The following is a 70592-nucleotide window of genomic DNA, read 5'->3' on the forward strand; positions in this document are numbered from 1 at the left end:
CAACGTGAGCTTAGAGGTCGACGTCGCTTTACTGTACGCCAGGATATCCGTGTGTGAGTGCACGCTCGATGTCGATTGACAACCGGTCATGTCAGACCTGATCAGACCTTCCGAACACATGACCATTAGTTGTTGTGCGGCCGAGAGTATCGCGATCATACCGTTGAGATGTGTAGAAAGCGCGTACATGCCAGCCTTCCACGTTTCCAAAATTTCCAGCAGTCTAGAGGGACTTGTCTTAGCGCGCACGGCTGTGCTGAATTTGCATTGGGTAGACACAACGGCTTCTACCTCGCTTAGGATCTGTTGGCTCATGTACTCGTGGTAGGCCAAGACGTGTATAGTCGAGCGCGGTGACGCCCCGAACACTTGACCCGGTTTTGTTGTGGCGATATGCGTGTCCAGTAACGCGGCAAAGTCCGCGTGTCTAGCGTGTATTGATTTTACAGCTCGCTCATACCCCAACAGTACGGTCGGTAGAAGTTCGTTCACTTGTTTCCATGCGCTCGTGGAACACAGGACATCGCAACCTCTGTGATACTCAAGTAAAGCGTCAAACACCAGCTGCTTGCACGTTGGAAATACAATCGGTAGTAACTTCTTACTCCACTCTATGTTGAACTCGTATAGTATGTATATGGGCGGTTGCGGCGGTTTGCGCATTTTCTATCTACCCTCTGCTAATATGACTCTGTGGTCTGTCTCCTGAGATGGTGCGGTTGGAACTTGCGAGAGTGCACTATCGACGGTCGGCGTTTCCATTTCGTCAACTGCCATTTTCAGCCGCTGGCAAACGGCCGTCGACGGTCGATGCGAGACACCAACATAACGTTAGACCGCGACCCTCATGCCAGTTTTCTGTAGTACTGGTTGTAGTTTCTGGTGCACACTCGAAACGCCATTACGATCACAATTACGTTGATTAATAAATCCAGTGTTGTAGCGACTGCAGCCAGCGCCGTCGCGCAACTTGTGTCGGTGTTGTCTCTCGATACTTTCATTCGTATCCGAGCGTATGCAGAATCTACGGATCTGGTGAAGTTGCTTGTCACTAGCTTGCGCACGTTTGATATGGCACTTTGCGCGAGACTCGCACAACCTGCAGTGGCGACCGTCGCGTCAGTGCAAAGTTTTTCCAATATATCGCTCGCAACATCGTTTGTCTTTTGCTGTACACTGTGCACACTGGCCGCGAGGTCACGGAGAGGGTCTTCGTTACGAGCTACTCTGGTAGCGCCGTGGTTGATGAGGACGATCATCTTTAGCAATAGTTCATCTCGAAGCGCAACGATGGTGAGGGCGACGGGTTGATCGGTTCCGCCTTCAGGCCACACGGTTGCCGCTAGATTGCCCAATGCCACACACGCAGATGAACCCTGTACACACTCAATGACCCGTGTGCGATCGTTGATTTCTGCTAGTACGTTTGCTAGGTCTACGTGCTTCCACGGATCGGGCGTGGGCACGCGCTTGTTTTTAGAGGCGTTTTCGCGCAGCCTCTACCCTGCACGACCGCTCGTGGCCGCACTAGCTATATTTATCTTTATTTGTTTCACACACACACACACACACACACACACACACACACACACACACACACACACACACACACACACACACACACACACACACACACACACACACACAGGCCCTTGCGTGCAAACCCCGGTCAGGCCTGCAGTGTACACATCAGAGACATGATGTGCTTTCACAGAACTGAGGTTGTTCATTACTAAATGACTTTTACAGGAATATTGTTATTATACTATTCAACAGGTTGATCATAATAATGTGTATTAAACCCACAACCTAGCACTGAGGACAGAGGGACTTTATTTAAATTAGTACTTAATGGAAACGATACATAATGATACATAAGAGCCATGTCATACATTCAGCCTAGGAATAGTAGCATTGTGCAGTATTAAAAATATACAGATCAATTGCTCGAATCCCATTGTTGCAAAGTAAAACTCTAATAAAACTCTAGTCTGACATCAACAGAGAAGACTTAGTGTATGTACTACAAATACAGCATTAGGATTTCGAGTGGACCGTGCACCTTGTGAACCATCAGAGGCTTATGACGCAACATATCTTCCAGTTGCTATTAGACAAGTTATAATTCTCGACCATTTTTCGGAACTGGTTTCTTGGGTCCGTGAGTAAATGCCAAATGAGATGATAGTCCTTAAGTAAGTTCCTGGCGATCCCATGTCACGCTCTTGCCCATCAGCCGGTGAATGCTGAGACGGAACTCGATGAGAGCGATGTATTTTTTAAGTGCTCCGAATGTACTTCTAACAAGCGTGCGATTCACTTCGTGAGTAAACCGCAGCTGCAGCTGATTCAAACAGTCGAGCCAACTTTCTACATCACAATATGCGTTTTGTAGTTAGTCGAGTTACCTTTTGTGTGGCGCATGCACGGGTCGTTAGCGTCCAGCTCCCAGCTTAGAGAGTCCTGTATTGACACAGACGTCAATACATCTCGATGTCATGCAACACACAAAGTCTGTCGCATACAGGTGGGTTAACACATGTACGATACCTTTTGTGTGGCGCATGCACGGGTCGTTAGCGTCCAGCTCCTGGCTTATAGAGAGTCCTGTATTGACACAGACATCAATACATCTCGATGTCATGCAACACACAAAGTCTGTCGCATACAGGTGGGTTAACACACATGTACGATGTGTGCGATGGCGCGCCCGTTTACAATGTTACACGACGATGATCATTGTTAACCAAACTCTTGTTTCTCACGACAGGTGGTAGCGTTGTCTCCTGCACCTGGTCTTCGTGCACAGAGGGTGTTGTAATGTGCTCGTCATAGTCGCGATCGTTGTCACTCGAATCCGTTGTTCTCACGACAGGTGGTAGCGTTGTCTCCTGCATGTTGTCTTCGCGTGCGGCAAGCGTTGTGCTGTGCTCGTTATAATGGTTGTCTTCGTACAAAGGGGGTGTTGAATACTCCTTCGCGAGTAGTCTAGGAGGTGGTGTGATGGAACGTATCTCAGAGGCGTTATGTGAGCGTACCACCATGGCCTGAGCAACTGCGACTACTGAGAGTACACCCAGTACAGACAGCGAGATCAATTTTTTTTCTTGGGTGTTGTACGTGTGGGTACAGCCGCTTTAATGGCAGTGAGAGCAAGTGGGCAAATGTATTTATAGGTCACTAGCAGAAACTAAGGCACGTGGTCAGAGTGTAATCGTAACCACCTAAAGTAGCTCTTGTCATAATTTAATATACATAGAAATCAGAAACGGGTATGTCAGGATAGACATCGCGAGTGATAATGCGGCCAGTATCTGTGTGCGCTTGAGAGCACCTTGTTGTTCTACTGTGGTGCCCACGCCGCTGGGTCTGTAAATGTCATCGACCTTCTTTATATACGCATACGCTAAAGACCGTATATTCTCTATGGATTTGAACACGTCCTTTGTTTCGCGTAACGCTTGAGCTGTCTCGAGCGTGATGTTGTGAGTGTACACCAGTGTTTCGCGTGCACCGAGGTCCGAAAAGGCGTGCGCTACAACTATTAACCTTGGTTTGGGAGTGTGGCGAAACACTCGCTCCGCTGTAATGGGCAGATGCAATGTTATCACCTGGTACGTTTCGTTAGTCGGGTCGTAACACACCGGTCCGTCACACGGACCGTCACATTGTATGGGGCTTATACTATTCAACAGGTTGATCATAATAATGTGTATTAAACCCACAACCTAGCACTGAGGACAGAGGGACTTTATTTAAATTAGTACTTAATGGAAACGATACATAATGATACATAAGAGCCATGTCATACATTCAACCTAGGAATAGTAGCATTGTGCACTATTAAAAATATACACATCAATTGCTCGAATCCCATTGTTGCAAAGTAAAACTCTAATAAAACTCTAGTCTGACATCAACAGAGAAGACTTAGTGTATGTACTACAAATACAGCATTAGGATTTCGAGTGGACCGTGCACCTGGTGAACCATCAGAGGCTTATGACGCAACATATCTTCCAGTTCTGACTGAGCGCCTCCAGGAGAGAGGCCCAAGCAAGACCCGCCCCGAGGAGCGTCTTGCCACATGTCACTACTCGGTCTAACTGAGCGCCTCCAGGAGAGAGGTCCAAGCAAGACACGCCCCGAGGAGCGTCTTGCCACATGTCACTACTCGGTCTGACTGAGCGCCTCCAGGAGGGAGGTCCAAGCAAGACGCGCCCCGAGGAGCGTCTTGCCACATGTCACTACTCGGTCTGACTGAGCGCCTCCAGGAGAGAGGCCCAAGCAAGACGTGCCCCGAGGAGCGTCTTGCCACATGTCAACAATGGGTCTGACTGAGGGCCTCCAGGAGAGAAGCCCAAGCAAGACGCGCCCCGAGGAGCATCTTGCCACATGTCAACACTGGGTCTGACTGAGGGCCCCCAGGAGAGAGGCCCAAATAAGACGCGCCCTGAGGAGCGTTTTGCCACATGTCAACACTGGGTCTGACTGAGGGCCTCCAGGAGAGAAGCCCAAGCAAGATGTGCCCCGAGAAGCGTCTTGCCACATGTGAGCACTCGGTCTGACTGAGCGCCTCCAGGAAGTAGGCCCAAGCAAGACGCGCCCCGAGGAGCGTCTTGCCACATGTCAGCACTCGGTCTGACTGAGCGCCTCCAGGAGAGAGGCCCAAGCAAGACGCTCCCCGAGGAGCGTCTTGACACATGTCTCCTCTGGGTCTGACTGAGCGCCTCCAGGAGAGAGGCCCAAGCAAGACGTGCCCTGAGGAGCATCTTGCCACATGTCAACACTGGGTCTGACTGAGTGCCTCCATGAGAGAAGCCCCAGCAAGACGCGCCCCGAGGAGCGTCTTGCCACATGTCAACACTGGGTCTGACTGAGCACCTCCAGGAGAGAGGCCCAAGCAAGACGCGCCCCAAGGAGCATCTTGCCAACTGTCAACACTGTGTCTGACTGAGCGCCTCCAGGAGAGAGGCCCGAGGAGCGTCTTGCCACATGTCACCTCTGGGTCTGACTGAGCGCCTCCAGGAGAGAGGCGCAAGCAAGAAACGCCAGAGGAGCGTCTTGACACATGTCATTACTGGGTCTGACTGAGCGCCTCCAGGAGAGAGGTCCCGGCAAGACACGCCCCGAGGAGCGTCTTGCCACATGTAACTACTCGGTCTGACTGAGCGCCTCCAGGAGAGAGGTCCAAGCAACACGCGCCCCGAGGAGCGTCTTGCCACATGTCAACACTGGGTCTGACTGAGTGCCTCCATGAGAGAAGCCCCAGCAAGACGCGCCCCGAGTAGCGTCTTGCCACATGTCACTACTCGGTCTGACTGAGCGCCTCCAGGAGAGAGGCCCAAGCAAGACGTGCCCCGAGGAGCGTCTTGCCACATGTTAACAATGGGTCTGACTGAGGGCCTCCAGGAGAGAAGCCCAAGCAAGAAGCGCCCCGAGGAGCGTCTTGCCACATGTCAACACTGGGTCTGACTGAGCGCCTCCAGGAGAGAGGCCCAAGCAAGACACGCCCCGAGGAGCGTCTTGACACATGTCAACACTGGGTCTGACTGAGGGCCTCCATGAGAGAGGCCCAAGCAATACGCGCCCCGAGGAGCGTCTTGCCACATGTCAACAATGGGTCTGACTGAGGGCCTCCAGGAGAGAAGCCAAAGCAAGACGCGCCCCGAGGAGCTTCTTTCCAGATGTCAACAATGGGTCTTACTGTGGGCCTCCATGAGAGAAGCCAAAGCAAGACGCGCCCCGAGGAGCGTCTTGCCACATGTCAACACTGTGTCTGACTGAGCGCCTCCAGGAGAGAGGCCCAAGCAAGACGCGCCCCGAGGAGCGTCTTGCCACATGTCAACACTGGGTCTGACTTAGCACCTCCAGAAGAGAGGCCCAAGCAAGATGCACCCCGAGGAGCGTCTTGCCACGTGTCACCACTGGGTCTGACTGAGCTCCTCCAGGAGAGAGGCCCAAGCAAGACGCGCCCAGAGGAGCGTCTTGCCACGTGTAACCACTGGGTCTGATTGAGCACCTCCAGGAGAGAGGCCCCAGCAAGATGCGCCCCGAGGAGCGTCTTGCCAAATGTCACTACTCGGTCTGACTGAGCGCCTCCAGGAGGGAGGTCCAAGCAAGATGCGCCCCGAGGAGCGTCTTGCCACATGTCACTACTCGGTCTGACTGAGCGCCTCCAGGAGAGAGGCCCAAGCAAGACGCGCCACGAGGAGCGTCTTGCCACATGTCACTACTCGGTCTAACTGAGCGCCTCCAGGAGAGAGGTCCAAGCAAGACGCGCCCCGAGGAGCGTCTTGCCAAATGTCACCACTCGGTCTGACTGAGCGCCTCCAGGAGGGAGGTCCAAGCAAGACGCGCCCCGAGGAGCGTCTTGCCACATGTCACTACTCGGTCTAACTGAGCGCCTCCAGGAGAGAGGTCCAAGCAAGACGCGCCCCGAGGAGCGTCTTGCCAAATGTCACCACTCGGTCTGACTGAGCGCCTCCAGGAGGGAGGTCCAAGCAAGACGCGCCCCGAGGAGCGTCTTGCCACATGTCACTACTCGGTCTAACTGAGCGCCTCCAGGAGAGAGGTCCAAGCAAGACGCGCCCCGAGGAGCGTCTTGCCAAATGTCACTACTCGGTCTGACTGAGCGCCTCCAGGAGGGAGGTCCAAGCAAGACGCGCCCCGAGGAGCGTCTTGCCACATGTCACTACTCGGTCTGACTGAGCGCCTCCAGGAGAGAGGCCCAAGCAAGACGTGCCCCGAGGAGCGTCTTGCCACATGTCAACAATGGGTCTGACTGAGGGCCTCCAGGAGAGAAGCCCAAGCAAGACGCGCCCAGAGGAGCGTCTTGCCACATGTCAACACTGGGTCTGACTGAGCGCCTCCAGGAGAGAGGCCCAAGCAAGACACGCCCCGAGGAGCGTCTTGACACATGTCAACACTGGGTCGGACTGAGGGCCTCCATGAGAGAAGCCCAAGCAAGACGCGCCCCGAGGAGAGTCTTGCCACATGTCAACACTCGGTCTGACAGAGGGCATTCAGGAGAGAGGCCCAAGCAATACGCGCCCCGAGGAGCGTCTTGCCACATGTCACCACTGGGTCTGAATGAGCGCCTCCAGGAGAGAGGCCCAACCAAGACGCGCCCCGAGGAGTGTCTTGCCACATGCCAACACTGGGTCTGACTGAGCGCCTCCAGGAGAGCGGCCCAAGCAAGACGCGCCCCGAGGAGCGTCTTGCCACGTGTCAACACTGGGTCTGACTGAGCGCCTCCAGGAGAGAGGCCGAAGCAAGACGTGCCCCGAGGAGCGTCTTTCCACGTGTCACCACTGGGTCTGACTGAGCGCCTCCAGGAGAGAGGCCCAAGCAAGACGCGCCCCGAGGAGCGTCTTGCCACATATCAACACTGGGTCTGACTGAGCGCCTCCAGGAGAGAGGCCCAAGCAAGACGCGCCCCGAGGAGCGTCTTGCCACATGTCAACACTGGGTCTGACTGAGCGCCTCCAGGAGAGAGGCCCAAGCAAGACGCGCCCCGAGGAGCGTCTTGCCACATGTCAACAATGGGTCTGACTGAGGGCCTCCAGGAGAGAGGCCCAAGCAAGATGCGCCCGAAGGAGCGTCTTGCCACATGTTACCTCTGGTTCTGACTGAGCGCCTCCAGGAGAGAGGCCCAAGAAAGACGCGCCCCGAGGAGCGTCTTGTCACATGTCAACACTGGGTCTGTCTGAGCGCCTCCAGGAGAGAAGCCCAAGCAAGACGCGCCCCGAGGAGCTTCTTGTCACATGTCAACACTGGGTGTTTCTGAGCGCCTCCAGGAGAGAAGCCCAAGCAAGACGCGCCCCGAGGAGCGTCCTTCCACATGTCAGCACTCGGTCTGACTGAGCGCCTCCAGGAGAGAGGCCCAAGCAAGATGCGCCCCGAGGAGCATCAGGCCACATGTCACTACTCAGTCTGACTGAGCGCCTCCAGGAGAGAGGCCCAAGCAAGACGCGCCCCGAGGAGCGTCTTGCCACGTGTCAACACTGGGTCTGATTGAGAGCCTTCTGGAGAGAGGCCCAAGCAAGACGCGCCCCGAGGAGCGTCTTGCCACATGTCAACAATGGGTCTTACTGAGGGCCTCCAGGAGAGAAGCCCAAGCAACACGCGCCCCTAGGAGCTTCTTGCCACATGTCAGCACCCGGTCTGACTGAGCGCCTCCAGGAGAGAGGCCAAAGCAAGACGCGCCCCGAGGAGCGTCTTGACACATGTCAACACTGGGTCTGACAGAGGGCCTCCATGAGAGAGGCCCAAGCAAGACGCGCCCCGAGGAGTGTCTTGCCACATGTCAACACTGGGTCTGACTGAGCGGCTCCAGGAGAGAGGCCCAAGCAAGACGCACCCCGAGGAGCGTCTTGCCACGTGTCAACACTGGGTCTGACTGAGCGCCTCCAGGAGAGAGGCCCAAGCAAGATGCGCCCCGAGGAGCGTCTTGCCACATGTCACCACTGGGTCTGACTGAGCGCCTCCAGGAGAGAGGCCCAAGCAAGACGCGCCCCGAGGAGCATCTTGCCTTATGTCAGCACTCGGTCTGACTGAGCGCCTCCAGGAGAGAGGCCCAAGCAAGACGCGCCCCGAGGAGCGTCTTGCGACATGTCACTACTCGGTCTAACTGAGCACCTCCAGGAGAGAGGTCCAAGCAAGACGCACCCCGAGGAGCGTCTTGCCACATGTCACTACTCGATCTGACTGAGCGCCTCCAGGAGAGAGGCCCAAGCAAGACGTGCCCCGAGGAGCGTCTTGCCACATGTCAACAATGGGTCTGACTGAGGGCCTCCAGGAGAGAAGCCCAAGCAAGACGCGCCCCGTGGAGCGTCTTGCCACATGTCAACACTGGATCTGACTGAGCGCCTCCAGGAGAGAGACCCAAGCAAGACGCGCCCCGAGGAGCGTCAGGCCACATGTCACTACTCAGTCTGACTGAGCGCCTCCAGGAGAGAGGCCCAAGCAAGACGCGCCCCGAGGAGCGTCTTGCCACATGTCAACACTGGGTCTGATTGAGGGCCTTCTGGAGAGAGGCCCAAGCAAGATGCGCCCCGAGGAGCGTCTTGCCACATGTCAACAATGGGTCTTACTGAGGGCCTCCAGGAGAGAGGCCCAAGCAAGATGCCCCCGGAGGAGCGTTTTGCCACATGTCAACACGGGGTCTGACAGAGGGCCTCTAGGAGAGAGGCCCAAGCAAGACGCACCCCGAGGAGCGTCTTGCCACATGTCACCTCTGGTTCTGACTGAGCGCCTCCAGGAGAGAGGCCCAAGCAACATGCGCCCCGAGGAGCGTCTTGCCACATGTCAACACTGGGTCTGACAGAGGGCCTCCATGAGAGAGGCCCAAGCAAGACGCGCCCCGAGGAGCGTCTTGCGACATGTCACTACTCGGTCTAACTGAGCGCCTCCAGGAGAGAGGTCCAAGCAAGACGCGCCCCGAGGAGCGTCTTGCCACATGTCACTACTCGGTCTGACTGAGCGCCTCCAGGAGAGAGGCCCAAGCAAGACGTGCCCCGAGGAGCGTCTTGCCACATGTCAACAATGGGTCTGCTTGAGGGCCTCCAGGAGAGAGGCCCAAGCAAGACGCGCCCCGAGGAGCGTCTTGCCACATGTCAACAATGGGTCTGACTGAGGGCCTCCAGGAGAGAAGCCCAAGCAACACGCGGCCCGAGGAGCGTCTTGCCACATGTCAGCACTTGGTCTGACTGAGCGACTCTAGGAGAGAGGCCAAAGCAAGACGCGCCCCGAGGAGCGTCTTGTCACATGTCAACACTGGGTCTTTCTGAGCACCTCCAGGAGAGAAGCCCAAGCAAGACGCGCCCCGAGGAGCGTCTTGCCACATGTCAGCACTCGGTCTGACTGAGCGCCTCCAGGAGAGAGGCCCAAGCAAGAAGCGCCCCGAGGAGCGTCTTGCCACATGTCAACAATGGGTCTGACTGAGGGCCTCCAGGAGAGAAGCCCAAGCAACACGCGGCCCGAGGAGCGTCTTGCCACATGTCAGCACTCGGTCTGACTGAGCGCCTCCAGGAGAGAGGCCAAAGCAAGACGCGCCCCGAGAAGTGTCTTGCCACATGTCAACACTTGGTCTGACTGAGCGCCTCCAGGAGAGAGGCCCAAGCAACACGCGCCCCGAGGAGCGTCAGACCACATGTCACTACTCATTCTGACTGAGCGCCTCCAGGAGAGAGGCCCAAGCAACACGCGCCCCGAGGAGCGTCAGGCCACATGTCACTACTCAGTCTGATTGAGCGCCTCCAGGAGAGAGGCCCAAGCAAGACACGCCCCGAGGAGCTCTTGCCACATGTCAGCACTCGGTCTGACTGAGCGCCTCCAGGAGAGAGGCCAAAGCAAGACGCGCCCCGAGGAGCGTCTTGACACATTTCAACACTGGGTCTGACAGAGGGCCTCCATGAGAGAGGCCAAGCAAGACACGCCCAGAGGAGTGTCTTTCCACATGTCAACACTGGGTCTGAAAGAGGGCCTCCAGGAGAGAGGCCCAAGCAAGACGCGCCCCGAGGAGTGTCTTGCCACATGTCACCACTTGGTCTGACTGAGCGCCTCCAGGAGAGAGGCCCAAGCAACATGCGCCCAGAGGAGCGTCAGGCCACATGTCACTACTCAGTCTGACTGAGCGCCTCCAGGAGAGAGGCCCAAGCAAGACGCGCCCCGAGGAGCGTCTTGCCACGTGTCAACACTGGGTCTGATTGAGGGCCTTCTGGAGAGAGGCCCAAGCAAGACGCGCCCCGAGGAGCGTCTTGCCACATGTCAACAATGGTTCTTTCTGAGGGCCTCCAGGAGAGAAGCCCAAGCAAGACGCGCCCCGAGGAGTGTCTTGCCAAATGTCAACACTGGGTCTGACTGAGCGCCTCAGGGAGAGAGGTACAAGCAAGACGCGCCCCGAGGAGCGTCTTGCCACATGTCACTACTCGGTCTGACTGAGCGCCTCAGGGAGAGAGGTCCAAGCAAGACGCGCCCCGAGGAGCGTCTTGCCACATGTCAACACTGTATCTGACTGAGTGCCTCCATGAGAGAAGCCCCAGCAAGACGCGCCCCGAGGAGCGTCTTGCCACATGTCAACACTGGGTCTGACTGAGCGCCTCCAGGAGAGAGGCCCAAGAAAGACACGCCCCGAGGAGCGTCAGGCCACATGTCACTATTCAGTCTGACTGAGCGCCTCCAGGAGAGAGGCCCAAGCAAGACACGCCCCGAGGAGCTCTTGCCACATGTCAGCACTCGGTCTGACTGAGCGCCTCCAGGAGAGAGGCCAAAGCAAGACGCGCCCCGAGGAGCGTCTTGACACATGTTAACACTGGGTCTGACAGAGGGCCTCCATGAGAGAGGCCAAGCAAGACACGCCCAGAGGAGTGTCTTGCCACATGTCAACACTGGGTCTGACAGAGGGCCTCCAGGAGAGAGGCCCAAGCAAGACGCGCCCCGAGGAGTGTCTTGCCACATGTCACTACTCAGTCTGACTGAGCGCCTCCAGGAGAGAGGCCCAAGCAAGACGCGCCCCGAGGAGCGTCAGGCCACATGTCACTACTCAGTCTGACTGAGCGCCTCCAGGAGAGAGGCCCAAGCAAGACGCGCCCCGAGGAGCGTCTTGCCACATGTCAACACTGGGTCTGATTGAGGGCCTTCTGGAGAGAGGCCCAAGCAAGATGCGCCCCGAGGAGCGTCTTGCCACATGTCAACAATGGGTCTTACTGAGGGCCTCCAGGAGAGAGGCCCAAGCAAGACGCACCCCGAGGAGCGTCTTGCCACATGTCACCTCTGGTTCTGACTGAGCGCCTCCAGGAGAGAGGCCCAAGCAACATGCGCCCCGAGGAGCGTCTTGCCACATGTCAACACTGGGTCTGACAGAGGGCCTCCATGAGAGAGGCCCAAGCAAGACGCGCCCCGAGGAGCGTCTTGCCACATGTCACCACTTGGTCTGACTGAGCGCCTCCAGGAGAGAGGCCCAAGCAACACGCGCCCAGAGGAGCGTCAGGCCACATGTCACTACTCAGTCTGACTGAGCGCCTCCAGGAGAGAGGCCCAAGCAAGACGCGCCCCGAGGAGCGTCTTGCCACGTGTCAACACTGGGTCTGATTGAGGGCCTTCTGGAGAGAGGCCCAAGCAAGACGCGCCCCGAGGAGCGTCTTGCCACATGTCAACAATGGTTCTTACTGAGGGCCTCCAGGAGAGAAGCCCAAGCAAGACGCGCCCCGAGGAGTGTCTTGCCAAATGTCAACACTGGGTCTGACTGAGCGCCTCAGGGAGAGAGGTCCAAGCAAGACGCGCCCCGAGGAGCGTCTTGCCAAATGTCACTACTCGGTCTGACTGAGCGCCTCCAGGAGGGAGGTCCAAGCAAGACGCGCCCCGAGGAGCGTCTTGCCACATGTCACTACTCGGTCTGACTGAGCGCCTCCAGGAGAGAGGCCCAAGCAAGACGTGCCCCGAGGAGCGTCTTGCCACATGTCAACAATGGGTCTGACTGAGGGCCTCCAGGAGAGAAGCCCAAGCAAGACGCGCCCAGAGGAGCGTCTTGCCACATGTCAACACTGGGTCTGACTGAGCGCCTCCAGGAGAGAGGCCCAAGCAAGACACGCCCCGAGGAGCGTCTTGACACATGTCAACACTGGGTCGGACTGAGGGCCTCCATGAGAGAAGCCCAAGCAAGACGCGCCCCGAGGAGAGTCTTGCCACATGTCAACACTCGGTCTGACAGAGGGCATTCAGGAGAGAGGCCCAAGCAATACGCGCCCCGAGGAGCGTCTTGCCACATGTCACCACTGGGTCTGAATGAGCGCCTCCAGGAGAGAGGCCCAACCAAGACGCGCCCCGAGGAGTGTCTTGCCACATGCCAACACTGGGTCTGACTGAGCGCCTCCAGGAGAGCGGCCCAAGCAAGACGCGCCCCGAGGAGCGTCTTGCCACATGTCAACACTGGGTCTGACTGAGCGCCTCCAGGAGAGAGGCCGAAGCAAGACGTGCCCCGAGGAGCGTCTTTCCACGTGTCACCACTGGGTCTGACTGAGCGCCTCCAGGAGAGAGGCCCAAGCAAGACGCGCCCCGAGGAGCGTCTTGCCACATATCAACACTGGGTCTGACTGAGCGCCTCCAGGAGAGAGGCCCAAGCAAGACGCGCCCCGAGGAGCGTCTTGCCACATGTCAACACTGGGTCTGACTGAGCGCCTCCAGGAGAGAGGCCCAAGCAAGACGCGCCCCGAGGAGCGTCTTGCCACATGTCAACAATGGGTCTGACTGAGGGCCTCCAGGAGAGAGGCCCAAGCAAGATGCGCCCGAAGGAGCGTCTTGCCACATGTTACCTCTGGTTCTGACTGAGCGCCTCCAGGAGAGAGGCCCAAGAAAGACGCGCCCCGAGGAGCGTCTTGTCACATGTCAACACTGGGTCTGTCTGAGCGCCTCCAGGAGAGAAGCCCAAGCAAGACGCGCCCCGAGGAGCTTCTTGTCACATGTCAACACTGGGTGTTTCTGAGCGCCTCCAGGAGAGAAGCCCAAGCAAGACGCGCCCCGAGGAGCGTCCTTCCACATGTCAGCACTCGGTCTGACTGAGCGCCTCCAGGAGAGAGGCCCAAGCAAGATGCGCCCCGAGGAGCATCAGGCCACATGTCACTACTCAGTCTGACTGAGCGCCTCCAGGAGAGAGGCCCAAGCAAGACGCGCCCCGAGGAGCGTCTTGCCACGTGTCAACACTGGGTCTGATTGAGAGCCTTCTGGAGAGAGGCCCAAGCAAGACGCGCCCCGAGGAGCGTCTTGCCACATGTCAACAATGGGTCTTACTGAGGGCCTCCAGGAGAGAAGCCCAAGCAACACGCGCCCCTAGGAGCTTCTTGCCACATGTCAGCACCCGGTCTGACTGAGCGCCTCCAGGAGAGAGGCCAAAGCAAGACGCGCCCCGAGGAGCGTCTTGACACATGTCAACACTGGGTCTGACAGAGGGCCTCCATGAGAGAGGCCCAAGCAAGACGCGCCCCGAGGAGTGTCTTGCCACATGTCAACACTGGGTCTGACTGAGCGGCTCCAGGAGAGAGGCCCAAGCAAGACGCACCCCGAGGAGCGTCTTGCCACGTGTCAACACTGGGTCTGACTGAGCGCCTCCAGGAGAGAGGCCCAAGCAAGATGCGCCCCGAGGAGCGTCTTGCCACATGTCACCACTGGGTCTGACTGAGCGCCTCCAGGAGAGAGGCCCAAGCAAGACGCGCCCCGAGGAGCATCTTGCCTTATGTCAGCACTCGGTCTGACTGAGCGCCTCCAGGAGAGAGGCCCAAGCAAGACGCGCCCCGAGGAGCGTCTTGCGACATGTCACTACTCGGTCTAACTGAGCACCTCCAGGAGAGAGGTCCAAGCAAGACGCACCCCGAGGAGCGTCTTGCCACATGTCACTACTCGATCTGACTGAGCGCCTCCAGGAGAGAGGCCCAAGCAAGACGTGCCCCGAGGAGCGTCTTGCCACATGTCAACAATGGGTCTGACTGAGGGCCTCCAGGAGAGAAGCCCAAGCAAGACGCGCCCCGTGGAGCGTCTTGCCACATGTCAACACTGGATCTGACTGAGCGCCTCCAGGAGAGAGACCCAAGCAAGACGCGCCCCGAGGAGCGTCAGGCCACATGTCACTACTCAGTCTGACTGAGCGCCTCCAGGAGAGAGGCCCAAGCAAGACGCGCCCCGAGGAGCGTCTTGCCACATGTCAACACTGGGTCTGATTGAGGGCCTTCTGGAGAGAGGCCCAAGCAAGATGCGCCCCGAGGAGCGTCTTGCCACATGTCAACAATGGGTCTTACTGAGGGCCTCCAGGAGAGAGGCCCAAGCAAGATGCCCCCGGAGGAGCGTTTTGCCACATGTCAACACGTGGTCTGACAGAGGGCCTCTAGGAGAGAGGCCCAAGCAAGACGCACCCCGAGGAGCGTCTTGCCACATGTCACCTCTGGTTCTGACTGAGCGCCTCCAGGAGAGAGGCCCAAGCAACATGCGCCCCGAGGAGCGTCTTGCCACATGTCAACACTGGGTCTGACAGAGGGCCTCCATGAGAGAGGCCCAAGCAAGACGCGCCCCGAGGAGCGTCTTGCGACATGTCACTACTCGGTCTAACTGAGCGCCTCCAGGAGAGAGGTCCAAGCAAGACGCGCCCCGAGGAGCGTCTTGCCACATGTCACTACTCGGTCTGACTGAGCGCCTCCAGGAGAGAGGCCCAAGCAAGACGTGCCCCGAGGAGCGTCTTGCCACATGTCAACAATGGGTCTGCTTGAGGGCCTCCAGGAGAGAGGCCCAAGCAAGACGCGCCCCGAGGAGCGTCTTGCCACATGTCAACAATGGGTCTGACTGAGGGCCTCCAGGAGAGAAGCCCAAGCAACACGCGGCCCGAGGAGCGTCTTGCCACATGTCAGCACTTGGTCTGACTGAGCGACTCTAGGAGAGAGGCCAAAGCAAGACGCGCCCCGAGGAGCGTCTTGTCACATGTCAACACTGGGTCTTTCTGAGCACCTCCAGGAGAGAAGCCCAAGCAAGACGCGCCCCGAGGAGCGTCTTGCCACATGTCAGCACTCGGTCTGACTGAGCGCCTCCAGGAGAGAGGCCCAAGCAAGAAGCGCCCCGAGGAGCGTCTTGCCACATGTCAACAATGGGTCTGACTGAGGGCCTCCAGGAGAGAAGCCCAAGCAACACGCGGCCCGAGGAGCGTCTTGCCACATGTCAGCACTCGGTCTGACTGAGCGCCTCCAGGAGAGAGGCCAAAGCAAGACGCGCCCCGAGAAGTGTCTTGCCACATGTCAACACTTGGTCTGACTGAGCGCCTCCAGGAGAGAGGCCCAAGCAACACGCGCCCCGAGGAGCGTCAGACCACATGTCACTACTCATTCTGACTGAGCGCCTCCAGGAGAGAGGCCCAAGCAACACGCGCCCCGAGGAGCGTCAGGCCACATGTCACTACTCAGTCTGACTGAGCGCCTCCAGGAGAGAGGCCCAAGCAAGACACGCCCCGAGGAGCTCTTGCCACATGTCAGCACTCGGTCTGACTGAGCGCCTCCAGGAGAGAGGCCAAAGCAAGACGCGCCCCGAGGAGCGTCTTGACACATTTCAACACTGGGTCTGACAGAGGGCCTCCATGAGAGAGGCCAAGCAAGACACGCCCAGAGGAGTGTCTTTCCACATGTCAACACTGGGTCTGACAGAGGGCCTCCAGGAGAGAGGCCCAAGCAAGACGCGCCCCGAGGAGTGTCTTGCCACATGTCACCACTTGGTCTGACTGAGCGCCTCCAGGAGAGAGGCCCAAGCAACATGCGCCCAGAGGAGCGTCAGGCCACATGTCACTACTCAGTCTGACTGAGCGCCTCCAGGAGAGAGGCCCAAGCAAGACGCGCCCCGAGGAGCGTCTTGCCACGTGTCAACACTGGGTCTGATTGAGGGCCTTCTGGAGAGAGGCCCAAGCAAGACGCGCCCCGAGGAGCGTCTTGCCACATGTCAACAATGGTTCTTTCTGAGGGCCTCAAGGAGAGAAGCCCAAGCAAGACGCGCCCCGAGGAGTGTCTTGCCAAATGTCAACACTGGGTCTGACTGAGCGCCTCAGGGAGAGAGGTACAAGCAAGACGCGCCCCGAGGAGCGTCTTGCCACATGTCACTACTCGGTCTGACTGAGCGCCTCAGGGAGAGAGGTCCAAGCAAGACGCGCCCCGAGGAGCGTCTTGCCACATGTCAACACTGTATCTGACTGAGTGCCTCCATGAGAGAAGCCCCAGCAAGACGCGCCCCGAGGAGCGTCTTGCCACATGTCAACACTGGGTCTGACTGAGCGCCTCCAGGAGAGAGGCCCAAGAAAGACACGCCCCGAGGAGCGTCAGGCCACATGTCACTATTCAGTCTGACTGAGCGCCTCCAGGAGAGAGGCCCAAGCAAGACACGCCCCGAGGAGCTCTTGCCACATGTCAGCACTCGGTCTGACTGAGCGCCTCCAGGAGAGAGGCCAAAGCAAGACGCGCCCCGAGGAGCGTCTTGACACATGTTAACACTGGGTCTGACAGAGGGCCTCCATGAGAGAGGCCAAGCAAGACACGCCCAGAGGAGTGTCTTGCCACATGTCAACACTGGGTCTGACAGAGGGCCTCCAGGAGAGAGGCCCAAGCAAGACGCGCCCCGAGGAGTGTCTTGCCACATGTCACTACTCAGTCTGACTGAGCGCCTCCAGGAGAGAGGCCCAAGCAAGACGCGCCCCGAGGAGCGTCAGGCCACATGTCACTACTCAGTCTGACTGAGCGCCTCCAGGAGAGAGGCCCAAGCAAGACGCGCCCCGAGGAGCGTCTTGCCACATGTCAACACTGGGTCTGATTGAGGGCCTTCTGGAGAGAGGCCCAAGCAAGATGCGCCCCGAGGAGCGTCTTGCCACATGTCAACAATGGGTCTTACTGAGGGCCTCCAGGAGAGAGGCCCAAGCAAGACGCACCCCGAGGAGCGTCTTGCCACATGTCACCTCTGGTTCTGACTGAGCGCCTCCAGGAGAGAGGCCCAAGCAACATGCGCCCCGAGGAGCGTCTTGCCACATGTCAACACTGGGTCTGACAGAGGGCCTCCATGAGAGAGGCCCAAGCAAGACGCGCCCCGAGGAGCGTCTTGCCACATGTCACCACTTGGTCTGACTGAGCGCCTCCAGGAGAGAGGCCCAAGCAACACGCGCCCAGAGGAGCGTCAGGCCACATGTCACTACTCAGTCTGACTGAGCGCCTCCAGGAGAGAGGCCCAAGCAAGACGCGCCCCGAGGAGCGTCTTGCCACGTGTCAACACTGGGTCTGATTGAGGGCCTTCTGGAGAGAGGCCCAAGCAAGACGCGCCCCGAGGAGCGTCTTGCCACATGTCAACAATGGTTCTTACTGAGGGCCTCCAGGAGAGAAGCCCAAGCAAGACGCGCCCCGAGGAGTGTCTTGCCAAATGTCAACACTGGGTCTGACTGAGCGCCTCAGGGAGAGAGGTACAAGCAAGACACGCCCCGAGGAGCGTCTTGACACATGTCAACACTGGGTCTGACTGAGCGCCTCCAGGAGAGAGGCCCAAGCAAGACACGCCCCGAGGAGCGTCTTGACACATGTCAACACTGGGTCTGACTGAGCGCCTCCATGAGAGAAGCCCCAGCAAGATGCGCCCCGAGGAGCGTCTTGCCACATGTCAACACTGGGTCTGACTGAGCGCCTCCAGGAGAGAGGCCCAAGCAAGACACGCCCCGAGGAGCGTCTTGACACATGTCAACACTGGGTCTGACTGAGCGCCTCCAGGAGAGAGGCCCAAGCAAGACACGCCCCGAGGAGCGTCTTGACACATGTCAACACTGGGTCTGACTGAGCGCCTCCAGGAGAGAGGCCCAAGCAAGACACGCCCCGAGGAGCGTCTTGACACATGTCAACACTGGGTCTGACTGAGGGCCTCCATGAGAGAAGCCCAAGCAAGACGCACCCCGAGGAGCGTCTTGCCACATGTCACTACTCGGTCTGACTGAGCGCCTCAGGGAGAGAGGTCCAAGCAAGACGCGCCCCGAGGAGCGTCTTGCCACATGTCAACACTGTATCTGACTGAGTGCCTCCATGAGAGAAGCCCCAGCAAGACGCGCCCCGAGGAGCGTCTTGCCACATGTCAACACTGGGTCTGACTGAGCGCCTCCAGGAGAGAGGCCCAAGCAAGACACGCCCCGAGGAGCGTCTTGACACATGTCAACACTGGGTCTGACTGAGCGCCTCCAGGAGAGAGGCCCAAGCAAGACACGCCCCGAGGAGCGTCTTGACACATGTCAACACTGGGTCTGACTGAGGGCCTCCATGAGAGAAGCCCAAGCAAGACGCGCCCCGAGGAGAGTCTTGCCACATGTCAACACTCGGTCTGACAGAGGGCATCCAGGAGAGAGGCCCAAGCAATACGCGCCCCGAGGAGCGTCTTGCCACATATCACCACTGGGTCTGACTGAGCGCCTCCAGGAGAGAGCCCCAACCAAGACGCGCCCTGAGGAGCGTCTTGCCACATGCCAACACTGGGTCTGACAGAGGGCCTCCAGGAGAGAGGCCCAAGCAAGACGCGCCCCGAGGAGTGTCTTGCCACATGTCACCACTGTGTCTGACTGAGCGCCTCCAGGAGAGAGGCCCAAGCAAGACGCGCCCCGAGGAGCGTCTTGTCACATGTCAACACTGGGTCTTTCTGAGCGCCTCCAGGAGAGAAGCCCAAGCAAGACGCGCCCCGAGGAGCGTCTTTCCACATGTCAGCACTCGGTCTGACTGAGCGCCTCCAGGAGAGAGGCCCAAGCAAGACGTGCCCCGAGGAGCGTCTTGCCACATGTCAACACTGGGTCTGACTGAGCGCCTCCAGGAGAGAGGCCCAAGCAAGATGTGCCCCGAGGAGCGTCTTGCCACATGTCACCACTGGGTCTGACTGAGCGCCTCCAGGAGAGAGGCCCAAGCAAGACGCGCCCCGAGGAGCGTCTTGCGACATGTCACTACTCGGTCTAACTGAGCGCCTCCAGGAGAGAGGTCCAAGCAAGACGCACCCCGAGGAGCGTCTTGCCACATGTCACTACTCGATCTGACTGAGCGCCTCCAGGAGAGAGGCCCAAGCAAGACGTGCCCCGAGGAGCGTCTTGCCACATGTCAACAATGGGTCTGACTGAGGGCCTCCAGGAGAGAAGCCCAAGCAAGACGCGCCCCGTGGAGCGTCTTGCCACATGTCAACACTGGATCTGACTGAGCGCCTCCAGGAGAGAGACCCAAGCAAGACGCGCCCCGAGGAGCGTCAGGCCACATGTCACTACTCAGTCTGACTGAGCGCCTCCAGGAGAGAGGCCCAAGCAAGACGCGCCCCGAGGAGCGTCTTGCCACATGTCAACACTGGGTCTGATTGAGGGCCTTCTGGAGAGAGGCCCAAGCAAGATGCGCCCCGAGGAGCGTCTTGCCACATGTCAACAATGGGTCTTACTGAGGGCCTCCAGGAGAGAGGCCCAAGCAAGATGCCCCCGGAGGAGCGTTTTGCCACATGTCAACACTGGGTCTGACAGAGGGCCTCCAGGAGAGAGGCCCAAGCAAGACGCACCCCGAGGAGCGTCTTGCCACATGTCACCTCTGGTTCTGACTGAGCGCCTCCAGGAGAGAGGCCCAAGCAACATGCGCCCCGAGGAGCGTCTTGCCACATGTCAACACTGGGTCTGACAGAGGGCCTCCATGAGAGAGGCCCAAGCAAGACGCGCCCCGAGGAGCGTCTTGCGACATGTCACTACTCGGTCTAACTGAGCGCCTCCAGGAGAGAGGTCCAAGCAAGACGCGCCCCGAGGAGCGTCTTGCCACATGTCACTACTCGGTCTGACTGAGCGCCTCCAGGAGAGAGGCCCAAGCAAGACGTGCCCCGAGGAGCGTCTTGCCACATGTCAACAATGGGTCTGACTGAGGGCCTCCAGGAGAGAGGCCCAAGCAAGACGCGCCCCGAGGAGCGTCTTGCCACATGTCAACAATGGGTCTGACTGAGGGCCTCCAGGAGAGAAGCCCAAGCAACACGCGGCCCGAGGAGCGTCTTGCCACATGTCAGCACTTGGTCTGACTGAGCGACTCCAGGAGAGAGGCCAAAGCAAGACGCGCCCCGAGGAGCGTCTTGTCACATGTCAACACTGGGTCTTTCTGAGCGCCTCCAGGAGAGAGGCCGAAGCAAGACGTGCCCCGAGGAGCGTCTTGCCACATGTCAACACTGGGTCTGACTGAGCGCCTCCAGGAGAGAGGCCCAAGCAAGATGCGCCCCGAGGAGCGTCTTGCCACATGTCACCACTGGGTCTGACTGAGCGCCTCCAGGAGAGAGGCCCAAGCAAGACGCGCCCCGAGGAGCGTCTTGCGACATGTCACTACTCGGTCTAACTGAGCGCCTCCAGGAGAGAGGTCCAAGCAAGACGCGCCCCGAGGAGCGTCTTGCCACATGTCACTACTCGATCTGACTGAGCGCCTCCAGGAGAGAGGCCCAAGCAAGACGTGCCCCGAGGAGCGTCTTGCCACATGTCAACAATGGGTCTGACTGAGGGCCTCCAGGAGAGAAGCCCAAGCAAGACGCGCCCCGTGGAGCGTCTTGCCACATGTCAACACTGGATCTGACTGAGCGCCTCCAGGAGAGAGACCCAAGCAAGACGCGCCCCGAGGAGCGTCAGGCCACATGTCACTACTCAGTCTGACTGAGCGCCTCCAGGAGAGAGGCCCAAGCAAGACGCGCCCCGAGGAGCGTCTTGCCACATGTCAACACTGGGTCTGATTGAGGGCCTTCTGGAGAGAGGCCCAAGCAAGATGCGCCCCGAGGAGCGTCTTGCCACATGTCAACAATGGGTCTTACTGAGGGCCTCCAGGAGAGAGGCCCAAGCAAGATGCCCCCGGAGGAGCGTTTTGCCACATGTCAACACTGGGTCTGACAGAGGGCCTCCAGGAGAGAGGCCCAAGCAAGACGCACCCCGAGGAGCGTCTTGCCACATGTCACCTCTGGTTCTGACTGAGCGCCTACAGGAGAGAGGCCCAAGCAACATGCGCCCCGAGGAGCGTCTTGCCACATGTCAACACTGGGTCTGACAGAGGGCCTCCATGAGAGAGGCCCAAGCAAGACGCGCCCCGAGGAGCGTCTTGCGACATGTCACTACTCGGTCTAACTGAGCGCCTCCAGGAGAGAGGTCCAAGCAAGACGCGCCCCGAGGAGCGTCTTGCCACATGTCACTACTCGGTCTGACTGAGCGCCTCCAGGAGAGAGGCCCAAGCAAGACGTGCCCCGAGGAGCGTCTTGCCACATGTCAACAATGGGTCTGACTGAGGGCCTCCAGGAGAGAGGCCCAAGCAAGACGCGCCCCGAGGAGCGTCTTGCCACATGTCAACAATGGGTCTGACTGAGGGCCTCCAGGAGAGAAGCCCAAGCAACACGCGGCCCGAGGAGCGTCTTGCCACATGTCAGCACTTGGTCTGACTGAGCGACTCCAGGAGAGAGGCCAAAGCAAGACGCGCCCCGAGGAGCGTCTTGTCACATGTCAACACTGGGTCTTTCTGAGCGCCTCCAGGAGAGAAGCCCAAGCAAGACCCGCCCCGAGGAGCGTCTTGCCACATGTCAGCACTCGGTCTGACTGAGCGCCTCCAGGAGAGAGGCCCAAGCAAGACGCGCCCCGAGGAGCGTCTTGCCACATGTCAACAATGGGTCTGACTGAGGGCCTCCAGGAGAGAAGCCCAAGCAACACGCGGCCCGAGGAGCGTCTTGCCACATGTCAGCACTCGGTCTGACTGAGCGCCTCCAGGAGAGAGGCCAAAGCAAGACGCGCCCCGAGAAGTGTCTTGCCACATGTCAACACTTGGTCTGACTGAGCGCCTCCAGGAGAGAGGCCCAAGCAACACGCGCCCCGAGGAGCGTCAGACCACATGTCACTACTCATTCTGACTGAGCGCCTCCAGGAGAGAGGCCCAAGCAACACGCGCCCCGAGGAGCGTCAGGCCACATGTCACTACTCAGTCTGACTGAGCGCCTCCAGGAGAGAGGCCCAAGCAAGACACACCCCGAGGAGCTCTTGCCACTTGTCAGCACTCGGTCTGACTGAGCGCCTCCAGGAGAGAGGCCAAAGCAAGACGCGCCCCGAGGAGCGTCTTGACACATTTCAACACTGGGTCTGACAGAGGGCCTCCATGAGAGAGGCCAAGCAAGACACGCCCAGAGGAGTGTCTTTCCACATGTCAACACTGGGTCTGACAGAGGGCCTCCAGGAGAGAGGCCCAAGCAAGACGCGCCCCGAGGAGTGTCTTGCCACATGTCACCACTTGGTCTGACTGAGCGCCTCCAGGAGAGAGGCCCAAGCAACACGCGCCCAGAGGAGCGTCAGGCCACATGTCACTACTCAGTCTGACTGAGCGCCTCCAGGAGAGAGGCCCAAGCAAGACGCGCCCCGAGGAGCGTCTTGCCACGTGTCAACACTGGGTCTGATTGAGGGCCTTCTGGAGAGAGGCCCAAGCAAGACGCGCCCCGAGGAACGTCTTGCCACATGTCAACAATGGTTCTTACTGAGGGCCTCCAGGAGAGAAGCCCAAGCAAGACGCGCCCCGAGGAGTGTCTTGCCAAATGTCAACACTGGGTCTGACTGAGCGCCTCAGGGAGAGAGGTACAAGCAAGACGCGCCCCGAGGAGCGTCTTGCCACATGTCACTACTCGGTCTGACTGAGCGCCTCAGGGAGAGAGGTCCAAGCAAGACGCGCCCCGAGGAGCGTCTTGCCACATGTCAACACTGTATCTGACTGAGTGCCTCCATGAGAGAAGCCCCAGCAAGACGCGCCCCGAGGAGGGTCTTGCCACATGTCAACACTGGGTCTGACTGAGCGCCTCCAGGAGAGAGGCCCAAGCAAGACACGCCCCGAGGAGTGTCAGGCCACATGTCACTACTCAGTCTGACTGAGCGCCTCCAGGAGAGAGGCCCAAGCAAGACACGCCCCGAGGAGCTCTTGCCACATGTCAGCACTCGGTCTGACTGAGCGCCTCCAGGAGAGAGGCCAAAGCAAGACGCGCCCCGAGGAGCGTCTTGACACATGTTAACACTGGGTCTGACAGAGGGCCTCCATGAGAGAGGCCAAGCAAGACACGCCCAGAGGAGTGTCTTGCCACATGTCAACACTGGGTCTGACAGAGGGCCTCCAGGAGAGAGGCCCAAGCAAGACGCGCCCCGAGGAGTGTCTTGCCACATGTCACCACTTGGTCTGACTGAGCGCCTCCAGGAGAGAGGCCCAAGCAACACTCGCCCAGAGGAGCGTCAGGCCACATGTCACTACTCAGTCTGACTGAGCGCCTCCAGGAGAGAGGCCCAAGCAAGACGCGCCCCGAGGAGCGTCTTGCCACGTGTCAACACTGGGTCTGATTGAGGGCCTTCTGGAGAGAGGCCCAAGCAAGACGCGCCCCGAGGAGCGTCTTGCCACATGTCAACAATGGTTCTTACTGAGGGCCTCCAGGAGAGAAGCCCAAGCAAGACGCGCCCCGAGGAGTGTCTTGCCAAATGTCAACACTGGGTCTGACTGAGCGCCTCAGGGAGAGAGGTACAAGCAAGACGCGCCCCGAGGAGCGTCTTGCCACATGTCACTACTCGGTCTGACTGAGCGCCTCAGGGAGAGAGGTCCAAGCAAGACGCGCCCCGAGGAGCGTCTTGCCACATGTCAACACTGTATCTGACTGAGTGCCTCCATGAGAGAAGCCCCAGCAAGACGCGCCCCGAGGAGCGTCTTGCCACATGTCAACACTGGGTCTGACTGAGCGCCTCCAGGAGAGAGGCCCAAGCAAGACACGCCCCGAGGAGCGTCTTGACACATGTCAACACTGGGTCTGACTGAGCGCCTCCAGGAGAGAGGCCCAAGCAAGACACGCCCCGAGGAGCGTCTTGACACATGTCAACACTGGGTCTGACTGAGGGCCTCCATGAGAGAAGCCCAAGCAAGACGCGCCCCGAGGAGAGTCTTGCCACATGTCAACACTCGGTCTGACAGAGGGCATCCAGGAGAGAGGCCCAAGCAATACGCGCCCCGAGGAGCGTCTTGCCACATATCACCACTGGGTCTGACTGAGCGCCTCCAGGAGAGAGCCCCAACCAAGACGCGCCCTGAGGAGCGTCTTGCCACATGCCAACACTGGGTCTGACAGAGGGCCTCCAGGAGAGAGGCCCAAGCAAGACGCGCCCCGAGGAGTGTCTTGCCACATGTCACCACTGTGTCTGACTGAGCGCCTCCAGGAGAGAGGCCCAAGCAAGACGCGCCCCGAGGAGCGTCTTGTCACATGTCAACACTGGGTCTTTCTGAGCGCCTCCAGGAGAGAAGCCCAAGCAAGACGCGCCCCGAGGAGCGTCTTTCCACATGTCAGCACTCGGTCTGACTGAGCGCCTCCAGGAGAGAGGCCCAAGCAAGACGTGCCCCGAGGAGCGTCTTGCCACATGTCAACACTGGGTCTGACTGAGCGCCTCCAGGAGAGAGACCCAAGCAAGATGCGCCCCGAGGAGCGTCTTGCCACATGTCACCACTGGGTCTGACTGAGCGCCTCCAGGAGAGAGGCCCAAGCAAGACGCGCCCCGAGGAGCATCTTGCCTTATGTCAGAACTCGGTCTGACTGAGCGCCTCCAGGAGAGAGGCCCAAGCAAGACGCGCCCCGAGGAGCGTCTTGCGACATGTCACTACTCGGTCTAACTGAGCGCCTCCAGGAGAGAGGTCCAAGCAAGACGCACCCCGAGGAGCGTCTTGCCACATGTCACTACTCGGTCTGACTGAGCGCCTCCAGGAGAGAGGCCCAAGCAAGACGTGCCCCGAGGAGCGTCTTGCCACATGTCAACAATGGGTCTGACTGAGGGCCTCCAGGAGAGAAGCCCAAGCAAGAAGCGCCCCGTGGAGCGTCTTGCCATATGTCAACACTGGGTCTGACTGAGCGCCTCCAGGAGAGAGGCCCAAGCAAGACGCGCCCCGAGGAGCGTCTTGCCACATGTCAACAATGGGTCTTACTGAGGGCCTCCAGGAGAGAGGCCCAAGCAAGATGCGCCCGGAGGAGCGTTTTGCCACATGTCAACACTGGGTCTGACAGAGGGCCTCCAGGAGAGAGGCCCAAGCAAGATGCACCCCGAGGAGCGTCTTGCCACATGTCAACACTGGGTCTGACTGAGCACCTCCAGGAGAGAGGCCCAAGCAAGACGCGCCCCGAGGAGCGTCTTGCCACGTGTCACCTCTGGTTCTGACTGAGCGCCTCCAGGAGAGAGGCCCAAGCAAGATGCGCCCCGAGGAGCGTCTTGCCACATGTCAACACTGGGTCTGACAGAGGGCCTCCATGAGAGAGGCCCAAGCAAGACGCGCCCCGAGGAGCGTCTTGCCACATGTCACTACTCGGTCTAACTGAGCGCCTCCAGGAGAGAGGTTCAAGCAAGACGCGCCCCGAGGAGCGTCTTGCCCTATGTCACTACTCGGTCTGACTGAGCGCCTCCAGGAGAGAGGCCCAAGCAAGACGTGCCCCGAGGAGCGTCTTGCCACATGTCAACAATGGGTCTGACTGAGGGCCTCCAGGAGAGAAGCCCAAGCAAGACACACCCCGTGGAGCATCTTGCCACATGTCAACACTGGGTCTGACTGAGCACCTCCAGGAGAGAGGCCCAAGCAAGACGCGCCCCGAGGAGCGTCTTGCCACATGTCAACAATGGGTCTGACTGAGGGCCTCCAGGAGAGAAGCCCAAGCAAGACGCGCCCTGTGGAGCGTCTTGCCACATGTCAACACTGGGTCTTATTGAGGGCCTTCTGGAGAGAGGCCCAAGCAAGACGCGCCCCGAGGAGCGTCTTGCCACATGTCAACAATGGGTCTTACTGAGGGCCTCCAGGAGAGAGGCCCAAGCAAGATGCGCCCGGAGGAGCGTCTTGCCACATGTCAACACTGGGTCTGACAGAGGGCCTCCAGGAGAGAGGCCCAAGCAAGACACGACCCGAGGAGCGTCTTGCCACATGTCACCTCTGGTTCTGACTGAGCGCCTCCAGGAGAGAGGCCCAAGCAAGACGCGCCCCGGGGAGCGTCTTGCCACATGTCAACAATGGGTCTGACTGAGGGCCTCCAGGAGAGAAGCCCAAGCAAGACGCGCCCCGTGGAGCGTCTTGACACATGTCAACACTGGGTCTGACAGAGGGCCTCCAGGAGAGAGGCCCAAGCAAGACGTGCCCCGAGGAGTGTCTTGCCACATGTCACCACAGGGTCTGACTGAGCGCCTCCAGGAGAGAGGCCTAAGCAAGACGCGCCCCGAGGAGCGTCAGGCCACATGTCACTACTCAGTCTGACTGAGCGCCTCCAGGAGAGAAGCCCAAGCAAGACGCGCCCCGAGGAGCGTCTTGCCACATGTCAGCACTCCGTCTGACTGAGCGCCTCCAGGAGAGAGGCCCAAGCAAGACGCACCCCGAGGAGCGTCTTGCCACATGTCAACAATAGGTCTGACTGAGGGCCTCCAGGAGAGAAGCCCAAGCAACACGCGGCCCGAGGAGCGTCTTGCCACATGTCAGCACTCGGTCTGACTGAGCGCCTCCAGGAGAGAGGCCAAAGCAAGACGCGCCCCGAGGAGCGTCTTGACACATGTCAACACTGGGTCTGACAGAGGGCCTCCATGAGAGAGGCCCAAGCAAGACGCTCCCCGAGGAGTGTCTTGCCACATGTCAACACTGGGTCTGACAGAGGGCCTCCAGGAGAGAGGCCCAAGCAAGATGCGCCCCAAGAAGTGTCTTGCCACATGTCACCACTTGGTCTGACTGAGCGCCTCCAGGAGAGAGGCCCAAGCAACACGCGCCCCGAGGAGCGTCAGACCACATGTCACTACTAATTCTGACTGAGCGCCTCCAGGAGAGAGGCCCAAGCAAGACGCGCCCCGAGGAGCGTCTTGCCACGTGTCAACACTGGGTCTGATTGAGGGCCTTCTGGAGAGAGGCCCAAGCAAGACGCGCCCCGAGGAGCGTCTTGCCACATGTCACCACTTGGTCTGACTGAGCGCCTCCAGGAGAGAGGCCCAAGCAACACGCGCCCCGAGGAGCGTCAGGCCACATGTCACTACTCAGTCTGACTGAGCGCCTCCAGGAGAGAGGCCCAAGCAAGACGCGCCCCGAGGAGCGTCTTGCCACATGTCAACAATGGGTCTTACTGAGGGCCTCCAGGAGAGAAGCCCAAGCAAGACGCGCCCCGAGGAGCTTCTTGCCACATGTCAGCACTCGGTCTGACTGAGCGCCTCCAGGAGAGAGGCCAAAGCAAGACGCGCCCCGAGGAGCGTCTTGACACATGTCAACACTGGGTCTGACAGAGGGCCTCCATGAGAGAGGCCCAAGCAAGACGCGCCCCGAGGAGTGTCTTGCCACATGTCAACACTGGCTCTGACAGAGGGCCTCCAGGAGAGAGGCCCAAGCAAGACGTGCCCCGAGGAGTGTCTTGCCACATGTCACAACTTGGTCTGACTGAGCGCCTCCAGGAGAGAGGCCCAAGCAACACGCGCCCCGAGGAGCGTCAGGCCACATGTCACTACTCAGTCTGACTGAGCGCCTCCAGGAGAGAGGCCCAAGCAAGACGCGCCCCGAGGAGCGTCTTGCCACGTGTCAACACTGGGTCTGATTGAGGGCCTTCTGGAGAGAGGCCCAAGCAAGAAGTGTCCCGAGGAGCGTCTTGCCACATGTCAACAATGGTTCTTACTGAGGGCCTCCAGGAGAGAAGCCCAAGCAAGACGCGCCCCGAGGAGCTTCTTGCCACATGTCAGCACTCGGTCTGACTGAGCGCCTCCAGGAGAGAGGCCAAAGCAAGACGCCCCCCGAGGAGCGTCTTGACACATGTCAACACTGGGTCTGACAGAGGGCCTCCATGAAAGAGGCCCAAGCAAGACGCGCCCCGAGGAGTGTCTTGCCAAATGTCAACACTGGGTCTGACTGAGCGCCTCAGGGAGAGAGGTCCAAGCAAGACGCGCCCCGAGGAGCTTCTTGCCACATGTCAACACTGGATCTGACTGAGTGCCTCCATGAGAGAAGCCCCAGCAAGACGCGCCCCGAGGAGCGTCTTGCCACATGTCACTACTTGGTCTGTTTGAGCGCCTCCAGGAGAGAGGCCCAAGCAAGACGCGCCCCGAGGAGCGTCTTGCCACATGTCAACACTGGGTCTGACTGACTGGAGGCGCTCAGTCAGACCCAGTGTTGACATGTGGCAAGACGCTCCTCTGGGCGCGTCTTGCTTGGGCTTCTCTCCTGGAGGCCCTCAGTCAGACCCATTGTTGACATGTGGCAAGACGCTCCTCGGGGCACATCTTGCTTGGGCCTCTCTCCTGGAGACGCTCAGTCAGACCGAGTAGTGACATGTGGCAAGACGCTCCTCGGGGCGCGTCTTGCTTGGACCTCCCTCCTGGAGGCGCTCAGTCAGACCGAGTAGTGACATTTTGCAAGACGCTCCTCGGGGCGCGTCTTGCTTGGACCTCTCTCCTGGAGGCGCTCAGTTAGACCGAGTAGTGACATGTGGCAAGACGCTCCTCGGGGCGCGTCTTGCTTGGGCCTCTCTCCTGGAGGCGCTCAGTCAGTCCGAGTAGTGACATGTGGCAAGACGCTCCAGGGGGCGCGTCGTGCTTGGGCCTCTCTCCTGGAGGCGCTCAATTAGACCCAGTGTTGACATGTGGCAAGACGCTCCTCGGGGCGCGTCTTTGCTGGGGCCTCTCTCCTGGAGGCGCTCAGTCAGACCCAGTGTTGACATGTGTCAAGACGCTCCTCGGGCGTTTCTTGCTTGCGCCTCTCTCCTGGTGGCGCTCAGTCAGACCCAGAGGTGACATGTGGCAAGACGCTCCTCGGGGCGCGTCTTTGCTGGGGCCTCTCTCCTGGAGGCGCTCAGTCAGACCCAGTGTTGACATGTGTCAAGACGCTCCTCGGGCGTTTCTTGCTTGCGCCTCTCTCCTGGTGGCGCTCAGTCAGACCCAGTGTTGACATGTGGCAAGACGCTCCTCGGGGCGCGTCTTGCTGGGGCTTCTCTCATGGAGGCACTCAGTCAGACCCAGTGTTGACATGTGGCAAGATGCTCGTCGGGGCACGTCTTGCTTGGGCCTCTCTCCTGGAGGCGCTCAGTCAGACCCAGAGGAGACATGTGTCAAGACGCTCCTCGGGGCGCGCCTTGCTTTGGCCTCTCACCTGGAGGCGCTCAGTCAGACCGAGTGCTGACATGTTGCAAGACGCTCCTCCGGGCGCGTCTTGCTTGGGCCTCTCTCCTGGAGGCGCTCAGTCAGACCCAGTGTTCAACTGTGGCAAGACGCTCCTCGGGGCGCGTCTTGCTTGGGCCTCTCTCCTGGAGGCGCTCAGTCAGACCCAGTGTTGACACGTGGCAAGACGCTCCTCGGGGCGCGTCTTGCTTGGGCCTCTCTCCTGGAGGCGCTCAGTCAGACCCAGTGTTGGCATGTGGCAAGACACTCCTCGGGGCGCGTCTTGGTTGGGCCTCTCTCCTGGAGGCGCTCATTCAGACCCAGTGGTGACATGTGGCAAGACGCTCCTCGGGGCGCGTATTGCTTGGGCCTCTCTCCTGAATGCCCTCTGTCAGACCGATTGTTGACATGTGGCAAGACTCTCCTCGGGGCGCGTCTTGCTTGGGCTTCTCTCATGGAGTTCCTCAGTCTGACCCAGTGTTGACATGTGGCAAGACGCTCCTCTGGGCGCGTCTTGCTTGGGCTTCTCTCCTGGAGGCCCTCAGTCAGACCCATTGTTGACATGTGGCAAGACGCTCCTCGGGGCACGTCTTGCTTGGGCCTCTCTCCTGGAGGCGCTCAGTCAGACCGAGTAGTGACATGTGGCAAGATGCTCCTCGGGGCGCGTCTTGCTTGGACCTCCCTCCTGGAGGCGCTCAGTCAGACCGAGTAGTGACATTTGGCAAGGCGCTCCTCGGGGCGCGTCTTGCTTGGACCTCTCTCCTGGAGGCGCTCAGTTAGACCGAGTAGTGACATGTGGCAAGACGCTCCTCGGGGCACGTCTTGCTTGGGCCTCTCTAATGGAGGCGCTCAGTCAGACCGAGTGCTGACATAAGGCAAGACGCTCCTTGGGGCGCGTCTTGCTGGGGCCTCTCTCCTGGAGGAGCTCAGTCAGACCCAGTGGTGACACGTGGCAAGACGCTCCTCGGGGCGCACCTTGCTTGGGCCTCTCTCCTGGAGGCGCTAAGTCAGACCCAGTGTTGACACGTGGCAAGACGCTCCTCGGGGCGCGTCTTGCTTGGGCCTCTCTCCTGGAGGCGCTCAGTCAGACCCAGTGTTGACATGTGGCAAGACTCTCCTCGGGGCGCGTCTTGCTTGGACCTCTCTCCTGGAGGCGCTCAGTCAGACCGAGTAATGACATGTGGCAAGACGCTCCTCGGGGCGCGTCTTGCTTGGGCCTTTCTCCTGGAGGCGCTCAATTAGACCCAGTGTTGACATGTGGCAAGACGCTCCTCGGGGCGTGTTTTGCTTGGGCTTCTCTCCTGGAGGCGCTCATTCAGACCCAGTGGTGACATGTGACAAGACGCTCCTCGGGGCGCGTATTGCTTGGGCCTCTCTCCTGAATACCCTCTGTCAGACCCAGTGTTGACATGTGTCAAGACGCTCCTCGGGGCGCGTCTTGCTTTGGCCTCTCTCCTGGAGGCGCTCAGTCCGACCGAATGCTGACATGTGCCCCGGAGGCACTCAGTCAGACCGAGTAGTGACATGTGGCAAGACGCTCCTCGGGGCGCGTCTTGCTTGGGCCTCTCTCCAGAAGGCCCTCAATCAGACCCAGTGTTGACACATGGCAAGACACTCCTCGGGGCGCGTCTTGCCTTATGTCAGCACTTGGTCTGACTGAGCGCCTCCATTAGAGAGGCCCAAGCAAGACGCGCCCGTGGAGTGTCTTGCCACATGTCAACAATGGGTCTGACTGAGGAACTCCATGAGAGAAGCCCAAGCAAGACGCGCCCCGAGGAGAGTCTTGCCACATGTCAACACTCGGTCTGACAGAGGGCATTCAGGAGAGAGGCCCAAGCAAGACGCGCCCCGAGGAGCGTCTTGCCACATGTGAACACTGGGTCTGACTGAGCGTCTCCAGGAGAGAGGCCCAAGCAAGACGCGCCCGGAGGAGCGTCTTGCAACATGTCACCACTCGGTCTGACTGAGCGCCTCCAGGAGAGAGGCCCAAGCAAGACGCACCCCGAGGAGCGTCTTGACACATGTCTCCTCTGGGTCTGACTGAGCACCTCCAGGAGAGAGGCCCAAGCAAGACGTGCCCCGACGAGCATCTTGCCACATGTCAACACTGGGTCTGACTGAGCGCCTCCAGGAGAGAGGCCCGAGGAGCGTCTTGCCACATGTCACCTCTGGGTCTGACTGAGCGCCTCCAGGAGAGAGGCGCAAGCAAGAAACGCCCGAGGAGCGTCTTGACACAGATCAACACTGGGTCTGACTGAGCGCCTCCAGGAGAGAGGCCCCAGCAAGACGCGCCCCGAGGAGCGTCTTGCCACATGTCAGCACTCGGTCTGACTGAGCGCCTCCAGGAGAGAGGCCCAAGCAAGAAGCGCCCCGAGGAGCGTCTTGCCACATGTCAACAATGGGTCTGACTGAGGGCCTCCAGGAGAGAAGCCCAAGCAAGACGCGCCCCGAGCAGCGTCTTGCCACATGTCACTACTCGGTCTGACTGAGCGCCTCCAGGAGAGAGGCCCCAGCAAGAGGCGCCCCGAGGAGCGTCTTGCCTTATGTCAGCACTCGGTCTGACTGAGCGCCTCCAGGAGAGAGGCCCAAGCAAGACGCGCCCCGAGGAGCGTCTTGCCACATGTCAGCACTGGGTCTGACTGAGCGCCTCCAGGAAAGAGGCCCCAGCAAGACGCGCCCCGAGGAGAGTCTTGACACATGTCAACACTCGGTCTGACAGAGGGCATTCAGGAGAGAGGTCCAAGCAATACGCGCCCCGAGGAGCGTCTTGCCACATGTCACCACTGGGTCTGAATGAGCGCCTCCAGGAGAGAAGCCCAAGCAAGACGCGCCCCGAGGAGCGTCTTGCCACATGTCAACAATGGGTCTGACTGAGGGCCTCCAGGAGAGAAGCCCAAGCAAGACGCGCCCCGAGGAGCGTCTTGACACATGTCAACACTGGGTCTGACAGAGGGCCTCCAGGAGAGAGGCCCAAGAAAGACGCGCCCCGAGGAGCGTCAGGCCACATGTCACTACTCAGTCTGACTGAGCGCCTCCAGGAGAGAGGCCCAAGCAAGACGCGCCCCGAGGAGCGTCTTGCCACATGTCAGCACTGGGTCTGACTGAGCGCCTCCAGGAAAGAGGCCCCAGCAAGACGCGCCCCGAGGAGAGTCTTGACACATGTCAACACTCGGTCTGACAGAGGGCATTCAGGAGAGAGGTCCAAGCAATACGCGCCCCGAGGAGCGTCTTGCCACATGTCACCACTGGGTCTGAATGAGCGCGTCCAGGAGAGAGGCCCAACCAAGACGCGCCCCGAGGAGTGTCTTGCCACATGCTAACACTGGGTCTGACTGAGCGCCTCCAGGAGAGAGGCCCAAGCAAGACGCGCCCCGAGGAGCGTCTTGCCACGTGTCAACACTGGGTCTGACTGAGCGCCTCCAGGAGAGAGGCCCAAGCAAGACGCGCCCCGAGGAGCGTCTTGCCACATGTGAACACTGGGTCTGACTGAGCGCCTCCAGGAGAGAGGCCCAAGCAAGACGCGCCCGGAGGAGCGTCTTGCAACATGTCAGCACTCGGTCTGACTGAGCGCCTCCAGGAGAGAGGCCCAAGCAAGACGCGCCCCGAGGAGCGTCTTGACACATGTCTCCTCTGGGTCTGACTCAGCGCCTCCAGGAGAGAGGCCCAAGCAAGACGTGCCCCGAGGAGCATCTTGCCACATGTCAACACTGGGTCTGACTGAGTGCCTCCATGAGAGAAGCCCCAGCAAGACGCGCCCCGAGGAGCGTCTTGCCACATGTCAACACTGGGTCTGACTGAGCACCTCCAGGAGAGAGGCCCAAGCAAGAAGCGCCCCGAGGAGCGTCTTGCCACATGTCAACAATAGGTCTGACTGAGGGCCTCCAGGAGAGAAGCCCAAGCAACACGCGGCCCGAGGAGCGTCTTGCCACATGTCAGCACTCGGTCTGACTGAGCGCCTCCAGGAGAGAGGCCAAAGCAAGACGCGCCCCGAGGAGCGTCTTGACACATGTCAACACTGGGTCTGACAGAGGGCCTCCATGAGAGAGGCCCAAGCAAGACGCTCCCCGAGGAGTGTCTTGCCACATGTCAACACTGGGTCTGACAGAGGGCCTCCAGGAGAGAGGCCCAAGCAAGATGCGCCCCAAGAAGTGTCTTGCCACATGTCACCACTTGGTCTGACTGAGCGCCTCCAGGAGAGAGGCCCAAGCAACACGCGCCCCGAGGAGCATCAGACCACATGTCACTACTAATTCTGACTGAGCGCCTCCAGGAGAGAGGCCCAAGCAAGACGCGCCCCGAGGAGCGTCTTGCCACGTGTCAACACTGGGTCTGATTGAGGGCCTTCTGGAGAGAGGCCCAAGCAAGACGCGCCCCGAGGAGCGTCTTGCCACATGTCACCACTTGGTCTGACTGAGCGCCTCCAGGAGAGAGGCCCAAGCAACACGCGCCCCGAGGAGCGTCAGGCCACATGTCACTACTCAGTCTGACTGAGCGCCTCCAGGAGAGAGGCCCAAGCAAGACGCGCCCCGAGGAGCGTCTTGCCACATGTCAACAATGGGTCTTACTGAGGGCCTCCAGGAGAGAAGCCCAAGCAAGACGCGCCCCGAGGAGCTTCTTGCCACATGTCAGCACTCGGTCTGACTGAGCGCCTCCAGGAGAGAGGCCAAAGCAAGACGCGCCCCGAGGAGCGTCTTGACACATGTCAACACTGGGTCTGACAGAGGGCCTCCATGAGAGAGGCCCAAGCAAGACGCGCCCCGAGGAGTGTCTTGCCACATGTCAACACTGGCTCTGACAGAGGGCCTCCAGGAGAGAGGCCCAAGCAAGACGCGCCCCGAGGAGTGTCTTGCCACATGTCACAACTTGGTCTGACTGAGCGCCTCCAGGAGAGAGGCCCAAGCAACACGCGCCCCGAGGAGCGTCAGGCCACATGTCACTACTCAGTCTGACTGAGCGCCTCCAGGAGAGAGGCCCAAGCAAGACGCGCCCCGAGGAGCGTCTTGCCACGTGTCAACACTGGGTCTGATTGAGGGCCTTCTGGAGAGAGGCCCAAGCAAGAAGTGCCCCGAGGAGCGTCTTGCCACATGTCAACAATGGTTCTTACTGAGGGCCTCCAGGAGAGAAGCCCAAGCAAGACGCGCCCCGAGGAGCTTCTTGCCACATGTCAGCACTCGGTCTGACTGAGCGCCTCCAGGAGAGAGGCCAAAGCAAGACGCCCCCCGAGGAGCGTCTTGACACATGTCAACACTGGGTCTGACAGAGGGCCTCCATGAAAGAGGCCCAAGCAAGACGCGCCCCGAGGAGTGTCTTGCCAAATGTCAACACTGGGTCTGACTGAGCGCCTCAGGGAGAGAGGTCCAAGCAAGACGCGCCCCGAGGAGCTTCTTGCCACATGTCAACACTGGATCTGACTGAGTGCCTCCATGAGAGAAGCCCCAGCAAGACGCGCCCCGAGGAGCGTCTTGCCACATGTCACTACTTGGTCTGTTTGAGCGCCTCCAGGAGAGAGGCCCAAGCAAGACGCGCCCCGAGGAGCGTCTTGCCACATGTCAACACTGGGTCTGACTGACTGGAGGCGCTCAGTCAGACCCAGTGTTGACATGTGGCAAGACGCTCCTCTGGGCGCGTCTTGCTTGGGCTTCTCTCCTGGAGGCCCTCAGTCAGACCCATTGTTGACATGTGGCAAGACGCTCCTCGGGGCACATCTTGCTTGGGCCTCTCTCCTGGAGACGCTCAGTCAGACCGAGTAGTGACATGTGGCAAGACGCTCCTCGGGGCGCGTCTTGCTTGGACCTCCCTCCTGGAGGCGCTCAGTCAGACCGAGTAGTGACATTTTGCAAGACGCTCCTCGGGGCGCGTCTTGCTTGGACCTCTCTCCTGGAGGCGCTCAGTTAGACCGAGTAGTGACATGTGGCAAGACGCTCCTCGGGGCGCGTCTTGCTTGGGCCTCTCTCCTGGAGGCGCTCAGTCAGTCCGAGTAGTGACATGTGGCAAGACGCTCCTCGGGGCGCGTCTTGCTTGGGCCTCTCTCCTGGAGGCGCTCAATTAGACCCAGTGTTGACATGTGGCAAGACGCTCCTCGGGGCGCGTCTTTGCTGGGGCCTCTCTCCTGGAGGCGCTCAGTCAGACCCAGTGTTGACATGTGTCAAGACGCTCCTCGGGCGTTTCTTGCTTGCGCCTCTCTCCTGGTGGCGCTCAGTCAGACCCAGAGGTGACATGTGGCAAGACGCTCCTCAGGCCTCTCTCCTGGAGGCGCTCAGTCAGACCCAGTGTTGACATGTGGCAAGACGCTCCTCGGGGCGCGTCTTGCTCGGGCTTCTCTCATGGAGGCACTCAGTCAGACCCAGTGTTGACATGTGGCAAGATGCTCGTCGGGGCACGTCTTGCTTGGGCCTCTCTCCTGGAGGCGCTCAGTCAGACCCAGAGGAGACATGTGTCAAGACGCTCCTCGGGGCGCGCCTTGCTTTGGCCTCTCACCTGGAGGCGCTCAGTCAGACCGAGTGCTGACATGTTGCAAGACGCTCCTCCGGGCGCGTCTTGCTTGGGCCTCTCTCCTGGAGGCGCTCAGTCAGACCCAGTGTTCAACTGTGGCAAGACGCTCCTCGGGGCGCGTCTTGCTTGGGCCTCTCTCCTGGAGGCGCTCAGTCAGACCCAGTGTTGACACGTGGCAAGACGCTCCTCGGGGCGCGTCTTGCTTGGGCCTCTCTCCTGGAGGCGCTCAGTCAGACCCAGTGTTGGCATGTGGCAAGACACTCCTCGGGGCGCGTCTTGGTTGGGCCTCTCTCCTGGAGGCGCTCATTCAGACCCAGTGGTGACATGTGGCAAGACGCTCCTCGGGGCGTGTATTGCTTGGGCCTCTCTCCTGAATGCCCTCTGTCAGACCGAGTGTTGACATGTGGCAAGACTCTCCTCGGGGCGCGTCTTGCTTGGGCTTCTCTCATGGAGTTCCTCAGTCTGACCCATTGTTGACATGTGGCAAGACGCTCCTCGGGGCGCGTCTTTGCTGGGGCCTCTCTCCTGGAGGCGCTCAGTCAGACCCAGTGTTGACATGTGTCAAGACGCTCCTCGGGCGTTTCTTGCTTGCGCCTCTCTCCTGGTGGCGCTCAGTCAGACCCAGAGGTGACATGTGGCAAGACGCTCCTCAGGCCTCTCTCCTGGAGGCGCTCAGTCAGACCCAGTGTTGACATGTGGCAAGACGCTCCTCGGGGCGCTTCTTGCTTGGGCCTCTCTCCTGGAGGTGCTCAGTCAGACCCAGTGTTGACATGTGGCAAGACGCTCCTCGGGGCGCGTCTTGCTGGGGCTTCTCTCATGGAGGCACTCAGTCAGACCCAGTGTTGACATGTGGCAAGATGCTCGTCGGGGCACGTCTTGCTTGGGCTCTCTCCTGGAGGCGCTCAGTCAGACCCAGAGGAGACATGTGTCAAGACGCTCCTCGGGGCGCGTCTTGCTTGGGCCTCTCTCCTGGAGGCGCTCAGTCAGACCGAGTGCTGACATGTTGCAAGACGCTCCTCCGGGCGCGTCTTGCTTGGGCCTCTCTCCTGGAGGCCCTCAGTCAGACCCATTGTTGACATGTGGCAAGACGCTCCTCGGGGCACGTCTTGCTTGGGCCTCTCTCCTGGAGGCGCTCAGTCAGACCGAGTAGTGACATGTGGCAAGATGCTCCTCGGGGCGCGTCTTGCTTGGACCTCCCTCCTGGAGGCGCTCAGTCAGAACCAGAGGTGACATGTGGCAAGACGCTCCTCGGGGCGCGTCTTGCTTGGGCCTCTCTCCTGGAGGCCCTCTGTCTAACCCAGTGTTGACATGTGGCAAGACGCTCCTCCGGGCGCATCTTGCTTGGGCCTCTCTCCTGGAGGCCCTCAGTCAGACACATTGTTGACATGTGGCAAGACGCTCCTCAGGGCGCATCTTGCTTGGGCCTCTCTCCTGGAGGCGCTCAGTCAGACCCAGTGTTGAAATGTGGCAAGACGCTCCTCGGGGCGCGTCTTGATTGGGCCTCTCTCCTGGAGGCGCTCAGTCAGACACAGTGTTGGCATGTGGCAAGACACTCCTCGGGGCGCGTCTTGGTTGGGCCTCTCTCCTGGAGGCGCTCATTCAGACCCAGTGGTGACATGTGGCAAGACGCTCCTCGGGGCGCGTATTGCTTCGGCCTCTCTCCTGAATGCCCTCTGTCAGACCGAGTGTTGACATGTGGCAAGACTCTCCTCGGGGCCTGTCTTGCTTGGGCCTCTCTCCTGGAGGCGCTCAGTCAGACCCAGTGTTGACATGTGGCAAGACGCTCCTCTGGGCGCGTCTTGCTTGGGCCTCTCTCCTGGAGGCACTCAGTCAGACCCAGTGTTGACACGTGGCAAGACGCTCCTCGGGGCGCGTCTTGCTTGGGCCTCTCTCCTGGAGGTGCTCAGTAAGACCCATTGTTGGCATGTGGCAAGACACTCCTCGGGGCGTGTCTTGGTTGGGCCTCTCTCCTGGAGGCGCTCATTCAGACCCAGTGGTGACATGTGGCAAGACGCTCCTCGGGGCGCGTATTGCTTCGGCCTCTCTCCTGAATGCCCTCTGTCAGACCGAGTGTTGACATGTGGCAAGACTCTCCTCGGGGCGCGTCTTGCTTGGGCTTCTCTCATGGAGGCCCTCAGTCTGACCCAGTGTTGACATGTGTCAAGACGCTCCTCGGGGCGTGTCTTGCTTGGGCCTCTCTCCTGGAGGTGCTCAGTCAGACCCAGTGTTGACATGTGGCAATACGCTCCTCTGGGCGCGTCTTGCTTGGGCTTCTCTCCTGGAGGCCCTCAGTCAGACCCATTGTTGACATGTGGCAAGACGCTCCTCGGGGCACGTCTTGCTTGGGCCTCTCTCCTGGAGGCGCTCAGTCAGACCGAGTAGTGACATGTGGCAAGACGCTCCTCGGGGCGCGTCTTGCTTGGACCTCCCTCCTGGAGGCGCTCAGTCAGACCGAGTAGTGACATTTGGCAAGACGCTCCTCGGGGCGCGTCTTGCTTGGACCTCTCTCCTGGAGGCACTCAGTTAGACCGAGTAGTGACATATGGCAAGACGCTCCTCGGGGCGTGTCTTGCTTGGGCCTCTCTCCTGGAGGCGCTCAGTCAGACCGAGTGCTGACATAAGGCAAGACGCTCCTCGGGGCGCGTCTTGCTGGGGCCTCTCTACTGGAGGTGCTCAATCAGACCCAGTGGTGACACGTGGCAAGACGCTCCTCTGGGCGCGTCTTGCTTGGGCCTCTCTCCTGGAGGAGCTCAGTCAGACCCAGTGGTGAAACGTGGCAAGACGCTCCTCGGGGCGCATCTTGCTTGGGCCTCTCTCCTGGAGGCGCTAAGTCAGACCCAGTGTTGACATGTGGCAAGACGCTCCTCGGGGCGCGTCTTGCTTGGGCCTCTCTCCTGGAGGTGCTCAGTCAGACACAGTGTTGACATGTGGCAAGACACTCCTCGGGGCGCGTCTTGCTTGGGCTTCTCTCATGGAGGCCCTCAGTAAGACCCTTTGTTGACATGTGGAAAGAAGCTCCTCGGGGCGCGTATTGCTTGGGCCTCTCTCCTGGATGCCCTCTGTCAGACCCAGTGTTGACATGTGGCAAGACTCTCCTCGGGGCACGTCTTGCTTGGACCTCTCTCCTGGAGGCGCTCAGTCAGTCTGAGTAGTGACATGTGGCAAGACGCTCCTCGGGGCGCGTCTTGCTTGGGCCTCTCTCCTGGAGGCGCTCAATTAGACCCAGTGTTGACATGTGGCAAGACGCTCCTCAGGGCGCGTCTTGCTTGGGCTTCTCTCCTGGAGGCCCTCAGTCAGACCCATTGTTGACATGTGGCAAGACGCTCCTCGGGGCGCGTCTTTGCTGGGGCCTCTCTCCTGGAGGCGCTCAGTCAGACCCAGTGTTGACATGTGTCAAGACGCTCCTCGGGCGTTTCTTGCTTGCGCCTCTCTCCTGGTGGAGCTCAGTCAGACCCAGAGGTGACATGTGGCAAGACGCTCCTCAGGCCTCTCTCCTGGAGGCGCTCAGTCAGACCCAGTGTTGACATGTGGCAAGACGCTCCTCGGGGCGCTTCTTGCTTGGGCCTCTCTCCTGAATGCCCTCTGTCAGACCGAGTGTTGACATGTGGCAAGACTCTCCTCGGGGCGCGTCTTGCTTGGGCTTCTCTCATGGAGTTCCTCAGTCCGACCCATTGTTGACATGTGGCAAGACGCTCCTCGGGGCGCGTCTTTGCTGGGGCCTCTCTCCTGGAGGCGCTCAGTCAGACCCAGTGTTGACATGTGTCAAGACGCTCCTCGGGCGTTTCTTGCTTGCGCCTCTCTCCTGGTGGTGCTCAGTCAGATTCAGAGGTGACATGTGGCAAGACGCTCCTCAGGCCTCTCTCCTGGAGGCGCTCAGTCAGACCCAGTGTTGACATGTGGCAAGACGCTCCTCGGGGCGCTTCTTGCTTGGGCCTCTCTCCTGGAGGTGCTCAGTCAGACCCAGTGTTGACATGTGGCAAGACGCTCCTCGGGGCGCGCCTTGCTGGGGCTTCTCTCATGGAGGCACTCAGTCAGACCCAGTGTTGACATGTGGCAAGATGCTCGTCGGGGCACGTCTTGCTTGGGCCTCTCTCCTGGAGGCGCTCAGTCAGACCCAGAGGAGACATGTGTCAAGACGCTCCTCGGGGCGCGTCTTGCTTGGGCCTCTCTCCTGGAGGCGCTCAGTCAGACCGAGTGCTGACATGTTGCAAGACGCTCCTCCGGGCGCGTCTTGCTTGGGCCTCTCTCCTGGAGGCGCTCAGTCAGACCCAGTGTTCAACTGTGGCAAGACGCTCCTCGGGGCGCGTCTTGCTTGGGCCTCTCTCCTGGAGGCGCTCAGTCAGACCCAGTGTTGACACGTGGCAAGACGCTCCTCGGGGCGCGTCTTGCTTGGGCCTCTCTCCTGGAGGCGCTCAGTCAGACCCAGTGTTGGCATGTGGCAAGACACTCCTCGGGGCGCGTCTTGGTTGGGCCTCTCTCCTGGAGGCGCTCATTCAGACCCAGTGGTGACATGTGGCAAGACGCTCCTCGGGGCGTGTATTGCTTGGGCCTCTCTCCTGAATGCCCTCTGTCAGACCGAGTGTTGACATGTGGCAAGACTCTCCTCGGGGCGCGTCTTGCTTGGGCTTCTCTCCTGGAGGCCCTCAGTAAGACCCATTGTTGACATGTGGCAAGACGCTCCTCGGGGCGCGTCTTGCTTGGGCCTCTCTCCAGGAGGCGCTCAGTCAGACTGAGTAGTGACATGTTGCCTGACGCTCCTCGGGGCGCGTGTTGCTTGGGCCTCTCTCCTGGAGGCGCTCAGTCAGACCAAGTGGTGACATGTGGCAAGACGCTCCTCGGGGCGCGTCTTGCTTGGGCCTGTCTCCAGAAGGCCCTCAATCAGACCCAGTGTTGACACGTGGCAAGACGCTCCTCGGGGCGCGTCTTGCTTGGGCCTCTCTCCTGGAGGCCCTCTGTCAGACCCAGTGTTGACATGTGGCAAGACACTCCTCGGGGCGCGTCTTGCTTGGGCCTCTCTCATGGAGGCCCTCTGTCAGACCCAGTGTTGACATGTGTCAAGACGCTCCTCGGGGCGCGTCTTGCTTTGGCCTCTCTCCTGGAGGCGCTCAGTCAGACCGAGTGCTGACATGTGGCATGACGCTCCTCGGGCCGTGTGTTGCTTGGGCTTCTCTCCTGGAGGCCCTCAGTCAGACCCATTGTTGACATGTGGCAAGACGCTCCTCGGGGCGCGTCTTGCTTGGGCCTCTCTCCTGGAGGCGCTCAGTCAGACCGAGTGCTGACATTTGGCAAGACGCTCCTCGGGGCGCGTCTTGCTTGGGCTTCTCTCCTGGAGGCGCTCAGAAAGACCCAGTGTTGACATGTGACAAGACGCCCCTCGGGGCACGTCTTGCTTGGGCCTCTCTCCTGGAGGCCCTCTGTCAGACCCAGTGTTGACATGTGGCAAGACACTCCTCCGGGTGCATCTTGCTTGGGCCTCTCTCCTGGAGGCGCTCAGTCAGACACAGTGTTGACATGTGGCAAGACACTCCTCGGGGCGCGTCTTGCTTGGGCTTCTCTCATGGAGGCCCTCAGTAAGACCCATTGTTGACATGTGGAAAGAAGCTCCTCGGGGCGCGTCTTGCTTGGGCCTCTCTCTTGGAGGCGCTCAGTCAGACCCAGTGTTGACACGTGGCAAGAAGCTCCTCGGGGCGCGTCTTGCTTTGGCCTCTCTCCTGGAGGCGCTCAGTCAGACCCAGTGTTGGCATGTGGCAAGACACTCCTCGGGGCGCGTCTTGGTTGGGCCTCTCTCCTGGAGGCGCTCATTCAGACCCAGTGGTGACATGTGGCAAGACGCTCCTCGGGGCGCGTATTGCTTGGGCCTCTCTCCTGAATGCCCTCTGTCAGACCGAGTGTTGACATGTGGCAAGACTCTCCTCGGGGCGCGTCTTGCTTGGGCTTCTCTCATGGAGTTCCTCAGTCCGACCCAGTGTTGACATGTGGCAAGACGCTCCTCTGGGCGCGTCTTGCTTGGGCTTCTCTCCTGGAGGCCCTCAGTCAGACCCATTGTTGACATGTGGCAAGACGCTCCTCGGGGCACGTCTTGCTTGGGCCTCTCTCCTGGAGGCACTCAGTCAGACCGAGTAGTGACATGTGGCAAGATGCTCCTCGGGGCGCGTCTTGCTTGGACCTCCCTCCTGGAGGCGCACAGTCAGACCGAGTAGTGACATTTGGCAAGACGCTCCTCGGGGCGCTTCTTGCTTGGACCTCTCTCCTGGAGGCGCTCAGTTAGACCGAGTAGTGACATGTGGCAAGACGCTCCTCGGGGCGGGTCTTGCTTGGGCCTCTCTCCTGGAGGCGCTCAGTCAGAACTGGAAGATATGTTGCGTCATAAGCCTCTGATGGTTCACCAGGTGCACGGTCCACTCGAAATCCTAATGCTGTATTTGTAGTACATACACTAAGTCTTCTCTGTTGATGTCAGACTAGAGTTTTATTAGAGTTTTACTTTGCAACAATGGGATTCGAGCAATTGATGTGTATATTTTTAATAGTGCACAATGCTACTATTCCTAGGCTGAATGTATGACATGGCTCTTATGTATCATTATGCATCGTTTCCATTAAGTACTAATTTAAATAAAGTCCCTCTGTCCTCAGTGCTAGGTTGTGGGTTTAATACACATTATTATGATCAACCTGTTGAATAGTATAAGCCCCATACAATGTGACGGTCCGTGTGACGGACCGGTGTGTTACGACCCGACTAACGAAACGTACCAGGTGATAACATTGCATCTGCCCATTACAGCGGAGCGAGCGTTTCGCCACACTCCCAAACCAAGGTTAATAGTTGTAGAGCACGCCTTTTCGGACCTCGGTGCACGCGAAACACTGGTGTACACTCACAACATCACGCTCGAGACAGCTCAAGCGTTACGCGAAACAAAGGACGTGTTCAAATCCATAGAGAATATACGGTCTTTAGCGTATGCGTATATAAAGAAGGTCGATGACATTTACAGACCCGGCGGCGTGGGCACCACAGTAGAACAACAAGGTGCTCTCAAGCGCACACAGATACTGGCCGCATTATCACTGGCTATGTCTATCCTGACATACCCGTTTCTGATTTCTATGTATATTAAATTATGACAAGAGCTACTTTAGGTGGTTACGATTACACTCTGACCACGTGCCTTAGTTTCTGCTAGTGACCTATAAATACATTTGCCCACTTGCTCTCACTGCCATTAAAGCGGCTGTACCCACACGTAGAACACCCAAGAAAAAAAATTAATCTCGCTGTCTGTACTGGGTGTACTCTCAGTAGTCGCAGTTGCTCAGGCCATGGTGGTACGCTCACATAACGCCTCTGAGATACGTTCCATCACACCACCTCCTAGACTACTCGCGAAGGAGTATTCAACACCCCCTTTGTACGAAGACAACCATTATAACGAGCACAGCACAACGCTTGCCGCACGCGAAGACAACATGCAGGAGACAACGCTACCACCTGTCGTGAGAACAACGGATTCGAGTGACAACGATCGCGACTATGACGAGCACATTACAACACCCTCTGTGCATGAAGACCAAGTGCAGGAGACAACGCTACCACCTGTCGTGAGAAACAAGAGTTTGGTTAACAATGATCATCGTCGTGTCCCATTGTAAACGGGCGCGCCATCGCACACATCGTACATGTGTGTTAACCCACCTGTATGCGACAGACTTTGTGTGTTGCATGACATCGAGATGTATTGACGTCTGTGTCAATACAGGACTCTCTATAAGCCAGGAGCTGGACGCTAACGACCCGTGCATGCGCCACACAAAAGGTATCGTACATGTGTTAACCCACCTGTATGCGACAGACTTTGTGTGTTGCATGACATCGAGATGTATTGACGTCTGTGTCAATACAGGACTCTCTAAGCTGGGAGCTGGACGCTAACGACCCGTGCATGCGCCACACAAAAGGTAACTCGACTAACTACAAAACGCATATTGTGATGTAGAATGTTGGCTCGACTGTTTGAATCAGCTGCAGCTGCGGTTTACTCACGAAGTGAATCGCACGCTTGTTAGAAGTACATTCGGAGCACTTAAAAAATACATCGCTCTCATCGAGTTCCGTCTCAGCATTCACCGGCTGATGGGCATGAGCGTGACATGGGATCGCCAGGAACTTACTTAAGGACTATCATCTCATTTGGCATTTACTCACGGACCCAAGAAACCAGTTCCGAAAAATGGTCGAGAATTATAACTTGTCTAATAGCAACTGGAAGATATGTTGCGTCATAAGCCTCTGATGGTTCACAAGGTGCACGGTCCACTCGAAATCCTAATGCTGTATTTGTAGTACATACACTAAGTCTTCTCTGTTGATGTCAGACTAGAGTTTTATTAGAGTTTTACTTTGCAACAATGGGATTCGAGCAATTGATCTGTATATTTTTAATAATGCACAATGCTACTATTCCTAGGCTGAATGTATGACATGGCTCTTATGTATCATTATGTATCGTTTCCATTAAGTACTAATTTAAATAAAGTCCCTCTGTCCTCAGTGCTAGGTTGTGGGTTTAATACACATTATTATGATCAACCTGTTGAATAGTATAATAAAAATATTCCTGTAAAAGTCATTTAGTAATGAACAACCTCAGTTCTGTGAAAGCACATCATGTCTCTGATGTGTACACTGCAGGCCTGACCGGGGTTTGCACGCAAGGGCCTGTGTGTGTGTGTGTGTGTGCGTGCGTGCGTGTGTGTGTGTGTGTGTGTATGTGTGTGTGTGTGTGTGTGTGTGTGTGTGTGTGTGTGTGTGTGTGTGTGTGTGTGTGTGTGTGTGTGTGTGTGTGTGTGTGTGTGTGTGAAACAAATAAAGATAAATATAGCTAGTGCGGCCACGAGCGGTCGTGCAGGGTAGAGGCTGCGCGAAAACGCCTCTAAAAACAAGCGCGTGCCCACGCCCGATCCATGGAAGCACGTAGACCTAGCAAACGTACTAGCAGAAATCAACGATCGCACACGGGTCATTGAGTGTGTACAGGGTTCGTCTGCGTGTGTGGCATTGGGCAATCTAGCGGCAACCGAGTGGCCTGAAGGCGGAACCGGCCAACCCGTCGCCCTCACCATCGTTGCGCTTCAAGATGAACTATTGCTAAAGATGATCGTCCTCATCAACCACGGCGCTACCAGAGTAGCTCGTAACGAAGACCCTCTCCGCGACCTCGCGGCCAGTGTGCGCAGTGTACAGCAAATGACAAACGATGTTGCGAGCGATATATCGGAAAAACTTTGCACTGACGCGACGGTCGCCACTGCAGGTTGTGTGAGTCTCGCGCAAAGTGCCATATCAAACGTGCGCAAGCTAGTGACAAGCAACTTCACCAGATCCGTAGATTCTGCATACGCTTGAATACCAACGAAAGTATCGAGAGATAACACCGACACGAGTTGCGCGACGGCGCTGGCTGCAGTCGCTACAACACTGGATTTATTAATCAACGTAATTGTGATCGTAATGGCGTATCGAGTCTGCACCAGAAACTACAACCAGTACTACAGAAAACTGGCATGAGGGTCGCGGTCTAACGTTATGTTGGTGTCTCGCATCGACCGTCGACGGCCGTTTGCCAGCGGCTGAAAATGGCACAGTTGACGAAATGGAAACGCCGACCGTCCATAGTGCACTCTCGCAAGTTCCAACCGCACCATCTCAGGAGACAGACCACAGAGTCATATTAGCGGGGGGTAGATAGAAAATGCGCAAACCGCCGCAACCGCCCATATACATACTATACGAGTTCAACATAGAGTGGAGTAAGAAGTTACTACCGATTGTATTTACAACGTGCAAGCAGCTGGTGTGTGACGCTTTACTTGATTATCACAGAGGTTGCGATGTCCTGTGTTCCACGAGCGCATGGAAACAAGTGAACGAACTTCTACGGACCGTACTGTTGGGGTATGAGCGAGCTGTAAAATCAATACACGCTAGACACGCGGACTTTGCCGCATTACTGGACACGCATATCGCCACAACAAAACCGGGTCAAGTGTTCGGGGCGTCACCGCGCTCGACTATACACGTCTTGGCCTACCACGAGTACATGAGCCCACAAGATCCTAAACGAGGTAGAAGCCGTTGTGTCTACCCAACGCAAATTCAGCACAGCCGTGCGCGCTAAGACAAGTCCCTCTAGATTGCTGGAAACTTTGGAAACGTGGAAGGCTGGCGTGTACGCGCTTTCTAGACATCTCAATGGTATGATCGCGATACTCTCGGCCGCACAACAACTAATGGTCATGTGTTCGGAAGGTCTGATCAGGTCTGACATGACCAGTTGTCAATCGACGTCGAGCGTGCACTCACACACGGATATCCTGGCGTACAGTAAAGCGACAGCGACCTCTACGCTCACGTTGATCGCCGATGTTTCGAAGGGCAATCGAGTGCGTTGGCTGACGAAAGCTATGGTGACCGACGGTCGCGTCGACTACAATGTGCCTCATTGCGACTGTAGAGGCGTATGTGATCCTTTGCAAATCGACAACACCACCGCGGTCGAGTGCGAAGTCACGGTCGGCGGCGTGTTGTCCTTACTGTGCCCCATACAATGTGACGGTCCGTGTCACGGACCGGTGTGTTACGACCCGACTAACGAAACGTACCAGGTGATAACATTGCATCTGCCCATTACAGCGGAGCGAGCGTTTCGCCACACTCCCAAACCAAGGTTAATAGTTGTAGCGCACGCCCTTTCGGACCTCGGTGCACGCGAAACACTGGCGTACACTCACAAAATCACGCTCGAGACAGCTCAAGTGTTACGCAAAACAAAGGACGTGTTCAAATCCATAGAGAATATACGGTCTTTAGCGTATGCGTATATAAAGAAGGTCGATGACATTTACAGACCCGGCGGCGTGGGCACCACAGTAGAACAACAAGGTGCTCTCAAGCGCACACAGATACTGGCCGCATTATCACTCGCGATGTCTATCCTGACATGCCCGTTTCTGATTTCTATGTTAATTAAATTATGACAAGAGCTACGGTGGTTACGATTACACTCTGACCACGTGCCTTAGTTTCTGCTAGTGACCTATAAATACATTTGACCACTTGCTCTCACTGCCATTAAAGCGGCTGTACCCACACGTACAACACCCAAGTAAAAAAAATGATCTCGCTGTCTGTACTGGGTGTACTCTCAGTAGTCGCAGTTGCTCAGGCCATGGTGGTACGCTCACATAACGCCTCTGAGATACGTCCCATCACACCACCTCCTACACTACTCGCGAAGGAGTATTCAACACCCCCTTTGTACGAAGACAACCATTATAACGAGCACAGCACAACGCTTGCCGCACGCGAAGACAACATGCAGGAGACAACGCTACCACCTGTCGTGAGAACAACGGATTCGAGTGACAACGATCGCGACTATGACGAGCACATTACAGCACCCTCTGTGCACGAAGACCAGGTGCAGGAGACAACGCTACCACCTGTCGTGAGAAACAAGAGTTTGGTTAACAATGATCATCGTCGTGTCCCATTGTAAACTGGGCGTGCCATCGCACACATCGTACATGTGTGTTAACCCACCTGTATGCGACAGACTTTGTGTGTTGCATGACATCGAGATGTATTGACGTCTGTGTCAATACAGGACTCTCTATAAGCCGGGAGCTGGACGCTAACGACCCGTGCATGCGCCACACAAAAGGTATCGTACATGTGTTAACCCACCTGTATGCGACAGACTTTGTGTGTTGCATGACATCGAGATGTATTGACGTCTGTGTCAATACAGGACTCTCTAAGCTGGGAGCTGGACGCTAACGACCCGTGCATGCGCCACACAAAAGGTAACTCGACTAACTACAAAACGAACATTGTGATGTAGAAAGTTGGCTCGACTGTTTGAATCAGCTGCAGCTGCAGTTTACTCACGAAGTGAATCGCACGCTTGTTAGAAGTACATTCGGAGCACTTAAAAAATACATCGCTCTCATCGAGTTCCGTCTCAGCGTTCACCGGCTGATGGGCAAGAGCGTGACATGGGATCGCAAGGAACTTACTTAAGGACTATCATCTCATTTGGCATTTACTCACGGACCCAAGAAACCAGTTCCGAAAAATGGTCGAGAATTATAACTTGTCTAATAGCAACTGGAAGATATGTTGCGTCATAAGCCTCTGATGGTTCACAAGGTGCACGGTCCACTCGAAATCCTAATGCTGTATTTGTAGTGCATACACTAAGTCTTCTCTGTTGATGTCAGACTAGAGTTTTATTAGAGTTTTACTTTGCAACAATGGGATTCGAGCAATTGATGTGTATATTTTTAATAGTGCACAATGCTACTATTCCTAGGCTGAATGTATGACATGGCTCTTGTGTATCATTATGAATCGTTTCCATTAAGTACTAATTTAAATAAAGTCCCTCTGTCCTCAGTGCTAGGTTGTGGGTTTAATACACATTATTATGATCAACCTGTTGAATAGTATAATAACAATATTCCTGTAAAAGTCATTTAGTAATGAACAACCTCAGTTCTGTGAAAGAACATCATGTCTCTGATGTGTACACTGCAGGCCTGACCGGTCTTGCTGGGGCCTCTCTCCTGGAGGCGCTCAATCAGACCCAGTGGTGACACGTGGCAAGACGCTCCTCGGGGCGCGTCATGCTTGGGCCTCTCTCCTGGAGGCGCTCAGTCAGACTCAGTGGTGACACGTGGCAAGAAGCTCCTCGGGGCGCGTCTTGCTTGGGCCTCTCTCCTGGAGGCTCTCAGTCAGACCCAGTGTTGACATGTGGAAAGACACTCCTCGGGGCGCGTCTTGCTTGGGCCTCTCTCATGGAGGCCCTCTGTCAGACCCAGTGTTGACATGTGTCAAGACGCTCCTCGGGGCGTGTCTTGCTTTGGCTTCTCTCCTGGAGGCGCTCAGTCAGACCGAGTGCTGACATGTGGCAAGAAGCTCCTCGGGGCGCGTCTTGCTTGGGCTTCTCTCCTGGAGGCCCTCAGTAAGACCCATTGTTGACAAGTGGCAAGACGCTCCTCGTGGTGCGTCTTGCTTGGGCCTCTCTCCAGAAGGCCCTCAATCAGACCCAGTGTTGACACGTGGCAAGACGCTCCTCGGGGCGCGTCTTGCTTGGGCCTCTCTCCTGGAGGCGCTCAGTCAGACTGAGTAGTGACATGTGGCCTGACGCTCCTCGGGGCGCTTCTTGCTTGGGCCTCTCTCCTGGAGGCGCTCAGTCAGACCCATTGGTGACATGTGGCAAGACACTCCTCGGGGCGCATCTTGCTTGGGCCCCTCTCCTGGAGGCCCTCTGTCAGACCCAGTGTTGACATGTGTCAAGACGCTCCACGGGGCGCGCCTTGCTTGGGCTTCTCTCCTGGAGGCCCTCAGTCAGACCCATTGTTGACATGTGGCAAGACGCTCCTCGGGGCGCATCTTGCTTGGGCCTCTCTCCTGGAGGCCCTCTGTCAGACCCAGTGTTGACATGTGGCAAGACGCTCCTCCGGGCGCATCTTGCTTGGGCCTCTCTCCTGGAGGCCCTCAGTAAGACCCATTGTTGAAATGTGGCAAGACGCTCCTCGGGGCGCGTATTGCTTGGGCCTCTCTCCAGAAGGCCCTCAATAAGACCCAGTGTTGACATGTATCAAGACGCTCCACGGTGCGCGTCTTGCTTGGGCTTCTCTCCTGGAGGCCCTCAGTCAGACCCATTGTTGACATGTGGCAAGACGCTCCTCGGGGCGCGTCTTGCTTGGGCCTCTCTCCTGGAGGCGCTCAGTCAGACCCAGTGTTGACATGTGGCAAGACGCTCCACGGGGCGCGTCTTGCTTGGGCTTCTCTCCTGGAGGCCCTCAGTCAGACCCATTGTTGACATGTGGCAAGACGCTCCTCGGGGCACGTCTTGCTTGGGCCTCTCTCCTGGAGGCGCTCAGTCAGACAGAGTAGTGACATGTGGCAAGACGCTCCTCGGGGCGCGTCTTGCTTGGACCTCTCTCCTGGAGGCGCTCAGTTAGACCGAGTAGTGACATGTCGCAAGACGCTCCTCGGGGCGCGTCTTGCTTGGGCCTCTCTCATGGAGGCCCTCTGTCAGACCCAGTGTTGACATGTGGCAAGACGCTCCTCGGGGCGCGTCTTGCTTGGGCCTCTCTCCTGGAGGCACTCAGTCAGAACCAGAGGTGACATGTGGCAAGACGCTCCTCGGGGTGCGTCTTGCTTGGGTCTCTCTCCTGGAGGCCCTCTGTCAGACCCAGTGTTGACATGTGGTAAAACGCTCCTCCGGGCACATCTTGCTTGGGCCTCTCTCCTGGAGGCCCTCAGTAAGACCCATTGTTGACATGTGGCAAGACGCTCCTCGGGGCGCGTCTTGCTTGGGCCTCTCTCCAGAAGGCCCTCAATCAGACCCAGTGTTGACATGTGGCAAGACGCTCCTCGGGGCGCGTCTTGCTTGGGCTTCTCTCATGGAGGCCCTCAGTCAGACCCAGTGTTGACATGTGTCAAGACGCTCCTCGGGGCGTGTCTTGCTTGGGCCTCTCTCCTGGAGGCGCTCAAACAGACCGAGTAGTGACATGTGGCAACACGCTCCTCGGGGCGCGTCTTGCTGGGGCTTCTCTCATGGAGGCACTCAGTCAGATCCAGTGTTGACATGTGGCAAGACGCTCCTCGGGGCGCGTCTTGCTTGGACCTCTCTCCCTGAGGCGCTCAGTCAGACCCAGTGTTGACATTTGGCAAGACACTCCTCGGGGCGCGTCTTGCTTGGGCCTCTCTCATGGAGGTCCTCTGTCAGACCCAGTGTTCACATGTGTCAAGAAGCTCCTCGGGGGGCGTCTTGCTTTGGCCTCTCTCCTGGAGGCGCTCATTCAGACCGAGTGCTGACATGTGGCAAGAAGCTCCTCGGGGCGCGTCTTGCTTGGGCTTCTCTCCTGGAGGCCCTCAGTAAGACCCATTGTTGACATGTGGCAAGACGCTCCTCGGGGCGCGTCTTGCTTGGGCCTCTCTCCAGGAGGCGCTCAGTCAGACTGAGTAGTGACATGTGGCCTGACGCTCCTCGGGGCGCGTGTTGCTTGGGCCTCTCTCCTGGAGGCGCTCAGTCAGACCAAGTGGTGACATGTGGCAAGACGCTCCTCGGGGCGCGTCTTGCTTGGGCCTCTCTCCAGAAGGCCCTCAATCAGACCCAGTGTTGACACGTGGCAAGACGCTCCTCGGGGCGCGTCTTGCTTGGGCCTCTCTCCTGGAGGCGCTCAGTCAGAATGAGTAGTGACATGTGGTCTGACGCTCCTCGGGGCGCGTGTTGCTTGGGCCTCTCTCCTGGAGGCGCTCAGTCAGACCAAGTGGTGACATGTGTCAAGACACTTCTCAGGGCGCGTCTTGCTTGGGCCTCTCTCCTGGAGGCCCTCTGTCAGACCCAGTGTTGACATGTGGCAAGACACTCCTCGGGGCGCGTCTTGCTTGGGCCTCTCTCATGGAGGCCCTCTGTCAGACCCAGTGTTGACATGTGTCAAGACGCTCCTCGGGGCGCGTCTTGCTTTGGCCTCTCTCCTGGAGGCGCTCAGTCAGACCGAGTGCTGACATATGGCATGACGCTCCTCGGGCCGCGTGTTGCTTGGGCTTCTCTCCTGGAGGCCCTCAGTCAGACCCATTGTTGACATGTGGCAAGACGCTCATCGGGGCGCGTCTTGCTTGGGCCTCTCTCCTGGAGGCGCTCAGTCAGACCGAGTGCTGATATTTGGCAAGACGCTCCTCGGGGCGCGTCTTGCTTGGGCTTCTCTCCTGGAGGCGCTCAGAAAGACCCAGTGTTGACATGTGACAAGACGCTCCTCGGGGCACGTCTTGCTTAGGCCTCTCTCCTGGAGGGCCTCTGTCAGACCCAGTGTTGACATGTGGCAAGACGCTCCTCCGGGCGCATCTTGCTTGGGCCTCTCTCCTGGAGGCAATCAGTCAGACCCATTGTTGACATGTGGCAAGACACTCCTCGGGGCGCGTCTTGCTTGGGCCTCTCTCCTGGAGGCGCTCAGTCAGACCCAGTGCTGACATGTGGCAAGACGCTCCTCGGGGCGCGTCTTGCTGGGGCCTCTCTCCTGGAGGCGCTCAGTCAGACCCAGTGCTGACATGTGGCAAGACGCTCCTCGGGGCGCGTCTTGCTTGGGCCTCTCTCCTGGAGGCGCTCAGTCAGACTGAGTAGTGACATGTGGCCTGACGCTCCTCGGGGCGCGTCTTGCTTGGGCCTCTCTCCTGGAGGCGCTCAGTCAGACCCAGTGGTAACATGTGGCAAGACACTCCTCGGGGCGCGTCTTGCTTGGGCCTCTCTCCTGGAGGCCCTCTGTCAGACCCAGTGTTGACATGTGTCAAGACGCTCCTCGGGGCGCGTCTTGCTTGGGCTTCTCTCCTGGAGGCCCTCAGTCAGACCCATTGTTGACATGTGGCAAGACACTCCTCGGGGCGCGTCTTGCTTGGGCTTCTCTCCTGGAGGCGCTCAGACAGACCCAGTGTTGACATGTGACAAGACGCTCCTTGGGGCGCCTCTTGCTTGGGCCTCTCTCCTGGAGGCGCTCAGTCAGAACCAGAGGTGACATGTGGCAAGACGCTCCTCGGGGCGCGTCTTGCTTGGTCCTCTCTCCTGGAGGCCCTCTGTCAGACCCAGTGTTGACATGTGGCAAGACGCTCCTCCGGGCGCATCTTGCTTGGGCCTCTCTCCTGGAGGCCCTCAGTCAGACCCATTGTTGACATGTGGCAAGACGCTCCTCGGGGCGCGTCTTGCTTGGGCCTCTCTCCTGGAGGCGCTCAGTAAGACCAAGTGCTGACATAAGGCAAGACGCTCCTCGGGGCGCTCATTGCTTGGGCCTCTCTCCTGAATGCCCTCTGTCAGACCGAGTGTTGACATGTGGCAAGACTCTCCTCGGGGCGCGTCTTGCTTGGGCTTCTCTCATGGAGGCCCTCAGTCCGACCCAGTGTTGACATGTGTCAAGACGCTCCTCGGGGCGTGTCTTGCTTGGGCCTCTCTCCTGGAGGCGATCAGTCAGACCCAGTGTTGACATGTGGCAAGACGCTCCTCTGGGCGCGTCTTGCTTGGGCTTCTCTCCTGGAGGCCCTCAGTCAGACCCATTGTTGACATGTGGCAAGACGCTCCTCGGGGCACGTCTTGCATGGGCCTCTCTCCTGGAGGCGCTCAGTCAGACCGAGTAGTGACATGTGGCAAGACGCTCCTCGGGGCGCGTCTTGCTTGGACCTCCCTCCTGGAGGCGCTCAGTCAGACCGAGTGCTGACATAAGGCAAGACGCTCCTCGGGGCGCGTCTTGCTGGGGCCTCTCTCCTGGAGGTGCTCAATCAGACCCAGTGGTGACACGTGGCAAGACGCTCCTCTGGGCGCGTCTTGCTTGGGCCTCTCTCCTGGAGGAGCTCAGTCAGACCCAGTGGTGACACGTGGCAAGACGCTCCTCGAGGCGCATCTTGCTTGGGCCTCTCTCCTGGAGGCGCTAAGTCAGACCCAGTGTTGACACGTGGCAAGACGCTCCTCGGGGCGCGTCTTGCTTGGGCTTCTCTCATGGAGGCCCTCAGTAAGACCCATTGTTGACATGTCGAAAGAAGCTCCTCGGGGCGCGTCTTGCTTTGGCTTCTCTCCTGGAGGCCCTCAGTCAGACCGAGTGCTGACATAAGGCAAGATGCTCCTCGGGGCGCGTCTTGCTGGGGCCTCTCTCCTGGAGGCGCTCAGTCAGACTGAGTAGTGACATGTGGCCTGACGCTCCTCGGGGCGCGTCTTGCTTGGGCCTCTCTCCTGGAGGCGCTCAGTCAGACCCAGTGGTGACATGTGGCAAGACACTCCTCGGGGCGCGTCTTGCTTGGGCTTCTCTCCTGGAGGCCCTCAGTCAGACCCATTGTTGACATGTGGCAAGACACTCCTCGGGGCGCGTCTTGCTTGGGCTTCTCTCCTGGAGGCGCTCAGACAGACCCAGTGTTGACATGTGACAAGACGCTCCTCGGGGCGCGTCTTGCTTGGGCCTCTCTCCTGGAGGCGCTCAGTCAGAACCAGAGGTGACATGTGGCAAGACGCTCCTCGGGGCGCGTCTTGCTTGGGCCTCTCTCCTGGAGGCCCTCTGTCAGACCCAGTGTTGACATGTGGCAAGACGCTCCTCCGGGCGCATCTTGCTTGGGCCTCTCTCCTGGAGGCCCTCTGTCAGACCCATTGTTGACATGTGGCAAGACGCTCCTCGGGGCGCGTCTTGCTTGGGCCTCTCTCCTGGAGGCGCTCAGTAAGACCAAGTGCTGACATAAGGCAAGACGCTCCTCGGGGCGCTCAGTGCTTGGTCCTCTCTCCTGAATGCCCTCTGTCAGACCGAGTGTTGACATGTGGCAAGACTCTCCTCGGGGCGCGTCTTGCTTGGGCTTCTCTCATGGAGGCCCTCAGTCCGACCCAGTGTTGACATGTGTCAAGACGCTCCTCGGGGCGTGTCTTGCTTGGGCCTCTCTCCTGGAGGCGCTCAGTCAGACCCAGTGTTGACATGTGGCAAGACGCTCCTCTGGGCGCGTCTTGCTTGGGCTTCTCTCCTGGAGGCCCTCAGTCAGACCCATTGTTGACATGTGGCAAGACGCTCCTCGGGGCACGTCTTGCTTGGGCCTCTCTCCTGGAGGCGCTCAGTCAGACCGAGTAGTGACATGTGGCAAGACGCTCCTCGGGGCGCGTCTTGCTTGGGCCTCTCTCCTGGAGGCGCTCAGTCAGACCGATTGCTGACATAAGGCAAGACGCTCCTCGGGGCGCGTCTTGCTGGGGCCTCTCTCCTGGAGGTGCTCAATCAGACCCAGTGGTGACACGTGGCAAGACGCTCCTCTGGGCGCGTCTTGCTTGGGCCTCTCTCCTGGAGGAGCTCAGTCAGACCCAGTGGTGACACATGGCAAGACGCTCCTCGAGGCGCATCTTGCTTGGGCCTCTCTCCTGGAGGCGCTAAGTCAGACCCAGTGTTGACACGTGGCAAGACGCTCCTCGGGGTGCGTCTTGCTTGGGCCTCTCTCCTGGAGGCGCTCAGTCAGACACAGTGTTGACATGTGGCAAGACACACCTCGGGGCGCGTCTTGCTTGGGCTTCTCTCCTGGAGGCCCTCAGTAAGACCCATTGTTGACATGTGGAAAGAAGCTCCTCGGGGCGCGTCTTGCTTTGGCTTCTCTCCTGGAGGCCCTCAGTCAGACCCATTGTTGACATGTGGCAAGACGCTCCTCGGGGCGCGTATTGCTTGGGCCTCTCTCCTGGATGCCCTCTGTCAGACCCAGTGTTGACATGTGGCAAGACTCTCCTCTGGGCGCGTCTTGCTTGGGCTTCTCTCATGGAGGCCCTCAGTCAGACCCAGTGTTGACATGTGTCAAGACGCTCCTCGGGGCGTGTTTTGCTTGGGCCTCTCTCCTGGAGGCACTCAGTCAGACCCAGTGTTGACATGTGGCAAGACGCTCCTCAGGGCGCTTCTTGCTTCGGCTTCTCTCCTGGAGGCCCTCAGTCAGACCCATTTTTGACCTGTGGCAAGACGCTCCTCGGGGCACGTGTTGCTTGGACCTCTCTCCTGGAGGCGCTCAGTCAGACCGAGTAGTGACATGTGGCAAGACGCTCCTCGGGGTATGTCTTGCTTGGGCGTCTCTCCTGGAGGCGCTCAATTAGACCCAGTGTTGACATGTGGCAAGACGCTCCTCGGGGCGCGTCTTGCTTGGGCTTCTCTCCTGGAGGCCCTCAGTAAGACCCATTGTTGACATGTGGCAAGACGCTCCTCGTGGTGCGTCTTGCTTGGGCCTCTCTCCAGAAGGCCCTCAATCAGACCCAGTGTTGACACGTGGCAAGACGCTCCTCGGGGCGCGTCTTGCTTGGGCCTCTCTCCTGGAGGCGCTCAGTCAGACTGAGTAGTGACATGTGGCCTGACGCTCCTCGGGGCGCGTCTTGCTTGGGCCTCTCTCCTGGAGGCGCTCAGTCAGACCCATTGGTGACATGTGGCAAGACACTCCTCGGGGCGCGTCTTGCTTGGGCCCCTCTCCTGGAGGCCCTCTGTCAGACCCAGTGTTGACATGTGTCAAGACGCTCCACGGGGCGCGTCTTGCTTGGGCTTCTCTCCTGGAGGCCCTCAGTCAGACCCATTGTTGACATGTGGCAAGACGCTCCTCGGGGCGCGTCTTGCTTGTGCCTCTCTCCTGGAGGCGCTCAGTCAGAACCAGAGGTGACATGTGGCAAGACGCTCCTCGGGGCGCGTCTTGCTTGGGCCTCTCTCCTGGAGGCCCTCTGTCAGACCCAGTGTTGACATGTGGCAAGACGCTCCTCCGGGCGCATCTTGCTTGGGCCTCTCTCCTGGAGGCCCTCAGTAAGACCCATTGTTGACATGTGGCAAGACGCTCCTCGGGGCGCGTATTGCTTGGGCCTCTCTCCAGAAGGCCCTCAATAAGACTCAGTGTTGACATGTGGCAAGACGCTCCACGGGGCGCGTCTTGCTTGGGCTTCTCTCCTGGAGGCCCTCAGTCAGACCCATTGTTGACATGTGGCAAGATGCTCCTCGGGGCGCGTCTTGCTTGGGCCTCTCTCCTGGAGGCGCTCAGTCAGACCCAGTGTTGACATGTGGCAAGACGCTCCACGGGGCGCGTCTTGCTTGGGCTTCTCTCCTGGAGGCCCTCACTCAGACCCATTGTTGACATGTGGCAAGACGCTCCTCGGGGCACGTCTTGCTTGGGCCTCTCTCCTGGAGGCGCTCAGTCAGACCGAGTAGTGACATGTGGCAAGACGCTCCTCGGGGCGCGTCTTGCTTGGACCTCTCTCCTGGAGGCGCTCAGTTAGACCGAGTAGTGACATGTCGCAAGACGCTCCTCGGGGCGCGTCTTGCTTGGGCCTCTCTCATGGAGGCCCTCTGTCAGACCCAGTGTTGACATGTGGCAAGACGCTCCTCGGGGCGCGTCTTGCTTGGGCCTCTCTCCTGGAGGTGCTCAGTCAGAACCAGAGGTGACATGTGGCAAGACGCTCCTCGGGGTGCGTCTTGCTTGGGCCTCTCTCCTGGAGGCCCTCTGTCAGACCCAGTGTTGACATGTTGCAAAACTATCCTCCGGGCGCATCTTGCTTGGGCCTCTCTCCTGGAGGCCCTCAGTAAGACCCATTGTTGACATGTGGCAAGACGCTCCTCGGGGCGCGTCTTGCTTGGGCCTCTCTCCAGAAGGCCCTCAATCAGACCCAGAGTTGACATGTGGCAAGACGCTCCTCGGGGCGCGTCTTGCTTGGGCTTCTCTCATGGAGGCCCTCAGTCAGACCCAGTGTTGACATGTGTCAAGACGCTCCTCGGGGCGTGTCTTGCTTGGGCCTCTCTCCTGGAGGCGCTCAAACAGACCGAGTAGTGACATGTGGCAACACGCTCCTCGGGGCGCGTCTTGCTGGGGCTTCTCTCATGGAGGCACTCAGTCAGATCCAGTGTTGACATGTGGCAAGACGCTCCTCGGGGCGCGTCTTGCTTGGACCTCTCTCCCTGAGGCGCTCAGTCAGACCGAGTAGTGACATGTGGCAAGACGCTCCTCGGGGCGCGTCTTGCTTGGACCTCTCTCCCTGAGGCGCTCAGTCAGACCCAGTGTTGACATTTTGCAAGACACTCCTCGGGGAGAGTCTTGCTTGGGCCTCTCTCATGGAGGCCCTCTGTCAGACCCAGTGTTGACATGTGTCAAGAAGCTCCTCGGGGGGCGTCTTGCTTTGGCCTCTCTCCTGGAGGCGCTCAGTCAGACCGAGTGCTGACATGTGGCAAGAAGCTCCTCGGGGCGCGTCTTGCTTGGGCTTCTCACCTGGAGGCTGTCAGTAAGAACCATTGTTGACATGTGGCAAGACGCTCCTCGGGGCGCGTCTTGCTTGGGCCTCTCTCCAGAAGGCCCTCAATCAGACCCAGTGTTGACACGTGGCAAGACGCTCCTCGGGGCGCGTCTTGCTTGGGCCTCTCTCCTGGAGGCGCTCAGTCAGACCAAGTGGTGACATGTGGCAAGACACTCCTCGGGGCGCGTCTTGCTTGGGCCTCTCTCCTGGAGGCCCTCTGTCAGACTCAGTGTTGACATGTGGCAAGACACTCCTCGGGGCGCGTCTTGCTTGGGCCTCTCTCATGGAGGCCCTCTGTCAGACCCAGTTTTGACATGTGTCAAGACGCTCCTCGGGGCGCGTCTTGCTTTGGCCTCTCTCCTGGAGGCCCTCATTCAGACCGAGTGCTGACATGTGGCAAGAAGCTCCTCGGGGCGCGTCTTGCTTGGGCTTCTCTCCTGGAGGCCCTCAGTAAGACCCATTGTTGACATGTGGCAAGACGCTCCTCGGGGCGCGTCTTGCTTGGGCCTCTCTCCAGGAGGCGCTCAGTCTGACTGAGTAGTGACATGTGGCCTGACGCTCCTCGGGGCGCGTGTTGCTTGGGCCTCTCTCCTGGAGGCGCTCAGTCAGACCAAGTGGTGACATGTGGCAAGACGCTCCTCGGGGCGCGTCTTGCTTTGGCCTCTCTCCAGAAGGCCCTCAATCAGACCCAGTGTTGACACGTGGCAAGACGCTCCTCGGGGCGCGTCTTGCTTGGGCCTCTCTCCTGGAGGCGCTCAGTCAGAATGAGTAGTGACATGTGGTCTGACGCTCCTCGGGGCGCGTGTTGCTTGGGCCTCTCTCCTGGAGGCGCTCAGTCAGACCAAGTGGTGACATGTGTCAAGACACTTCTCGGGGCGCGTCTTGCTTGGGCCTCTCTCCTGGAGGCCCTCTGTCAGACCCAGTATTGACATGTGGCAAGACACTCCTCGGGGCGCGTCTTGCTTGGGCCTCTCTCATGGAGGCCCTCTGTCAGACCCAGTGTTGACATGTGTCAAGACGCTCCTCGGGGCGCATCTTGCTTTGGCCTCTCTCCTGGAGGCGCTCAGTCAGACCGAGTGCTGACATGTGGCATGACGCTCCTCGGGCCGTGTGTTGCTTGGGCTTCTCTCCTGGAGGCCCTCAGTCAGACCCATTGTTGACATGTGGCAAGACGCTCCTCGGGGCGCGTCTTGCTTGGGCCTCTCTCCTGGAGGCGCTCAGTCAGACCGAGTGCTGACATTTGGCAAGACGCTCCTCGGGGCGCGTCTTGCTTGGGCTTCTCTCCTGGAGGCGCTCAGAAAGACCCAGTGTTGACATGTGACAAGACGCTCCTCGGGGCACGTCTTGCTTGGGCCTCTCTCCTGGAGGCCCTCTGTCAGACCCAGTGTTGACATGTGGAAAGACACTCCTCCGGGCGCATCTTGCTTGGGCCTCTCTCCTGGAGGCGCTCAGTCAGACACAGTGTTGACATGTGGCAAGACACTCCTCGGGGCGCGTCTTGCTTGGGCTTCTCTCATGGAGGCCCTCAGTAAGACCCATTGTTGACATGTGGAAAGAAGCTCCTCGGGGCGCGTCTTGCTTGGGCCTCTCTCTTGGAGGCGCTCAGTCAGACCCAGTGTTGACACGTGGCAAGAAGCTCCTCGGGGCGCGTCTTGCTTGGGCCTCTCTCCTGGAGGCGCTCAGTCAGACCCAGTGTTGGCATGTGGCAAGACACTCCTCGGGGCGCGTCTTGGTTGGGCCTCTCTCCTGGAGGCGCTCATTCAGACCCAGTGGTGACATGTGGCAAGACGCTCCTCGGGGCGCGTATTGCTTGGGCCTCTCTCCTGAATGCCCTCTGTCAGACCGAGTGTTGACATGTGGCAAGACTCTCCTCGGGGCGCGTCTTGCTTGGGCTTCTCTCATGGAGTTCCTCAGTCCGACCCAGTGTTGACATGTGGCAAGACGCTCCTCTGGGCGCGTCTTGCTTGGGCTTCTCTCCTGGAGGCCCTCAGTCAGACCCATTGTTGACATGTGGCAAGACGCTCCTCGGGGCACGTCTTGCTTGGGCCTCTCTCCTGGAGGCACTCAGTCAGACCGAGTAGTGACATGTGGCAAGATGCTCCTCGGGGCGCGTCTTGCTTGGACCTCCCTCCTGGAGGCGCACAGTCAGACCGAGTAGTGACATTTGGCAAGACGCTCCTCGGGGCGCTTCTTGCTTGGCCCTCTCTCCTGGAGGCGCTCAGTTAGACCGAGTAGTGACATGTGGCAAGACGCTCCTCGGGGCACGTCTTGCTTGGGCCTCTCTAATGGAGGCGCTCAGTCAGACCGAGTGCTGACATAAGGCAAGACGCTCCTCGGGGCGCGTCTTGCTGGGGCCTCTCTCCTGGAGGAGCTCAGTCAGACCCAGTGGTGTCACGTGGCAAGACGCCCCTCGGGGCGCACCTTGCTTGGGCCTCTCTCCTGGAGGCGCTAAGTCAGACCCAGTGTTGACATGTGGCAAGACGCTCCTCGGGGCGCGTCTTGCTGGGGCCTCTCTCCTGGAGGAGCTCAGTCAGACCCAGTGGTGTCACGTGGCAAGACGCTCCTCGGGGCGTGTCGTGCTTGGGCCTCTCTCCTGGAGGCGCTCAGTCAGACCCAGTGTTGACATGTGGCAAGACTCTCCTCGGGGCGCGTCTTGCTTGGACCTCTCTCCTGGAGGCGCTCAGTCAGACCCAGTGGTGACATGTGGCAAGATGCTCCTCGGGGCGCGTATTGCTTGGGCCTCTCTCCTGAATACCCTCTGTCAGACCCAGTGTTGACATGTGTCAAGACGCTCCTCGGGGCGCGTCTTGCTTTGGCCTCTCTCCTGGAGGCGCTCAGTCCGACCGAGTGCTGACATGTGCCCCGGAGGCACTCAGTCAGACCGAGTAGTGACATGTGGCAAGACGCTCCTCGGGGCGCGTCTTGCTTGGGCCTCTCTCCAGAAGGCCCTCAATCAGACCCAGTGTTGACACGTGGCAAGACGCTCCTCGGGGCGCGTCTTGCCTTATGTCAGCACTCGGTCTGACTGAGCGTCTCCATTAGAGAGGCCCAAGCAAGACGCGCCCCGAGGAGTGTCTTGCCACATGTCAACAATGGGTCTGACTGAGGGCCTCCAGGAGAGAAGCCCAAGCAAGACGCGCCCAGAGGAGCGTCTTGCCACATGTCAACACTGGGTCGGACTGAGGAACTCCATGAGAGAAGCCCAAGCAAGACGCGACCCGAGGAGAGTCTTGCCACATGTCAACACTCGGTGTGACAGAGGGCATTCAGGAGAGAGGCCCAAGCAATACGCGCCCCGAGGAGCGTCTTGCCACATGTCACCACTGGGTCTGAATGAGTGCCTCCAGGAGAGAGGCCCAACCAAGATGCGCCCCGAGGAGTGTCTTGCCACATGCCAACACTGGGTCTGACTGAGCGCCTCCAGGAGAGAGGCCCAAGCAAGATCCGCCCCGAGGAGCGTCTTGCCACGTGTCAACACTGGGTCTGCCTGAGCGCCTCCAGGAGAGAGGCCCAAGCAAGACGAGCCCCGAGGAGCGTCTTGCCACATGTGAACACTGGGTCTGACTGAGCGTCTCCAGGAGAGAGGCCCAAGCAAGACGCGCCCGGAGGAGCGTCTTGCAACATGTCAGCACTCGGTCTGACTGAGCGCCTCCAGGAGAGAGGCCCAAGCAAGACGGGCCCCGAGGAGCGTCTTGACACATGTCTCCTCTGGGTCTGACTGAGCACCTCCAGGAGAGAGGCCCAAGCAAGAAGCGCCCCGAGGAGCGTCTTGCCACATGTCAACACTGGGTCTGACTGAGCGCCTCCAGGAGAGAGGCCCGAGGAGCGTCTTGCCACATGTCACCTCTGGGTCTGACTGAGCGCCTCCAGGAGAGAGGCGCAAGCAAGAAACGCCCGAGGAGCGTCTTGCCACATGTCAGCACTCGGTCTGACTGAGCGCCTCCAGGAGAGAGGCCCAAGCAAGAAGCGCCCCGAGGAGCGTCTTGCCACATGTCAACAATGGGTCTGACTGAGGGCCTCCAGGAGAGAAGCCCAAGCAAGATGCGCCCCGAGGAGCGTCTTGCCACATGTCAACACTGGGTCTGACAGAGGGCATCCAGGAGAGAGGCCCAAGCAATATGCGCCCCGAGGAGCCTCTTGCCACATGTCAACAATGGGTCTGACTGAGCGCCTCCATGAGAGAAGCCCAAGCAAGACGCGCCCCGAGGAGTGTCTTGCCACATGTCAACACTGTGTCTGACTGAGCGCCTCCAGGAGAGAGGCCCAAGCAAGACGCGCCCCGAGGAGCGTCTTGCCACGTGTCAACACTGGGTCTGACTTAGCGCCTCCAGGAGAGAGGCCCAAGCAAGATGCGCCCCGAGGAGCGTCTTGCCACGTGTCACCACTGGGTCTGACTGAGCTCCTCCAGGAGAGAGGCCCAAGCAAGACGCGCCCAGAGGAGCGTCTTGCCACGTGTCACCACTGGGTCTGATTGAGCACCTCCAGGAGAGAGGCCCCAGCAAGACGCGCCCCGAGGAGCGTCTTGCCTTATTTCAGCACTCGGTCTGACTGAGCGCCTCCAGGAGAGGCGTATGTGTCAAGACGCTCCTCGGGCCGTGTCTTGCTTGGGCCTCTCTCCTGGAAGCGCTCTGTCAGACCCAGTGTTGACATGTGGCTAGACTCTCCTCGGGGCGCGTCTTGCTTGGGCTTCTCTCATGGAGGCCCTCAGTCAGACCCAGTGTTGACATGTGTCAAGACGCTCCTCGGGGCGCGTCTTGCTGGGGCCTCTCTCCTGGAGGTGCTCAATCAGACCCAGTGGTGACACGTGGCAAGACGCTCCTCTGGGCGCGTCTTGCTTGGGCCTCTCTCCTGGAGGAGCTCAGTCAGACCCAGTGGTGACACGTGGCAAGACGCTCCTCGGGGCGCATCTTGCTTGGGCCTCTCTCCTGGAGGCGCTAAGTCAGACCCAGTGTTGACACGTGGCAAGACGCTCCTCGGGGCGAGTCTTGCTTGGGCCTCTCTCCTGGAGGCGCTCAGTCAGACACAGTGTTGACATGTGGCAAGACACTCCTCGGGGCGCGTCTTGCCTGGGCTTCTCTCATGGAGGCCCACAGTAAGACCCATTGTTGACATGTGGAAAGAAGCTCCTCGGGGCGCGTCTTGCTTTGGCTTCTCTCCTGGAGGCCCTCAGTCAGACCCATTGTTGACATGTGGCAAGACGCTCCTCGGGGCGCGCTTTGCTTGGGCCTCTCTCCTGGATGCCCTCTGTCAGACCCAGTGTTGACATGTGGCAAGACTCTCCTCGGGGCGCGTCTTGCTTGGGCTTCTCTCATGGAGGCCCTCAGTCAGACCCAGTGTTGACATGTGTCAAGACGCTCCTCGGGCCGTGTCTTGCTTGGGCCTCTCTCCTGGAAGCGCTCAGTCAGACCCAGTGTTGACATGTGGCAAGACGCTCCTCGGGGCACTTCTTGCTTGGGCTTCTCTCCTGGAGGCCCTCAGTCAGACCCATTGTTGACATGTGGCAAGACGCTCCTCGGGGCACGTCTTGCTTGGGCCTCTCTCCTGGAGGCGCTCAGTCAGACCGAGTAGTGACATGTGGCAAGATGCTCCTCGGGGCGCGTCTTGCTGGGGCTTCTCTCATGGAGGCCCTCAGTCAGACCCAGTGTTGACATGTGTCAAGACGCTCCTCGGGGCGCGTCTTGCTGGGGCCTCTCTCCTGGAGGTGCTCAATCAGACCCAGTGGTGACACGTGGCAAGACGCTCCTCTGGGCGCGTCTTGCTTGGGCCTCTCTCCTGGAGGAGCTCAGTCAGACCCAGTGGTGACACGTGGCAAGATGCTCCTCGGGGCGCATCTTGCTTGGGCCTCTCTCCTGGAGGCGCTAAGTCAGACCCAGTGTTGACACGTGGCAAGACGCTCCTCGGGGCGAGTCTTGCTTGGGCCTCTCTCCTGGAGGCGCTCAGTCAGACACAGTGTTGACATGTGGCAAGACACTCCTCGGGGCGCGTCTTGCCTGGGCTTCTCTCATGGAGGCCCACAGTAAGACCCATTGTTGACATGTGGAAAGAAGCTCCTCGGGGCGCGTCTTGCTTTGGCTTCTCTCCTGGAGGCCCTCAGTCAGACCCATTGTTGACATGTGGCAAGACGCTCCTCGGGGCGCGCATTGCTTGGGCCTCTCTCCTGGATGCCCTCTGTCAGACCCAGTGTTGACATGTGGCAAGACTCTCCTCGGGGCGCGTCTTGCTTGGGCTTCTCTCATGGAGGCCCTCAGTCAGACCCAGTGTTGACATGTGTCAAGACGCTCCTCGGGCCGTGTCTTGCTTGGGCCTCTCTCCTGGAAGCGCTCAGTCAGACCCAGTGTTGACATGTGGCAAGACGCTCCTCGGGGCGCTTCTTGCTTGGGCTTCTCTCCTGGAGGCCCTCAGTCAGACCCATTGTTGACATGTGGCAAGACGCTCCTCGGGGCACGTCTTGCTTGGGCCTCTCTCCTGGAGGCGCTCAGTCAGACCGAGTAGTGACATGTGGCAAGATGCTCCTCGGGGCGCGTCTTGCTGGGGCTTCTCTCATGGAGGCACTCAGTCAGACCCAGTGTTGACATGTGGCAAGACGCTCCTCGGGGCGCGTGTTGCTTGGACCTCTCTCCTGGAGGCGCTCAGTCAGACCGAGTAGTGACATGTGGCAAGACGCTCCTCGGGGCGCGTCTTGCTGGGGCCTCTCTCCTGGAGGCGCTCAGTCAGACCCAGTGTTGACATGTGTCAAGACGCTCCTCGGGCGTTTCTTGCTTGCGCCTCTCTCCTGGAGGCGCTCAGTCAGACCCAGAGGTGACATGTGGCAAGACGCTCCTCGGGCCTCTCTCCTGGAGGCGCTCAGTCAGACCCAGTGTTGACATGTGGCAAGACGCTCCTCGGGGCGCGTCTTGCTTGGGCCTCTCTCCTGGAGGCGCTCAGTCAGACCGAGTGCTGACATGTTGCAAGACGCTCCTCCGGGCGCGTCTTGCTTGGGCCTCTCTCCTGGAGGCGCTCAGTCAGACCCAGTGTTCACATGTGGCAAGACGCTCCTCGGGGCGCGTCTTGCTTGGGCCTCTCTCCTGGAGGCGCTCAGTCAGACCCAGTGTTGACATGTGGCAAGACGCTCCTCGGGGCGCGTCTTGCTTGGGCCTCTCTTCTGGAGGCGCTCAGTCAGACCGAGTGCTGACATGTGGCAAGACGCTCCTCGGGGCACATCTTGCTTGGGCTTCTCTCCTGGAGGCCCTCAGTCAGACCCAGTGTTGACATGTGGCAAGACGCTCCTCGGGGCGCGTCTTGCTTGGGCTTCTCTCCTGGAGGCCCTCAGTCAGACCCATTGTTGACATTTGGCAAGACGCTCCTCGGGGCACGTCTTGCTTGGGCCTCTCTCCTGGAGGTGCTCAGTCAGACCGAGTAGTGACATGTGGCAAGACGCTCCTCGGGGCGCGTCTTGCTTGAACCTCCCTCCTGGAGGCGCTCAGTCAGACCGAGTAGTGACATGTGGCAAGACGCTCCTCGGGGCGTGTCTTGCTTGGACCTCTCTCCTGGAGGCGCTCAGTTAGACCGAGTAGTGACATGTGGCAAGACGCTCCTCGGGGCGGGTCTTGCTTGGGCCTCTCTCCTGGAGGTGCTCAGTCAGAACTGGAAGATATGTTGCGTCATAAGCCTCTGATGGTTCACCAGGTGCACGGTCCACTCGAAATCCTAATGCTGTATTTGTAGTACATACACTAAGTCTTCTCTGTTGATGTCAGACTAGAGTTTTATTAGAGTTTTACTTTGCAACAATGGGATTCGAGCAATTGATGTGTATATTTTTAATAGTGCACAATGCTACTATTCCTAGGCTGAATGTATGACATGGCTCTTATGTATCATTATGTATCGTTTCCATTAAGTACTAATTTAAATAAAGTCCCTCTGTCCTCAGTGCTAGGTTGTGGTTTTAATACACATTATTATGATCAACCTGTTGAATAGTAGAAGCCCCATACAATGTGACGGTCCGTGTGACGGACCGGTGTGTTACGACCCGACTAACGAAACGTACCAGGTGATAACATTGCATCTGCCCATTACAGCGGAGCGAGCGTTTCGCCACACTCCCAAACCAAGGTTAATAGTTGTAGCGCACGCCCTTTTGGACCTCGGTGCACGCGAAACACTGGTGTACACTCACAACATCACGCTCGAGACAGCTCAAGCGTTACGCGAAACAAAGGACGTTTTCAAATCCATAGAGAATATACGGTCTTTAGCGTATGCGTATATAAAGAAGGTCGATGACATTTACAGACCCGGCGGCGTGGGCACCACAGTAGAACAACAAGGTGCTCTCAAGCGCACACAGATACTGGCCGCATTATCACTCGCGATGTCTATCCTGAAATACCCGTTTCTGATTTCTATGTATATTAAATTATGACAAGAGCTACTTTAGGTGGTTACGATTACACTCTGACCACGTGCCTTAGTTTCTGCTAGTGACCTATAAATACATTTGCCCACTTGCTCTCACTGCCATTAAAGCGGCTGTACCCACACGTACAACACCCAAGAAAAAAAATTTATCTCGCTGTCTGTACTGGGTGTACTCTCAGTAGTCGCAGTTGCTCAGGCCATGGTGGTACGCTCACATAACGCCTCTGAGATACGTTCCATCACACCACCTCCTAGACTACTCGCGAAGGAGTATTCAACACCCCCTTTGTACGAAGACAACCTTTATAACGAGCACAGCACAACGCTTGCCACACGCGAAGACAACATGCAGGAGACAACGCTACCACCTGTCGTGAGAAAAACGGATTCGAGTGACAACGATCGCGACTATGACGAGCACATTACAACACCCTCTGTGCACGAAGACCAGGTGCAGGAGACAACGCTACCACCTGTCGTGAGAAACAAGAGTTTGGTTAACAATGATCATCGTCGTGTCCCATTGTAAACGGGCGCGCCATCGCACACATCGTACATGTGTGTTAACCCACCTGTATGCGACAGACTTTGTGTGTTGCATGACATCGAGATGTATTGACGTCTGTGTCAATACAGGACTCTCTATAAGCCAGGAGCTGGACGCTAACGACCCGTGCATGCGCCACACAAAAGGTATCGTACATGTGTTAACCCACCTGTATGTGACAGACTTTGTGTGTTGCATGACATCGAGATGTATTGACGTCTGTGTCAATACAGGACTCTCTAAGCTGGGAGCTGGACGCTAACGACCCGTGCATGCGCCACACAAAAGGTAACTTGACTAACTACAAAACGCATATTGTGATGTAGAAAGTTGGCTCGACTGTTTGAATCAGCTGCAGCTGCGGTTTACTCACGAAGTGAATCGCACGCTTGTTAGAAGTACATTCGGAGCACTTAAAAAATACATCGCTCTCATCAAGTTCCGTCTCAGCATTCACCGGCTGATGGGCAAGAGCGTGACATGGGATCGCCAGGAACACATGTGGCAAGACGCTCCTCGGGCCGCGTGTTGCTTGGGCTTCTCTCCTGGAGGCCCTCAGTCAGACCCATTGTTGACATGTGGCAAGACGCTCCTCGGGGCGCGTCTTGCTTGGGCCTCTCTCCTGGAGGCGCTCAGTCAGACCGAGTGCTGACATGTGGCAAGACGCTCCTCGGGGCGCGTCTTGCTTGGGCCTCTCTCCTGGAGGCGCTCAGTCAGACTGAGTAGTGACATGTGGCCTGACGATCCTCGGGGCACGTCTTGCTTGGGCCTCTCTCCTGGAGGCGCTCAGTCAGACCCAGTGGTGACTGTGGCAAGACACTCCTCGGGGCGCGTCTTGCTTGGGCCTCTCTCGTGGAGGCCCTCTGTCAGACCCAGTGTTGACATGTGTCAAGACGCTCCTCGGGGCGCGTCTTGCTTGGGCTTCTCTCCTGGAGGCCCTCAGTCAGACCCATTGTTGACATGTGGCAAGACGCTCCTCGGGGCACGTCTTGCTTGGGCTTCTCTCCTGGAGGCGCTCAGACAGACCCAGTGTTGACATGTGACAAGATGCTCCTCGGGGCGCGTCTTGCTTGGGCCTCTCTCCTGGAGGCGCTCAGTCAGAACCAGAGGTGACATGTGGCAAGACATATTTACGACGGCAAATCCCTTGAATAACAATATACAGAATATTAACCTTAAAATGGACCACTCCTTCACTTTTAACTTTCTTCCTTCCTGTCTCATTAATTATTTTTCTTTCTTCCTAACTCCCTACCTTCTCTCCTTCTCTCTCCTTCCTTCTTCACACATGTAATCATCTAGCCTCAAGTAAGTTCTCAACATACTGGACAGTGTGAAGATGTGTCCACTCCCAAAAGAGTCTGAATGTTGCAACGGATTAATGCTGTCCTGCAGTTCCAACATTTCATGATCTGAAAGAGGACTGTCCAGTACAGGGACACTGATCCCAGGATGAGGTTAAGTCATGTATCCGTTCTCCTCCCATTCAATCTCTGGTGTCGGTATACCCTGGAAAAAGAAAGTGTGTATGAGCATTGTGCATAATGAATCTCAAGAAAACACATTTAATAAAGCCCTATCATGACCTTTTAACAATTACTTAACATCAATGATGTCAGGCAGAACCTAGCATCTCCATTATTTCATAAATTATTTTTTTTTAAATTAATGGGCAAATTTTATGTTAAAACAGCAGTGAGAATATCACATCTGGAAGGTCTAATGCCTTGCATTTTGAACTTGCAGATGCGTCATGACTTTGTAATGTCATGACATTATAGTTGACAGTGTCCACTTCAGTAGAGGTGCACACAAACAGAACCGTAATTTCAACAGCCATTTTGTCTTGAATCCAAGAAGCATAGAGCAGAGGTAGATTATCAAAGTGTTGAACATTTGATTTATAGTTAAGGATCAACTTGACATGTGATCAATCATTTTAACAGAACATACATTTGCCCCTGGATCAGAAACAGGATTCAGAGCCTGGCCCAGATGCCACAGCTGATTTGGTGTCATGTTTTCCTCTGTCCTGATTGGATGGTTGTCCCACGCATCTCTAAAGACATCCAGGCTGGCCTGGATGCGAGACAAGAAAATATAGTGGCAACAAAACATATGAAGGATGTTACTGATGTCGAGCAAGTCTTGGTCTTCCAGAGAGTGCAGGATGTTGTAATATAGACCAGTAACACTCATGAAGACATCACGCCACAGGCGCTCGATCCTGGATTTGGAGGGGGATTAAATAAAAGAAAATTATAATATACACACAAATTTACATGTCCATACATCCGTTTTCAACTTGAGTTATCTTTTGAATGGTCGCAGGAGGACTGGTGCCTATCTCTAGCAGTCAAAGTGTGAGACGAAGGGTACACCCTGGGCACGTCAACAGGCACAGGCACGCGCGCACAGACACAAAGCTTCCAAATTAGGTTAAACTCACCGTTGATTGTGTACACTTTTTCCTGCAATGAAGCTGTTGGTGTCAGTTCCACGAACTGAGAACATTAATTCTGCAACACCTACATTTTCTCCGCCATGATCTCCTCTCACCATGAAAAAAAAAAAACATTAGAATCTTGCTTCAAACATTTTTAATGCACATCTATAACAATCTACATCAATTTGAGTCTCACAGAAATTTCCTTATGTACCTTGCTACTAAGTGAGTAAACAATAAACAATGTGGCATTATTAACCCTCTGCTGGGGAAATTTTTTTTGAAAGAGGGAAATGTTCACCCCCCCCCCCCCCCCATAGATTTTACTATATGACCTCAAATGGCATGTTATCTTTGGTCAATAACACACTTTAGGCAAAAGCAGATTTGTAACAGGGTAACAGAGGGTAAAGTTGAGAATAACATGAATACCTCAGAGGAAAGCCATGCTCATTCACAGCTTCACTGAAGAAGGCAAGGTGGGTGTCTGCCCGGTTGTTGTCAGCTACCTTCAGGTACATGATCTATGTAATTCAAGCACAAACACTCTCATATGACACATTTTTATAGGGGTCAAAACAATCAATTACCAAATGAAAGGTACAACAGCCATACAATAACATGTTAGATAATTAAATAAGTTAAGACCTGTGAAAACCAAAAATAGCAATTATCTTCTATGAAAATATCTCAGTTATTAACGTTCATGCTTTGGAGCAGAAAAAGTGCATGGCAATTAAATATTACAAGCTCAGTTCGCTCCACTCTGATGGTCACCTGTTCCAGCCAGATACCTTCTTTCTAGGCGTTCAAAGTCGGAAACTCGCAGAGTAAACTGGGTGCTTAGAGGAGTATCTTCAGTTGTTTAAGACTGAGGGTAACGCTGCACACGCTGATTCGACTAGCATGGATGCTAATGATGTAAACATAAAAGAGGGCTTGCTTCGTCTCGCGCGCTAACGCCGCAAAGCACTATGGGATTAGTAGTCTTATTAGCGAAATCGCCCGGCGGGCCAGTTTAATATTATATATTTGATATTTGATTTCGCGGAGCAAATAAAAATAGACCAAGGCCTTGAGTTTGACAACCGTCGCCTAAAAAAATGGTACCTAGATACGCTAACTAAACAAATGTTCACTTGAGTTTAGCTTGATGTTAAACTAGATGAAGAATGGACCAGACTTCACGTAACGTCTGGACTGAATTTAACATAAAACATTTTACTTGATCAT

Source organism: Nothobranchius furzeri, chromosome 4 (genome assembly GCF_043380555.1).
Source record: "Nothobranchius furzeri strain GRZ-AD chromosome 4, NfurGRZ-RIMD1, whole genome shotgun sequence".
Taxonomy (NCBI): Eukaryota; Metazoa; Chordata; class Actinopteri; order Cyprinodontiformes; family Nothobranchiidae; genus Nothobranchius; species Nothobranchius furzeri.